We start from the raw sequence: 70191 nt of genomic DNA on the forward strand, positions 1-70191 counted from the left end.
ACAATAGCTCTTCCGGAGCCTTCAATCAAACTTATATTACCAAAAATTGTAGAAACATTTGCTTTTTCCTTATGCAAATAAGAAAAGTATTTCTGATCTTTGAATATGGCATGAGTTGTTCCACTATCAACTACACAAATATGTGCATGATTGGTCTTTGATCCAAACATAATTTGAGGATTATCCATATTCTTCAAAATGACATAAACAAAATAAATATGATAGTAAACATTATAACTTTTATTTATGTACAATAATTACATAACTATACTATCTACTACAAATAATAAAAATTAAAATATTTACATCTCTACAGATTCACTACCGATCACATGACTTGTTTCTCTTTCTGGGAGTGCAAAGTAATCAGCTACATCCAAATGCATGAAGTCTAAATTATCTTCAAAAATAAAATTTGCTTCAGCATTTTTCTCTGTCTTCTTCAGGGAAGCTTGATATAGCTCAACCAGGTGTTTTGGCATACGGCATGTACGTGACCAGTGCCCTTTTCCTCCACATCTATAGCATGCATTTTCTGGCTTTGCTTCTTGCACCGCTTCATGCTTTTGTTCCTTCCTTTTCCACTGCTGGTGGTGAGAAGGGTTCTTTGGTGCATTATTATTACCACGATTAGAGTTTCCTCCTCGACCACGGCCATGACCACGACTGGGGCCACGTCCTCTTCCACGTTTAGCTTGGTGGAAGTTCGTCTCATTCACTTTAGGGAATGGATAAGAACCAGTAGGTCGGCTTTCATGGTTTTTTATTAATAACCCATTATGTTGCTCGGCTACAAGAAGATGTGAGATAAGTTCAGAATACTTTTTGAATCCCATCTCTCGATATTGCTGCTGCAGGAGCATATTCGAGGCATGAAAAGTGGTGAAAGTTTTCTCCAACATATCATAATCAGTAATATTATCACCACATAGTTTCAATTGGGAAATAATTCTGAACATAGCAGAATTATACTCACTGATAGATTTAAAATCGTGTAACCTTAGATGAGTCCAATCATAACGTGCATGTGGAAGAACGACCATCTTCAGGTGGTCATATCTATCTTTCAAATTACTCCACAGTATGACTGGATCTTTAACAGTAAGATATTTCATTTTCAGGCCCTCATCAAGGTGATGGCGTAGGAATATCATTGCTTTGGCACGGGCTTGGTTTGATGCCTGATTTTTATCTTTGATGGTGTCTGCCAGACCCATCGCATCAAGATGAATTTCGGCATCAAGCACCCAAGACATGTAGCTTTTGCCCGATATATCCAGGGCTACAAACTCAAGTTTAGAAAGATTTGACATTATTTAGAAAAAGAAAGTTCGTACCTCTGATACTTTCAAAGTATTTTCTCGATAGGGCAGAGTCTCGTGCTGATAACGTGTTATAAAATAAAGACTGTAAAGTAAAGACAAGTATAGAGAGAAACTGATATATTATTCAAACTTCAAACTTATGTACATAATGAACTAAATTCTCCTCTATTTATAGAAGAAAGGAAGCTGCTGTGTAAGCTGTTACTGCAAGCTGCTACTGCAAGCTGCTGCTGCAAGCTGCTGTGTAAGCTGCTTGCTCTAAACTGTTGTGCCAGATATAGATAATCTTCTATCATGGGTAATATTTATCCATAACGGAGTACCGAAAGGATAAACTTCTTCAGGAGGCTTATTTCCAATAGAGTACTAAATAGATAAATGTATTTATGGCGGAGTCTCATATGGATAAACTTTTTCAGGAAGCTTATTTACAATGGAGTACTAAATGAACATCCATAATATAATATATTCATAACACTAACTAGTATGTATCCCACGTTTGCAGAGGAAAATATGGTTATCAGTCTTCCTATTTTGATTCATTCTTATCTCAAACTAACTTTATCGGCCAACTATAGTGCCTTTTGGTTAATTACGCCAGAAAATATACACTATTTGGTATTACTCAACCCTCTCCCCCAACATTCAGCATTCTCTTGGAGACTATATATATTTACTTAGAAAGTGCATACATGAAACGTACAATTTTATAATTTCATTTACAATAGTTCCTATGCCCCATATCAGAGGATTTAATTATCTTTTCTCTATATCTATGTTATTTCTTTACATGAAAAATATCATTGAAATTTCTTAAAAAATATCTATTTCTTTTGGAGCCTAGGATCTTGGTAGTAATTGTACACCTAAAAGGAAGATATTCTTTTCTTTCTTTTGGCAATGTTTTTCTGATTTTGGATTGCCTCCCTCAAGTTATATCAGTGTTATTGTACAGAGTATTAGGCAGTCAGATACTCAGATCTATAATCCCTTTTAGTTTGATGTATGTTAGAGATTAGAAGATCGTCAAATTTATAGATATTCCCTGGTAGCATAGAAGTTTCTCACACCACACGCGCAATATATATATATATATATATATATATAGGTTGAAGCCTTGAAGCAATCAGAACCAATTTCAAGAGTATTTAGAGTTGTGTTTGGATATGAATATAATTTTGGATTGTTTTTGAAGTTTTGTGAGTGATTTGAGTGAAAATTTTGAAAAATAATTTTTTGGAGTTTTTTAAATTTTCGAAAATTTTCAAAATACATTTTCAAGTGAAAATTAAAATTTTTATGAACAAACGCTGATTTCGAAAAAAAAGTAAATTTTTTTTGGAAAAAAGGAAAAAATTTCTTATGTCCAAAATGACTCTTAATTATACGAAAAATGGCCATATATACTTTTGTACGATTAAAAATAGTTTACAATAATTTAAAAATAACCTCCCTTTCACTATCTGATCATTTCAAACCCTATAGTTATACTATCATTCAAATATACCCTTCAATTGGACGGACTGCCACGTGGCTTCACAGAATTAAAATGACCTATCCCCATTTTTTTTTACCATGTTCATTTTAATTATACCCGGTATCCAACCCATATTCTCCCCCATATACCCTCCAATTTAACCACTGTTTTATAACTTGTTGCCATAGCTAACGTGCTTTATTTTACAGATTACACTCCAATTTTCTATGGACAATTAAATTTAGTTATCATCTAGCTGACCCATCAATATACAGAAATTAAACTCAAACTGGAGTAGTAACAATCAGAAAAACCATTTGGGTCTAACTTCTGATTCCTCCTCTGTCAACTCCCTGTAGTCATACCACTGTCCTCCAGCTTTGCCAACTGGTAGAGGAGGTCGAACAAAAATCTCTACTGGCTTCGGAACATGGACAGCAAAGGTTAGCTCTCCAGCTGTAACTTCTGAAATCGGATCAGATGTTCCGACTGATTTGTTAACTGGTATAACAGAGAACCATCCAAGACCAGATATAGCCACATCGCAGGTAGGTCTATACAGACGCATTAGCAAAAAAATAAGCATATTAGACATCCAGATAGTGCCACAGTTTGTTAGACATGAATGTGCTCACCTCTCAATATCCTCATATTTAATTTGTAACTGGCGCTTCGTTTCAAGTCCCATCCAGCCATCTGCCTTTTCTTTTCCTGTCGGCGGTGTCAATAAAATTCCTAGTTCTTTCTGCAACAATGAGAGATGTTCAAAACGCAAAGTACATATAGAATAAGGGTAGTGATATACCATGTTCTATATCAGTTGTATAAAATTTTCTAAAGGGATTTACAGATAATTGACTACTCTACCTATTGTTTAAGGTTTTGAGTTAAATGCTCATGATGAAATCATCATGAATGTAAGCAAGGGTCTGGCAAATGATACTGAAGTCTCATTTTGGAACAAAAAGAATATGAAATCCTGAATTCTATCTCACTTTTCCTTTATGCAACACTTTTTTCGTTGAAAAGAAAATATATTAAAGGAACTTCCATACTGCTTTCTATTCTGTACTTGCTGGTGCAGTGCTCTTTTCTTTTTGTTTTACATTGCGGTCAATATCCCGAAAAGGTCAAAGGTAGGTATAAAATATAAGAGTTTGGCATTACTTGGTAGAACTCATCTGCTTCTTCAGTAGGCACCATATGAAGTTGCAATGCCTTGGGTCCATAGAATGTCAAACAAGTCTCTGGGAGAACCTGAAGTAATATCAAAGTGACCGTCAATTGACAATTACTGAATGGAACTGTTTATATATGCAAAAGAGACAAGATCTTTATGAGAAACCTTCAAAACATCGATTCGCACGAGGCCTCCCCAAAATATTGATAATCCACTCAAGCCACTTGATCTCCCTCGGTCAGCTATCAGTGACTCCAAGTTTAGCCCAGAACTCTAGTTACATCAGAAAACCAGAAAAGAGAGGAAAATACTTAATTCGCATCACGTTTGGATACAAAAATCTCCTAAAGCAAATGTTGGAGAAAGAACATACTGGAAAAGCTTGACCACGGAGACGACTTTGAGGAGCAAGAGTGGGGAGATCTTCTGCGTGAATAACTGCAGCTTGCCTATGATGAAGATGGACTCCAGGAGTATCATACACTTTCTATATTGTAATAAGCGCATAGAAACTGTTAAAATTTCACTCACATTGGAAGAATCGTCAATCTATGAAGTACTCATCTTTTAACATTGAAAATAAAAATAAAAAGAGAAGAAAGTTAGGATTCATTTAGCAAAAAATTAAGGACAATAGCTTTGGTGACTTCGAGTAATGTCTTTATCTATTGTTACTCCTTATCATTATTTCAAAACTGATTGTGTCATCCCTGTCATCAGCCATGTGTAGGTATGGTTTCCTGGGCTTCGTTTGAGACTCAAAAAAGTTATGAGCAGCCTGAAGTTTTGGTCGAAGTTTTAATACTATTCTAATAGAGTTTCACTGTTGAACTAAGTACTTGAGCTTTGTGGGGGGGGGGGGGGGGGAGGATTTTTAATCACAAATTAATTTCCCACGAGTTTAATAAGAGTTCGATAGGATCTCTACCTCTTTAAGATTCAAGAACCACACTTTTACCTTTCCATTTCACCCAGTAATTCAAAAACCATATAAAAAACTCTCACTTAAAGGAGTTGGATGATCAGTTGCTAGAGTGAGACACACTTACCCCACCACCAAGGAAAGCATCAATTGGGATTGGACCCAGTGTAGTTCCAGGAACAGCTGATTGTATTGGTTTGTATTTTCGTGCAGTGGCTGCAACTGGATCATTATATGACATTGTATCTGATTACACAGTCGTAGTAAGATATATTAATAGCAGACAAAATAGAAAGATCAAAGCATTGGAAAGAGCAGGTTTAAAGAAGCAGCATGCATTTAAAAGAGAAGACTGAAAATTACTAGTTCCCAATTTGCCATATATAGGTAGGTAGCACATTAATACAGGTCAAAGCAAGATTTCATTGGAAAATTGAAGCAACCATTGCATGGTAAACGTTCATATTAATAATCTATTAAATAAGAAGAAATTGATAAGCTAAAAGAATGCTGTTGGAAGTAATGGAAAAAGCACATCCACATATGAAGTTATGTTGTGCAGGCAAAGTAGTTGATTGGATCTTTCTAGTGATTCTGCAGAACATCATTTCCAACTCGAGATACATTCTAGGACCACAAATACTAGGAGTTGCTCTTGTTTAAAGTGACATAGGAAAAAATAAGAAAAAGCTGAAAATTACAGCACTAGCAACCAAATCTAAGGGATTATGCATTGCAACTTGGATACTGCAGTTGACCCAAAGAAGAAAAAAACACTATAAAGAACTAAACCTATGTATTAAATTGCACACGACAGCCTGATGAATACAGGAGTTCATAAAAGACTTACTTAACAGCGCATTGATGAATGCAGATTTTCCCACGTTTGCTGAGCCCTGAAAATTCAGTAGCACTTGACATTTACGTAAGTTGATTCCAAACCACTAAGAATTAAATTGAAGAATTCATAAAGACCCAGCACAACACAAGAAAATGTGACTAATCATCACATTCCAAGTTTTGGATAAATCTCAGTCTAGTGGTTTGTAAACTCACTAACCAGAATGTATACATCCCTTCCCTGCAGGAAAATATCAACAGAACATTAGTAAACCCTAAAATGACGTGAAAAAGCTAAAAGTAAGCCTATCGTATGTTTGTTTAAGCAGGAAGAAAGTTCCTTGACAAAGTAATATAGATCCTTCAAACTAAAAAAGAAAAGGTTCGCATAAAAGCTGACAGAACAAACAATTAGGCTTGATGCACCGTCCAGAAATACTGTATTGTCTAAGAAAAGACTAATTCAAATTGGAATTTGACTCTCCAAGTAATGAATAATGATCACAAGATATCTAATTTTATTAGAAAGAATTAACAAGACATTAATGCAAGTTACTAGAAAGATGGATTGATCTTTTACTTAAGGAGATTGATTTGATTCCAATAGGTGTCTTTATTACTACATATTCAGACACAACCTCTTTCCTAGTTAACTTTATCCAGTCTCTGTCTAAAGAGACCCGTCAAACAGAATCACGAGAAATGTCTATTTATTTATCAGCTTATCTAGTAATGAATGCACTAGCATAAACCATGATATAGTAGTTCCAGAAAATATGTGGTTTTTCTTTTGGGGGATACGCACAAAACCAAGGCAGTTTTATCCAGAATAGAAAATTGAAATCTTACATCTTCATAGAGAAGAAACTGACCTTTTTTTCTTTTTGGATTTCTGACACCACCCCAGCGATTCCAACCAATGACTTTGAACTAGTTAAATGAACGCTCAGAACACTGCAAAAAGGAGCATGCTATTTTAGATTTTTATCTCATCCTTTTGTTCTCGGGAGTAGAAGTCTGACGTGACATTTACCTTAACTAGAACCACTAATTAAATGTTAATAATACATGAAGGTGATAATCAAAGTATTGCAAGTGAACATGATCTCCAAAAGGATGATGCAAAGCAATGCTGGTTATAGATGACTAACTGACAATTAGGAATCTCAAAAGCACGCCAACTAACCCAAGCTGAAGCTATAACTCCTATTGCACGTACCGGCATACAAATCTAATATAGAAAGGATACATAATACACCTCAAACTTACTTAAGCTTCTTCTTCATTGTGGCCTCCACAACCCAGTCACCAACACAATTAAGATCAGTTTCTTTTGGAAGAAGATCCACCTTAAGAAAGTGAAATAGAGAGACAAATGTTAGTTGGAATTTACACCTAGTCAATATTGCTTCTACATTGTTAGCATTTTAGCAGAAACAATGGTAGCATAAACTGCATATAACTTAGTTACTATTATTACCTTAGTTATAACCAAAATTATGGGATTTGCACCGGCAAGATCTCGGACACGAGCCAGAAAACTGCCATTGAAGTCTACAATATCAACCTACATGTGATGATCCATGAAAGCACATAGAACGCAAAAAAACACAAATAAACAAACGTTTAGTAGTCGATGACACGAACAGACAAAATGAGAGCCAACAACTACATTTCTTGGTTTCAACATGTAATCAACACCAGTGCGATCAATCTTAAGACTAAAATACAAGCTTTCACGAGGTTGGATGGTAACTCTTCAAGCCATTAGATAAGAGCTTAATTTCTCTAACACTGTTGATTGATGAAACCTTTACCATCAGCGACTTCATTGCAACAAACTCACTTGTATGACTTAGATAAAGATTAATATTTTTCATGGTGAACTACAATCTCCATTTTTGTTACACGAAATATGCTACTTCAAATTGTTATTATCCGTCTATTACTTCCTAGTTTCAAGGCTGTCAGCTTCATCTAAGATTCCAAATAGTCCACAAATTCAATGCAGGACAAAGCTGAGTAACAGTATAATCATTCAAGTAAGACAGTGAACATATAAATAAAGCAGTCAGGATAAGTTCTATCTGCCAACTGCTTGAAGTCTGAACAGAATATAGAAAAACATAGTTAGATATTCAATCAACACATTATTTGAAACTACATTTTAAAACAGATGATTCAGGTTGAAGAACTCAAATTGATAATAGTCTGGCAGCACCGCAGATTACAACATCATTAAGAAATTACAAACAAATTTATTACGACTTCATAGGGAAAATAAACGAGTAGTTTTTGGGTGGTTACCAATTTAACAATCAAAGCTTTCTCATTGCGTAAATGAGACAGCTTTTCTCGAAGCTCTTCTGCAGTAACAAATTGCTTGCCTCCAGAATAACCTCCATTTCCACCTACTGCAGTAATCATGTGCCCATGAGACAGTAGGCGACATCGTCCACAAAGAACTTTTCTAAGCTGGTGATGCTTCTTTTTCTATATTCCACCAGAAAAATGTAAGTTAGAAACCATCAACAGTAAACTCATACAATCCATATCTGGGAAACAACAGTAACAATCTAATAAATTAGTGAAATGATACTTAATAAACTTAAAATCTTCCGGATGATTTAGTTCTGTAACACTTCAAATTAAGGATTTTAGTTATATAAACCAATAGCATAAAGATTTTTTCTATCGCTAAATTTTAGTTACCTATTTATACCAGGTTACCAATTAATGCTTGTTATAGAAATTTACCAGTAATTAACTTATAAATGACCTCATTGTGTAAATATCTTTTACATTGTTAGCACATACAACTTAAACTCCAAATTAAACTCCCAAGTCCCAAGATTAAATAGGTGGAATGCATTAGCAAACAAACTAGGAAATTTCAACCAAGTTATAATACCAAATCATATGTCTCCTGGTCAACATAACCCGGGGCATCCACTTCCGAGGTGTGTAACGGAGCTCCACAACCGTAACAGCAAGGAGCCAAGTTGGAAACTTTGAAGATTTTATCTTTCTTCTTCTTTTTCTTCTTAGTGGTGGCTAGCACCGTTGAAGATGCAGCCACAGCCTGTTGGCGTTGAAGGTAAATGTCGCCTCGGGTCGGAGCGGCAGCTCCATATCCCTCGGGTTCGGATTCTGAGACAGCCTGTGATTCTGTGGATTTGCAGAGGATAAGGTTGGGTTTAGGAGTGTGGAATTTGAAGATGTTAAGCTTGCTAGGTGTACAATTAGGAGTTGAAATGTGGCAATTAGGGAGACGGAATGGAGAAATGGAAGATAAGGAGGATAGAGCAAGGAGTTTAGGCGCCATTGCCGACGTAGGCTGTCAATTGTGAAAGGAAGCTCGAAGAGGAGGATATTGAAACTTCTTTCGAGAAATTATTCTATGTACTTGGTATTTTTGGGGGAAATGTTATTTTTTCTATTTTTACTATTTGTCATACTACATACATACTAGCTTCTATAAAAGCATAAATTTCACTTATCAAGGACTAATAAGGCGTAGGATATATGTAGGTCGTAGGCTAATAATATTATTTGATATTAATAATATGTGGATTGCCAATAATTTCTTACTAATGAAAATTTTAAAAAGTCAACAATGCAAATAATGTAATTTAGATCGGTTTTATTAACACAAGTAAATGCTCAATTCTAGCTTATCTCTTTCGTTTCGAAAACCATGTTTAGGAATTGCAGAAGTCAGAGACTATTTGATCACTTTAATGGCCTGAAAAAGGATAGATGGCCATGTTTATCGAGCAGGGATAAATGATAATCGAGCTTTATCTGTCTATGAATAAGATGTTGCAATGTCAATTTTTATATAGCAAAATTGCTATGGCAGTTCAATTTGAAAAATTGAATCAATGAGAAGATAGAAAAAGAAAACGGTCTTATAGTAAAGTTAGTAACTAGACATCAATATCTATCCATTCTTGCTAGTACCAGTAAAATAAAATAAAGTTACTAACTAGACTATGATTAAGCACTTGTAGTTCTACAACAGAGAAGGCAACACATCATTCTGTTATGCAGACTACGTTGAAGTAAAATACAACAAAGAGCAACTAAAAACTGCAGCACTTAAACAGCAATCCCACCACCTATTCCCCTCAAAGACTCAGTCGCTTGTGGAGGAAAAACCACATTATCATATAGAATTCCTGCTATGGCTGCACCAATGAAAGGTCCAACCCAGTACACTGCTTGATTGCCGAAGCTCCCTTTGACAACAGCAGATCCAAATGAGTAAGCAGGGTTCATTGATCCCCCAGTAAATGGGCCTGAAGCCATGACGTTTGCTCCCACAATGAGCCCAATTGCCAATGGCCCAATTGCTCCGTGGACGCAACGTCTAGGATCAGCAGCTGCATAAACTGTGTACACTAAACCAAATGTCATTACACCTTCGAGCACTGCTCCTCCAAAACCAGTCATGTCGTGAGGAATTCCATGTGTCTGAACTTGCTGCAATGATTATAAAAGAGAAAATCAATGTGTAACTTAATCAGCAATTAGAGAAGAATAGACAAGGCCATTCTAGTATGTTGTTACTTGCTAGAACTTACTGTTGCTAGTAATTACTATTTGCAACACAAGGGAAAGTCTCTTGCAATCATATACTACTCGACTCCAAAAACTAATTCATGGGTGAGAATTGCACACGACTATTCTAGTAGTATGTTGGTAGAACTTAGAGTTGATGGCTGTGATGATCACTCAACTTTGGGAAGTTGGACATCGAAGTCATATAACTTTAGTTTGTCTTTCAAAGTTCACTCAACTTTACCTAGTTCACTAAAACGGTCATTCTTACCAGATTTAGTACTTTCTGTTGAGATCCGACAAATATGACCATTTAAGTGGACTAGGTAAAGTTGAGTGATTTTTGAAAGACAAAAGAAACTTATATGATTTTGATGACCAATTACCTAAAGTTGAGTGACCATTTGAGCCATCAACTCTATAAAACTTAGTGTTGCTAGTAACTAAGATTGGTAACACAACTAAAGGGAAAGCCATTTGCAATCATTTAATACTTGATTCCAAAAACTAAGTTACCGGTGAGAATTGCACGCGACCATAAACACTTTAATTTGTAATGGGGTAAAAGGATGAAAAGAACACAAGCAGGGAAATTTCTTGAAATTGAATTGATCTGAAAACTAACCTGGTTAGTGCATTTTAGAACAAGGCAAGCCATGACAGAACCAAGCATCTGAGAAATCCAGTAGAATATGGACATGGGAATACTTATATGGCCTCCTATAGCCATTCCAAACGTGACAGCCGGATTCACGTGGCCGCCCGAGATATTGGCTGATATATACACAGCCACGGACAATGCAAATGCATTTGCAACTGCAACTGCCACTAGGCTAGATGGATCTGATGTCGCATCAGGTGTCATTTTCCCTGTCATCATCCCATCATATATAAGTTACACAACTCAAACCACATTTCACCTTAACAAGTAGAAATGCCATATTATATACACTAATATGAATTATGATTGTGAAAAATTCTGGTAAGTCAGTAGACTAAGAGACAATTGCACAATATTTTACTAAGTGACATTGCTTGATGATCATTATATATGTTTTTGCATAAAATAAGAGAAAGAAGAACTCACTGGTAGACATGGCAGCGCCGGCAGCGGCAAAGACGAAAAGGAAAGTGGAGAGAAACTCTGCGACATAGGATCTAAGAGCATTGGGAGTCACAGAGTGCTGCAAGCGGGAAGCAAGGGACGCCATTTAATGATAATGATCTCACAAGAATTAAGAAGAAGTTGAATTCAATTTTCTCCAAGCGGGAACTTCTATTCGACTATTCTCAAAGAAACCGACCAAATGAAATGACGGTTGAGTGGTTTCCGAAAGTTTATATAGGAGTTGAGGGGAGTTACTAGGATTTACTGCTTGCAACGATTCCTGAAGGGTTTCGATTCAAATATTAACCGCCAATTATAAGTGGCTCTTTCTCCTAAACTACCTTTTTTTTTCTTTCTCTAAACTAAATTATAAAATTCACCATTTTGTATAGGTAAAATAACAGCTAATGTCCATTTATAAGTAGATTATTACAAAAATTGGTCAATTCATGAAATATTACTAATATTAGCTAATTAGTTATTTGTAACCTAAAAAAAAATTCAAATTATTGCTTTTTCTCAGTGGGTGTTATTAGAATAGATTGCGTACATCTTAAGGAGTTTTAATCTCAGTTTTGGAATAATGTGGTGGAGTTTTGATGTGGTTTGAATTAAAATTTTGAAGTAGAAGATGAACATGACAAAAATAATATGTGTATCATATTTGTACCAAATTAGTATCACATATATATCCATGTAGACCTGCGTGATACATGTGTCGCAGAAGAACTTTTTGAACTCAATTTTAACTACGAATTTTGATACCAATTCAGTCCAAATCACTCCAATCTTACTCAAGTTTTGTATATTGACTCATCTATATGTTTTCAATGAATCTCAACAATACCCATTGAAAAGTCTTTTTTTTTAATTAGATTTTTGAAATCTTTTTTTTTTATATATATATATATATATATATATATATACATTCATCACCTTATTTGCTACCTCATTCATGAAATTTTCTTCCCGTCTTGCATTTAATGTTGTTAATCACGCTTAAAAATATGGAAGGAGATCTTTGTGTGTGATTCTTGGAGAGAAATAACCTTATTTCTTTGGGTTTTTCAATTTTTATATGTACTTGGCTAGTTTGGGTAAGTCTAATTAATTAATGGTTAGAGGTCCGTAAGTTAGAATTTTTTTGGGACATTTCTGTAAAATTCCTTTTTGTGTATTTGTTGGGCTGTTCGAAAAATGGACCATCAAAATTTTTGTTTCACAAAGGCCATTAAGAGTAAAAAAAAAAGCGTGTGGTAGCCACTAAATAAGGTGGTGTTTATTTTTTATCCACCAATTCTAATGTTGAGCAAAAATAGCCACTACTCTATTAAAATTAATATGAAAAGACATTTTTACCATTTCTTCTATTTCTTTTATTCCCAAACCCTTCCTTTATACGCTTCTCTCATTTAAGTTCAGAGCCAAAATTTCATAGGCAAAATTTCGCTCCCTCAATATTGTTCCTGCATGCAACTCTCTTCTCTCGATCGAAGTTCAGAGCCAAAATTTCATAAGCAAAATTTCGCTCTCTCAATATCGTTCCTGCCTAGCCCACAACAATTCTATGCGTATACTTTGTCCAACTTAATCTCTTCTCCTTTGTCATCTTCTCTGCAGCGAACCAGCGTACTGGTATATTTTTGATTTTGCTTTTATGCATTTTTCTTTTTGTATATCTCTAATCGTGATCAATGCTGTGTTTGTCATCAAGTATGTGTGAAATGTCCAAAATAATGATTATAACTTGATTCGCTAAGGAATAAGGTGTAATTTTTTGTGAGAAAGTTATTGAGAACCTTTTGGTATTGAAATGTGTTTGTGGTTCAATCAATATATTGATTATGTAAAGACATTTCAGAAAAATAGTCCTAAAAATTTGTAAGCTAACTGTATTTAGGAATTTTAATTAACTGTGCTTCTATTAAAGATACATCTAATTAGGTCCTGGATTTTAGTTTTTTAGTTTAAATATTAAGGACATTTCAGAAAAATAGTCCAACGAATTTGTAAGTTAATTTTAGTTAATTGTGCTTCTATTAAAGATGCATCTAATTAGGTCCTGGATTTTGGTTTTTTAGTTTAAATATTAAGGACATTTTAAAAAAATAGTCCTAAGAATTTGTAAGCTAAATTTAGTTAATTGTGCTTCTATTAAAGATGTATCTAATTAGGTTCTGGATTTTAGTTTTTTAGTTTAAATATTAAGGACATTTGAGAAAAATAGTCCTAAGAATTTGTAAGCTAATTTTAGTTTATTGTTCTTCTATTAAAGATGCATCTACTTAGGTCCTGGATTTTAGTTTATTAAGGACATTTCAGAAAAATAGTCCTAAGAATTTATAAGCTAATTTTAGTTTACTGTTCTTCTATTAAAGATGCATCTACCTAGGTCCTGGATTTTAGTTTTGTAGTTTAAATATTAAGGACATTTCAGAAAAATAATCCTAATGTTTACGTTCTATTTCCTTCTTTGTAGTGTGCTAATGGAAGGAGATCGTGTTTTCGAGTTTGATGATTGGCGTAATTCGATGAGCTATTGGAAATGAGATTTTCAGTATAAGGAAACAATAAAAAGTTTCTTGTCGAACACGCAATGGAAGAAGTTGAGGGGTGGTGTTTTCGAAAACTTTTTCCGATTACAAGGTGTGAAGTTATGTGGTAGACTTATTCATTGTGTGTTGCTTTCAGAAATTGTTAGCAATGACTCGCATTCAATGATATTCAAGGTTTTTGATCATGAAGTGAAGTTTACACGTGAAGCGTTCCAGATAACTACTGGGTTGAAATGTTCTTCTTCAGTGGACTTCAAAGTTTTACGTGAAAGAGAGAATAGGCTTTCGAAAGTCTACTTCCCTGGAAAGGATATAATCGAATTAGGCGATTTGTGACATTTTATTACTAGTTACCCATATGGTACAACTGCATCATTTGTAGGCAGCCATGATGATGCGGTGAAGTTGGCAATAATTTATTTTGTTGAATTTGTGTTGATGGGGAAGCGCAAGAATCGGAATGTGTCTGAGCGGGTAATGAAAATCGTAGATGACGATAAACTCTGCTTTTCTTTCAATTGGGGTTCTCTTTATTATGAAAAGTTACTAAAATCATTGAAGATCTTCTTGAAGCCCAAACAAAATACTTCAGACAATGAGAATGAGAATGAGAAAGAGAAAGATAAAGATAAAGATAAAGAGAAGGACAATTATACTATACTTGGCTTCCCTTTCGCCTTCTGTGTTTGGATTATGGAAGTATTCCCAATTTTTTAGGAAAAACAATTTGTGAACTTCAGAGAATGTGGGTTCTCTCGGATGCTATGTTATTCAGATATGAAATCTCCACATTATGACACCCTATGTAAAAAGTACTTCCATAATGAAAAAGTAAGTTAACAGGATTACTAGCTATTTTTTTGTTTATGTGTTTTAGTTCTGAATACTTACGTTTTTTTCTTATATAATAGTTGTATCAGTTGCTCGAGATGGTATCATTTCTTTCTTCTGAAGTAGATGTGGAGCCTACTAGTGTGCATGTGCCATTGTCTCAAGATCAAAGTTCAATGCCTTCAACACAATTTGATGAAGTCTTGCTTAAGGAAATTGTTAACGTAGGTTTTCTGTCTTTGAATACCATTAGTTTTTTATTTGCTTATTTTTGCTTAAGAGACTTTTTTGTTTTTATGATTTTTGATTCAGAGATTATCGGAGAAGTTCAAAAAGGATATGGAGGTAGAATGTACTAGAATACATCAAAAAATAGCTTTATCAGAAAAAGGATTCAAAATGACATCAAGGTAATATCCTTAATTTCTGTGCTTGTAACTCTAAGCTAAGGACACCATGTCCTTAATTTTTGAGCTTGTAACTCTCAGTTTAGGACTTCCTATTCTTAACTTTTGAACTTGTAACTCTAAGTTCACGACTACATCTCCTTGACTTTTTAACTTGTAACTCTAAGTTCAGGACTACATGTCCTTATTTTTTGAACTTGAAACTCTAAGTTAAGGACTACATGTCCTTAATTTTTGTGCTTGTAACTCTAAGTTAAGGACCAAGTGTCCTTAATTTATGAGCTTGTAACTTGAAGTTTAGGACTACATGTCCTTAACTTTTTAACTTGTAACTCTAAGTTCAGGACTACATGTCCTTAATTTCTCTGCTTGTAACTCTAAGTTAAGGACCAAGTGTCCTTATTTTGTGAGCTTGAAACTTGAAGTTTAGGACTACCTGTCCTTAACTTTTTAACTTGTAACTCTAAGTTCAGGACTACATGTCCTTAACTTTTTAACTTGTAGCTCTAAGTTCAGGACTACATGTCCTTAACTTTTTAACTTGTAACTCTAAGTTCAGGACTACCTGTCCTTAACTTTTTAACTTGTAACTTTAAGTTCAGGACTACATGTCCTTAACTTTATAACTTGTAACTCTAAGTTCAGGACTACATGTCCTTATTTTTTTAACTTGTAACTCTAAGTTCAGGTCTACCTGTCCTTAATTTCTGTGCTTGTAACTTGAAGTTTAGAACTATTTATCCTTAACTTTTTAACTTATAACTCTAAGTTCATGACTACATGTCCTTAACGTTTTAACTTGTAACTCTAAGTTCAGGACTACATGTCCTTATTTTTTGAACTTGGAACTCTAAGTTCAGGACTAACTGTCCTTAATTTCTGTGCTTGTAACTCTAAGTTAAAGACCAAGTGTCCTTAATTTGTGAGCTTGTAACTTGAAGTTTAGGACTACCTGTCCTTAACTTTTTAACTTGTAACTCTAAGTTCAGGACTACATGTCCTTAATTTCTGTTCTTGTAACTCTAAGTTAAGGAACACTTGTCCTTAATTTGTGAGCTTGTACCTCTATGTTAAGGACCAATGTCCGTAACTTATAAGCAGCTAACATTCTGATTCTTATTTTAAATACTATCTCACAAGCTTTAAAGAAAACCCTAGGATCAAAGATTGATACTTTATTGAAGCTTCTTGACAAACCTCATGAAAGGACCATAGAGAGAGAACCTAGTGTTCTAATTAGCAAAGATGGAGTTGATGATCAATGTGATGATATAGATGTGCATGTAGAAGACCATTATGAAAGCGATTATAGAGATGCGCATCTAGAAGATGAAACTGATATTGGCATCGAAATTGGAAAAGATTAGATACAGTTTTTGAATTTGTTATCATTGAAATTTATATTCAATAGCGTAATACATATAAACTTTTTTGTGATTACAAATGTGTGTAGAATCTTTTGATGGAGTGCAAGTTCAAGATGGAATGGAATGTCAAGACTAGGAAAATCCAAAAGAGACAAGTGTAACAGAAATAATTTGTAGATCTGGAGTGCAATATCAGGATTTAGAAAATCCATTGGGACAAGTGAGATTGTATGCAAATGTGTTGAAGAAATATATGATCTATCTACACCTCTCTCACTTAAAGAGAAATTTGGAAATCAAAATGATGCCAATCAAGGTTAGATGAAATTTTCATGACATGTTGAATGTTAGTTTTAGTAAACTATTAGTAACAAGTATTAATTGTAAATGTTACAGAATCTTTTGAAGCTGCAAGGAAAGAAGATGGACTGGACTATCAAGATGATGAAATTTCAAAAGAGAGAAGTGGAGGACAATCTCAAGACATAGAAAATACCCAAGGAACAAGCATAAGTGAGATTGTTTGCAAATGTATAGAAGGAACATATGATATCTACACACCTCTCTCTCTCTCTCTCTCTCTCTCTCTCTCTCTCTCTCTCTCTCTCTCTCTCTCTCTCTCTCTCTCTCTTACATACAATATTGGAAGCCAAACAAATGCTAATCAAGATAATGATTTAACTGGCATGATCTTGACAGTTGCAAAAGGTTAGACGGAGTTTTTTTCCATCTTATACATGTTTGTTTTAATCAAATATTAGTAACAAGTACTAATTGTGTTAGCTCTTGTAAATATTTTGCAGAATCTTGTGAACTTGCAATCGAAGAACATGGAAAACAGTTGCAAGATAAAGAAAATGTAATCAATATGTCAGCTCCGTTATCTGTTAAATAAATACAAGAAGGCAACGTGGCCAACGCAGGTATTGATTGTGTCCTTAATATTGTATTCATAATTCAAATTGTCAGGACATTTCAAAAATTATGTCCTTAGTTTTTGTCTCTTCATTTGATAAATTGTCATAGAATTAATGACTTGCAGCAAACTAATGTATATGTAGTATTGCTTGCAGAGCAAAATAAAAATGAAGTCGTTAACCAATATACTAGGAAAAGGAAGAGAGATAGTATTGCTTTTGATGGTCCATCATTTGTTATTCTTACACCTACTCCTCCGACTACACAAGATGGAGTGGACTATCAAGATGATGAAATTTCAAAAGAGAGAAGTGAAGGACAATCTCAAGACATAGAAAATACCCAAGGAACAAGCATAAGTGAGATTGTTTGCAAATGTATAGAAGGAACGTATGATATCTCTACACCTCTCTCTCTTACAGACAATATTGGAAGCCAAAAAAATGCTAATCAAGATAATGATTTAACTGGCATGATCTTGACAGTTGCAAAAGGTTAGACGGAGTTTTTTTTTCATCTTATACATGTTTGTTTTAATCAAAGATTAGTAACAAGTACTAATTGTGTTATCTCCTATAAATATTTTACAGAATCTTGTGAACTTGCAATCGAATAACATGGAGAACAATTGCAAGATAAAGAAAATGCAAGCAATATGTCAGCACCATTGTCTGTTAAAGAAATACAAGAAGGCAGCGTGGCCAACACATGTATTGATTGTGTCCTTAATATTGTATTCATAATTCAAATTGTCAGGATATTTCAAAGATTATGTCCTTAGTTTTTGTCTCTTTATTTGACAATTCATAGAATTGATGACTTGCAGCAAACTAATGTATATGTAGTGTTGCTTGCAGAGCAAAACAAAAATGAAGTCGTTAACCAATATACTAGGTAAAGGAAGAGAGATAGTATTGGTTTTGATGGTCCATCATTTACTATTCTTACTCTTACTCCTCCGACTACACAAATGAGCATTGATGAGGGTTTGTCTATAGAGGTTGAAGGAAATGTTGAAGAAGAGCTTGGTCGAGGGAAAAGGAATAAGAAGCTTAGGTGGCAATTGAAATCTCCTTTTGAACAGAAAAGAAAAAGAGGAACATCGATGGCGCACAATGAAAATACTCCCAAGTATACAGGCTGGATAAAATTAAAATATACTCGTACATGTATTTTTTATTATGCCAACGATGATGAAAACTTATTGAAGAAATTCATTAGGTGGTTGGGCAAGGAGAAAAGGAAAGGTCGCAAAAAAGTGTAAGTCCCTAAATGTATTCATTATTTCTTAATTGCTTACATTTGTGTCTTGAACTTGTAATTTTAAATTTAGGACTAAGTGTATTGAGCTTCCAACTCTAACTTCATGACTAAATGTCCTAAGTTTTTGAGCTTGTAACTCTAAGTTAAGGACTAAGTGTCCTTAACTTTTGAGATTGTAAGTCTAAGTTCAGGACTAAGTGTCCTCAATTTTTTTACTTGTAACTGTAAGTTAAGGACTACATGTCCTTAATTTTTGAATTTGCAACTCTAACTTCATGACCAAGTGTCCTTAATTTTTGAACTTCCACTCTAAGTTCAGGACCAATTGTCCTTAACTTATGAGCTTGTTACTCTAAGTTCAGGACTTTAATTTATGAGCTTGTAAGTCTAAGTTCAGGACCAAGTATCCTTAACTTTTGAACTTGTAACTGTAAGTTAAGGACTACCTGTCCTTAATTTTTGAATTTGCAACTCTAACTTCAGGACCAAGTATCCTTAATTTTTGCACTTCCACTATAAGTTCAGGATCAATTTTCCTTAACTTATGAGCTTGTTACTCTAAGTTCAGGACTTTAATTTATGAGCTTGTAAGTCTAAGTTCAGGACCAAGTGTCCTTAACTTTTGAACTGGTAACTATAAGTTAAGGACATCCTGTCCTTAATTTTTGTATTTGCAACTCTAACTTCAAGACCAAGTGTCCTTAATTTTTGTACTTCCACTATAAGTTCAGGATCAATTATCCTTAACTTAGGAGCTTGTTACTCTAAGTTCAGGACTTTAATTTATGAGCTTGTAAGTCTAAGTTCAGGACCAAGTATCCTTAACTTTTGAACTTGTAACTGTAAGTTAAGGACTACCTGTCCTTAAATTTTGAATTTGCAACTCTAACTTCAGGACCAAGTGTCCTAAACTTATGACCTTGTTACTGTAAGTTCAGGACCAAGTGTCCTTAATTAGGAATTGAGGACTAACTTATAAACTTTCTAACTTTGATATTTTCAAAATTTTCTGGGGACAAACTGATATATATGCTTAGGATAATGGTGTGAGAAAGAAACCATATAAATTGTACCATCAAAAAATCATTAGCAAAATGTTCTTCCTTGAGCTTGCAGATAGTAGCTTTGTACTTGATAATAAAGTTTGATAATTCACAAGGCATTTATTTTCTTTCTTCTTAATTTATTATTTTTTTAATTATTTATGACTGATGGATTTTTTTTTCTTTTTTTACCTTTTTATGAAGCATATTGACATTGCCATGTATTATTTGAGAAAGAAGGAATGCTACCACCCTTGCGCCCATCATTTTCGTTGCACAACTACAAATATACTTTTTGATAACTATATGATAATTGTGTATAAGGATTTCAATGAAGATGCATCAGATTTGTTTTGGTGTGATGATAATCAGTTGGTTCTCACACCATATGTGTGGGGTGACAATCGTAGATGTGGAATTGCTTGGACAGAGATTAACAAAATCTTTTTTTCATATCGGCTTCCTTCAGAATATAATGATGTAAAGAATTGTGGCACATTTTCTTTTGGGGGTATTGGACTTGAATGAGAGAAATATTGATGTGTACGATTCCATATATAGTGAGCCATATGAGTAAGGAATGAAACACATTGAAATGTATGCACGCATGATCCCCCACTTGCTAAAGTTCTTACAATTTGAGAAAAATTACAAGTCTTTTGGAAATGTATTCAACAAATTTGATATGCAGTGGCAAAGATTACCACACCAAACTGGATCGTACGTGTTGTCATTTGCTATATAATTTATATGTACTTTAGATTTATTTTATTAAAGATATTGTTTAATTGACTCCATATTTTTCTTAGCACTGATTGTGGTGCATTCCTAATCAAGTATGTGGAGTTGTTGATGATGGGAAAGGATGTGGAGAAATTCCAACCTGAGGACATATCAAACTTCAAAAAAGAACTTGCAGCAAATCTTTGGGCACATGGAGAGTGGAAAAGAAATTTTGGTTATGATACACCACCAGAAAATCTCAGTGACGATTATGATAGTGAAAATGAAACTTCTTGCCCAAATGAGCTGTAGTGTAGTTGTAAAGAAAGTCAGTTGTAGTGGAATGGTATAAAATTACTGTAAAGAATCCATATGAATTCTGAAATATCCTGTAAATTGTCACAAGGCACTTTATTTTGTTTGCATAGCATAATTTTTTGGTCACAGCTATGCTAAATTATATTTTCAGCAGTAATATGAAGGCATCGTGTTATTAATTTCTTTCTTTCTGTTAAATATTGATTTGTCCATTTTTTTACAGTTTTAAAGGGCCAATCTTTGATTAAATTATCTTGAAGTTTTTAGAAATTCAAAGCAACACACATTGATTGTTGTAGAACTTCATAATCTGTTAACTACATCCTTATTTGTTGAAGGATAAAAATAATATTCAAGACATATTTTTTTAAATGTGCTAAACTTCTAGAATATAGACAATAAACTGAGATTTCCAGAAGTTAAGGATATTTTAGAAATTTATGTCCTATATATTAGATTCATACTTCAAATGTTCAGGACGTTTTAAAAAATTATGTCCTGAAGTCTACTTGTACCAATCTCATTTTAAATATAAGATGTAGCAAGCTGTGTTTAGCAAGCTGCAGATGTCAAGTTTTATAACTACTGATTTGTCCATTTTAAATTGCTAGTTTTTTATTAAATCTGTAGAGATATAGCAAAAGATACATTGATTGTTGTAGAACTTCAGGACATTATGTTCATAAACGTCCTGATTTGTTGAAGGATGAAAATAATATTCAGAACATATTTTTCTGAAATGTCCTGAACTTCTGAAAATCTAGATAATAATCTGAGATTTTCAGAAGTTAAGGACATTTTAGAAATTTATGTCCTTAATATTAGATTCATACTTGAAATTTTCAGGACTTGTAAAAGATTATGTTCTTAAGTTTTACTTGTACCAATCTCATTTTAAAAATAAAGATGTAGCAAGCTGCAAGCGTCAAATTATATAAAGAAAAGGACTTTTTTGTTTACTTACGGCAAGAATAAAATCCCATAAATAATAATTGGTCCGACAAAGGTAAATTGAACTCCCAGAAAAAGAAAAAGAAACAAAGAGCACGTAAGCGCAAAGAAACTTTGAAAATCCAGAACATCTTTTATATAACCATCTCCTAATGTTTACTTGCTCAAATAAAAACAATCTAAATAAATCCAATTTATAGTAAAAACTTAAAAGAGTAGATAAACATAAGTGAATATATCTATTATTCTCTATGCTTCCTTGAAAATGGATGGACTGCCGGATAATATATACAAGATGTTCTATTATGACCAAGTCTTCTGCAACGACCACATTTGAATGTTATTTTTGATGATTCGGTAGCTGGAATATGCCTTTTCTTCTGCCTTCTACCTGGCAGGACTTTGAAATCTGAAGGTTTAATAATTTGTGACTTAACACTCTCTGGTACAATCCAAGAATCTGTATGTCCTATAGGATGTATTTGTCTTTCATATGTTTTCAGCCAAGATTCCTTTAAGTACCAGTCCAAGCAGAAATTGGACTTCTTGAAGTTTCTCTTCTCGATAGCTGCAATTGCATGTATACATGGTAATTCATCAAATTGAAACTGAAAATAATCACATGTTCTTTTGTTTAAGTCCACCAAGAAAGTAATTCCTTCTTCCTCAACTCTAGAACGCCATGAATCAACAGGGAAGACCTTCAAAGTTGAAAAACTATAAGTTAGTATATTATGTTAAATTATCATTAAATTAATAAGCTAGAGTAAGAACATAATACTTACATTTAAAGTAAAAAGCTAAATCTATCTTTTTTTTCAATTCCTCTTCTACCCAACAAGAAACGTCATAAAAAGTTCCTTCTGCTTCATATCTTCTTTCATAAAACCAACGTTGTAGCTTCACTTGGATGAAATCCATCATTCTTAATATAGGCAACTCCCTTGCTTCTAATAGCACAGAATTCATTGACTCAACTATGTTTGTTGTGAGCATGTCATATCTTCGTCGTGGACTACAAGAACGTGCCCACCTTTCCGGTGGTTCTTCCATCAAGTAGTCAAAAGTCTTCTTATCAGCTTTTGCTATATCTGACATGTATATATCAAATTCTTTGCGCCTGTATACTCTTGCAGCACTTTGAAAAATTTTTATGACCTCACTTTTCACTTTCCTTCGCTTTAGGTTCTGCTCCAAATGATAGATACAAATTCCATGGTGGCTTTCAGGATATACCTTTGCAATGCCATGTGCAATAGATTGATGCATGTCCGATAAAAAAATAAATTGTCACGGCTTCCAATTAAATTGCGAAGCTCACTAAAGTACCACTCATAGGAATTGTTATTTTCAGATTCTACAATTCCAAAGGCTAGTGGAAATATTTGGTTATTTGCATCATTTGAAACTGAAATCATTAAAATACCACGATATTTTGACTTTAAAAAAGTTTCATCAACAACAATCACTGGTCTACAATGATTCCAACCAACTATTGATGATCCATATGCATAAAACATATAAAGAAACTTGAAAATACAGTTTAACAGAATGTTAAAAATACAGGACACCAAATCTTTAACATTTACATTGCACACATCAAAGTTAAGGACATCTTGTCCTTAATATTTTCACTGCACACATCAAAGTTAAGGACAATTTGTCCTTAACTTTTACAATGCACACATCAAAGTTAAGGACACCATGTCCTTAATATTTTCACTGCACATATCAAAGTTAAGGACACAATGTCCTTAACATTTTCAGTGCACACATCAAATTTAAGGACAACTTGTCCTTAACTTTTAGAATGCACACATCAAAGTTAAGGACACCATGTCCTTAACATTTTCACTGCACACATCAAAGTTAAGGACACTATGTCCTTAACATTTTCACTGCACACATCAAAGTTAAGGACACCATGTCCTTAACTTTTACAATGCACACATCAAATTTAAGGACACCATGTCCTTAAGTTTTTCACTACACACATCCAAGTTAAGGACACCATGTCCTTAACATTTTTACTGCACACATCAAAGTTAAGGACAACTTGTCCTTAACCTTTACAATGCACACATCAAAGTTAAGGACACCATGTCCTTAACTTTTACAATGCACACATCCAAGTTAAGGACAACTTGTCCTTAACTTTTACAATATATGCATCAAACTTAAGGACACCATGTCCTTAACTTTTTCACTGCACACATCAAAGTTAAGGACACCATGTCCTTAACTTTTACAATGCACACATCAAAGTTAAGGACACCATGTCCTTAATTTTATAATGCACACATCAAAGTTAAGGACACCATGTCCTTAACTTTTTCACTGCACACATCCAAGTTAAGGACACCATGTCCTTAAAATTTTCACTGCACACATCAAAGTTAAGGACACCATGTCCTTAACTTTTATAATGCACACATCAAAGTTAAGGATACCATGTCCTTAACTTTTTCACTGCACACATCTAAGTTAAGGATACCATGTCCTTAATATTTTCACTGCACACATCAAAGTTAAGGACACCATGTCCTTAACTTTTACAATGCACGCATCAAAGTTAAGGACACCATGTCCTTAACTTTTTCACTGCACACATCAAAGTTAAGGACACCATGTCCTTAACTTTTACAATGCACACATCAAAGTTAAGGACATCATGTTCTTAACTTTTATAATGCACACATCAAAGTTAAGGACACCATGTCCTTAACTTTTTCACTGCACACATCTAAGTTAAGGACACCATGTCCTTAATATTTTTACTGCACACATCAAAGTTAAGGACACCATGTCCTTAACTTTTACAATGCACACATCAAAGTTAAGGACACCATGTCCTTAACTTTTTCACTGCACACATCCAAGTTAAAGACACCATATCCTTAATATTTTTACTGCACACATCAAAGTTAAGGACACCATGTCGTTAACATTTTTATTGCACACATCCAATTTAAGGACACCATGTCCTTAGCTTTTTCACTGCACACATCGAAATTAAGGACACCATGTCCTTAACATTTTCACTGCACGCATCAAAGTTAAGGACACCATGTCCTTAACATTTTCACTGCACACATCAAAGTTAAGGACAGCTTGTCCTTCAAATTTTCACTGCACACATCAAAATTAAGGACAGCTTGTCCTTAACTTTTACAATGCACACATCAAAGTTAAGGACATCATGTCCTTAACATTTTTATTGCACATATCCAAGTTAAGGACACCATGTCCTAAAGTTTATAAAACAGACTAATAAACTATTTTTGATTGTTTACCTATTGTTGTCGTCTATCTTTATGTTAGTGTATGTTCCCGGATTTTTACTTTTCATCATATACAAGTATGAAGACAATAATTCATAATTCTCTTCAGGAGTTCCTCTTATTAAAGTTGAAGCACGCCGAATAGCACGCCACGCCTTGTGTTAACCAATGTCTAGTCCATGCAATTTTTGCATTTCTGCCATGACAAAGGCTGGTGTAACTTCAAACATTGGGTCTCGAAGATTGTCTATAATGTAACCACTAATCAACTTTGAAGTTGCATGCCTTTGATCAGCTTTCATGGTGTTAACTGAACAGTCATGATTTTTCTCAATCTTTACTATCTTGAATAGTGTTGAATCTTTAACTCTGAAAGCACGCACACACCACCCACACCTATCATCATTGCATTTCAACGAATATCTTGTTGAGCTTGATCTACCAACCTTGAATTCAAAATGTCCTTTAATTGCTATATTGGAAAAATAATTAATTATACTCTTCTTTTTGTCAAATATTGATCCCACTTTTATTTCATCCAACGAAACATTTTCTCTTAATATCGTAGTTGGGGATTCTTTTTATTTCGAATTTGAGCTTCGTTTAGTTAGTTGAGTAAAGGTTTTTTCAGCAACTTCTTTTATTACCGGTGCACTCTCTAAGACTTGAATACCCAAAGCTTGTTCGTTGTCAATCTCTATAATGCTTTGTCCTTCCACTTGAATAGAATCAAATGTTTGAAACACCTCTTCAGTTATTGGTTGAGCTTCAACCACATCTATTTCGATTATCTGTTGGCATTTATCTTGATTGTCTTGTTGAGTTTCTGTATTGACATGTTCAAAGGTGCTTGTAGAATCAAAAACTCTTTCCGAAATATCAACAATGAAACGACAGCCCTTGAAGAGTGAATGACTTTTTAGTAACTCTATATATGTGTGAAGATCTAAATCTTTGGATACAAGCATTCCCTTGCTTGTTCCTAGATTGATATCAAACCATATCATTGCTTCAAACTTGTCTCTATCCAATTCAATAACTTCAAAGACTTGGTTAATGAAATCTTCAAATCGAATTGCCTCAGGTACTAGAACAAGCTTTGCTTGATGATCAAGATACTTATAGTCTACAGTCCATCTACCATTAAAAGCAGCTATAATACATATTGTATCCATCCTGCAAGTCAAGAAAATGGGAAATTCAGGACATATTGATACAACAATCGTGAAGTTAAGGACAAGATGTCCTAAACTTTATCAATACAAGTTGCAAAACACAGGACACTATGTCCTTAATATTTAGAACAACAGTCATGAAATTAAGGATATCATGGCCTAAAATTTATCAATACAAGTTGCAAATATAAGACACTATGTCCTTAATATTTACACAGTAGTCATGAAGTTAAGGACATCATGTCTTAAACTTTATCAGTACAAGTTGCAAAAATAGGACACTATGTCATTAACTTTGATGTATGCAGTCAAAATATTAAGGACATGATGTCCTTAACTTGGATATGTGCATTGTAAAAGTTAAGGATATGGTGTCCTTAACTTTGATGCGTACATTGTAAAAGTTAAGGACAAGCTGTCCTTAACTTTGATGTGTGCATTGTAAAAGTTAAGGACAAGTTGTCCTTAATTTTGATGTGTGCAGTGAAAATTTGAAGGACAAGCTGTCCTTAACTTTGATGTGTGCAGTGTAAATGTTAAGGACAAGCTATCCTTAACTTTGATGTGTACAATGAAAATGTTAAGGACATAGTGTCCTTAATATTTAGAACAACAGTCATGAAGTTAAGGACATCGTGTCCTTAACTTTATTAATACAATTTACAAATACAAGACACTATGTCCTTAATATTTAGAACAACAATCATGAAGTTAAGGACATCATGTCCTTAACTTTATTAATACAAGTTGCAAAATACAGGACAATTTGTCCTTAATATTTTTTAGAACAACAGTCACGTTAAGGACACCAAATCCTTAATATTATGTCCTCAATATTTACAAAACAATCACAGAGTTAAGGACGCGATGTCCTTAACATTATCAATACAGAAAAGAAAAAAAAATCAAATTCCTAGCATCTTATTCTTCAGTAACGAAATAAAAATCCGCACAAACACACAAAAGCATATAGAGATATCCAAAACTTTAGAACTTACTGTAATTTTATGGTGAATTTTGGACGAGAAAGTTGAATTCTGAACTTAGATAAAAAGTTTGAAATCGGAAGAGAAGCTTCTGCAATTTTGGACGATCACAACAATTCTATGCACGTAAGTTTGAGCTGCTGCTGATCGTAAATAAGGAGCGTATGTATCAGCGAAATTCTATATAGCAGAAGGGCATTTTTTTCCGGGCGGGTAAAAGTTTATTAAAGCAGTGGCTAAAGACTAAATACATTTAAAACAGTGACTTAAAAGTAAATACATGTGTTATTACTGGCTATCTGTGCACATCGCCCCCATTAAGATCAGTAGCTTCAGGAGGAAAAAATTTAAAAAGAGAACCATCTATTTAAGCTGACGTGGTAAATAAATAAATGGAGTACTAACTAAAATAAGGATATGATTAAAAAAAAAAGTAAACATAAATAAAACGTGCAATTAAAGAAACGACGACAGTAATTCAATATCATAAAGGTTTCTTATAGTCCAAAGTTGTGCATTAAATTAAATACATGTGTGAGATGGAGAGACAAGAACGAAGAGCTCATTCCCTGGCGTATTGTGTGGAGGATTATTATTGTCCACATTTTATTTACTTAGTGAAAAGTGGCTTAGTTACAAATACTTATAAAGAGTAGCAGAGTTTTAAAATAGCAGGACTAAAAGTGGCTATTTCTGCACTTCAGCCAAATAAAAGGCTATGATTATTTCCTAGGATTTTATTGGGCCAAAGAGGCCCATTATATCAATGGGTCGGGATTCAACCGGAGCGGGTCACTAGTATGAATGTCAACAGGTTCTAAAGAAATTCAATTTTCGTGCTATCGGAGAATAATGGCAGCTGGAGAGGAAGTAAAACAACTGGAAGATTGCACAGTCGCCAAGTCAGTTTCCTTCTCTTTTCAATATCGAATTTCTCGGTCCCTTTTTTTGTGTTCTGTATAGAAATTTGACGTTCTTGTATCTGGAAATTTTCTCAAACCATAGGCATGTTTTTTCCCCATACTTTTCGCCTGTTAGGACAGTAGAAAAGAGATTTTTCTAGAAATCTTCTATGCTTCTCCCTTCAGAAAACCTAACTTAAGGATGTCAAATTGGCCAAGGGGAAAATTGGTAACAATTTCAGTACTCGATTTTCATTCTTTATCATCTCAAAAAATACTTGACAATCAAATTAATAAACTAAAATCCACAATGCTAAAGCATTTTCCTCTCCATTTTATTAAGTTGGACTCTAAAATGGATCTGGAATGAAGATCATGAAGAGTAGGATTGAAATCCCGTCAGAGGTCATTGTTTCCATCTCCCTAAACTTTAGTGGAATAGTCGAGGTGTGTGCAAGTTAAGTTATAAAAACATGTTTCACCAAAATTAAAAAACAAACATAACGAAGTAACATACCTAAGAAAATGTTGAGGGTGTCAAGAAGAAGGCTACCTACCTTAAGATTAAGGGAAGTCGAACCTTGTTTTAATTTGGGAGAGAGATATATTAAAGAGGCATTGAGGCTGTCCCTCCATTCCTTTTTCCTTTTTGGTCTGTCAAAAAGATTTGATCTATTTCCTTGTATGATTCTTTTTTCTCCAACAATTTCAACAAATATAAGCTAACCTATTTCATGTGACATTTTACCAATGAATCTTCACTTTTTGACATTTGAAACCACCATCTTAAACGCTTGTTTTGGCAAACATATTATTCTTAATAACCACATCGGTGTAAGTAGGTCATGCTTCAGAGGGCGGAGGTAGTACCAAATCTAAATGTTTTATTCAATAGGAAGATTTGGTTAATGTGAAAGAGAAAGAGCGAGAAAGAACAATGCTATCAGTATAATGTACTGTGTCGCACCCCCATTGGCGGAGCCAGGAATTCAAACAAGGGGATTAAAAAAAAAACAAGAATGTCACACCTAGGATTTGAACTTGTGACCTAAAGCAATTTTTGAACCCCTTTTGCCATTGCACTACAATTTTTCCTGCCGAGGGGATTCGACAGTTTATATATGATAAAAGAAATTGTGTTGTCAAAAGCTCATTTAAGGCACACTTAAGCCTTGAAGCTCAGAAAAGCTCAGGGAGGACGCTTCTCCTCATATAAGCTACACTTCAATGTAGGAAAGCCACTAAAGCGTGCACTTTGTTGCCCATGAGTTCTGTCTTGAATCAGTCCGTACTAAACAACAAATATAATCGGCAACTAAGTGTATTAGTTGTTAAGGAAAATATCACGAGTGAATTTGTTACTTTTTTTCTTGAACTACATATATATCTATTCCTTTCCATCATTGTGCCTTTTTTTACTGAAGCTCACACTTCTATTGTACTTTGCGCTTAAAGCCCCAATGGACTTGGATCGCTTTTTAGAGCTTTTCGCCTTTGACAACACTGATTTTTACCCTATTTACATAGTATAATATTAGGATGAAAGGGATTCAACTGAATCCCCTTGCCACCCCGTTGCTCCACCCCTGCACACCCCTCTTGTTCCCATCTGTAGTTCCTGTGTAGGGTCAGCATGCCTTGTACTGCAGATGATAGCAGTATCATACAGTGAAATGTGAAGAGGTAATTATGAGAAACCAGTATGACGGTTGAGATTTCTCCACATCTGGTCTGGTTGAATATCTGATGTCACTGATTGTGTGCTCTATCTTCCAAGGTGGCTATTTGCTCCATTTTAGCATATATCTTTCTTTTCTATCGGGCATATGTTCTTTGGTGATGAACTTTCAGAAGCTTCTGCTGATTATCATGTTGTATAATATTACAATCACGTTCATCTTGTTATTTGAAGTTTTCTTCTTTGATAGAGTTCAGTCTCGTTATTTCGTCATGTAGTTTTCAGACAACTTCAAGCTGTTGGTGGTCATGCTCTTCTACCTTTCTCGTTTTAAGTATTTTCTAGCCCTGAACATATCTAAGTCTTTTCAGCCGTTAGGAGCTTGTATGATGATTTTCTCCTAGGTAATTTTTTTTTTTAAGGAAAAGGGTAAGAAAGTGGAATATTATTGACCTCCATGAGGATTGCAGTTGTGGCGTAATTTGTCATATGTATCAAGCAGTTATTATATCCCTCTTCCATTGTATTCTTAAAATCAACAATGGAAAATTCAATAGTCATGAACATCTCTGCGTATCTATCGTGCCGAGAACTTGAAATTTGTGCTCTTAATAATTGTTTTTCTCCCTGGAAAACTGCAAGTCCCAAACATAATGTTTGTATCTATCATCGGAGAGGATGAATTCATGCTGTTGATACTTTATTTTATTGAAATTGGCATAATCATGAATGCTTGTATATGCGTCGTGTTGCTCGTCTTATTTATTCTAGTAGAAGTTTTTCTTGTCTGATATTTGAATTATTGCAGTGCTCTGGGTACATGGGTTTTCTCTGTAGCTGGTGCATTGCTTGCAATTCCAGTGGGCATAAAACGGAAATCTTTGGGACCCCTTGTATTCTTTGGAACAACTGGTACGATGCTAGATATAATAATGGGAATCAATGCCTGTGAAAGAGAACACGCAGAACACCAAATGAAACTTTTGGAAGAAGCACAAAGATCTGCAGCTGTTGATCCCTTGGCTGATGATGCAACCGAACATTGATGGCATTTAGGTCGTTTGGACTTTGGCTTCAACGAATAGCTGAGACTTCGTGTAGCATTTTGAGTACTGTTGGCCATCAGTTTACGGTTTACCTGGCTTGTAACTTCCATATTCTCATTTGCCGAAAAGAGGTCAAATAATGTATTGTGATGTGGCTACAGAACTTTTTTCTCTTACAAAGATTTCTATTAGTACCATGTAGAAGTCCAGAGAACACTTCATCACGGCCTGATGGTTTTCTAGTTACTGTTAAATTGTTTTCATGCCTTGCTTTTTGTTTTAGATCCTTGTACTTGGGTGAGGAAAGAAGTTCAGAGAACCTCTTACTCTATTTATTTCATTATTATTGCGGCAAAATGGGACTAACATGACCGTAATATTCTCTACTACAACCTCCAGCAAGACAGCAACGCATTCAAAGTACTCCAAGCTCTATGTAACCACAAACACAAAATTTGATTCTCCCAATGCAAGTAGGAACATATTGAAGAGGATAAATAGTTAATTGGGTTATCAACCATCTCAAATCTTAAAAATAACTCACCACATTCAAATATCCGCTTACATTTAAGACTTTGGCGTCAAAGATTAACATGGTGGCACAGCTATAGCGTAGTGTTGCAGTGAACTGTAGTTAGAATCTGAAGTCTTTCTTGAATGTGAAAAGACACCAGTTAGCTTTTAGATGAAAGAAATGAAGTCTTTCTTTGAAAGAATAGCTTTCTATACTGTTTAAAAATGATATGAGATCACCAAGGTTTCCATTTGCACGTACAATCTTCCACTTTAGGACGTTCTTTTGTCAAGGGATCCGCCCCTATATTATTCTTAATTACTTCTTTCAAGGAGTCTAGAAAAGGAACTCCGACTGATGAAGTTTATGAAGAACAAATGAACTCTGCTGAAAATATTGATATTTGATACATTTAAGCACTCCTATACTAAATTGAATTCAGAAGTGAAGGATGGTAGAGAAACAGAGATCATCTCATACCTCCCATATTCGCAATCTCTTGTTGCGTTAATAGTAACTTTAAATTTCAAAGGACTGTTATTCTCCTGTTGTAGTAGCAACTTCAATAAAATTAACCAAACCAAATAGAAATTTGGACTTAAATCGAATTTATTATTTTCTTTCAATTCCTTGCCCTCGTTGGTGCTTTTGTCAGTCACTGCAATACCTTCCCCAGCAGCATTATGTTCAAGCACAGTCCTTTCAACCGTGCCATTCCTTCTGAAGACTAAATTTGGAGCATGATCTATTCCATCCTTCAGCCTTTTATAGCACGAGAGCACTTCCTCAGCTCTGATGTTTCCAAACAACACTTCAGCTGCCTTGTTTTTAACAAGAAGTGGAGCATACATTGAATCATCCCACACATATAGCTGCAAAATTGAGATAGTAAATTTTAAAAAAAACTTTCAAATAAACAAAGATAAACTAAGAATAAGAGGTTAGGTGCGCTTATGACACTTGAGCTAATTTCTGCTCTAAAATACATTTCACCCCTGTCCATCATTATAATTGAGTGATTGAAATGCCAATTAATTTGAGAAATCATCTATGATACTGGTGTCAGCTAGAATTAAGTTTAAGTACCAAAATAAAACATAAATAATTCAGGTGTCAATCACAACGGTTTGCAAAGAAAAAACAATATAAGCAGTCATGGTAAGTTTTCCTGAGCTAATTTTTACAAGAAAAAAGAATGTTACCAATTGAAAAGAAAATCTTACCATGAAAGGCCGATATATCGTGCTTACAACATGAAGGTGATTGGAGCTCTCCTGACAATAGAGTGATGCGGCATTTTTAACACTGCCTGAACTGTTGCAAACCAGGACGATATAGCAGTTGCTAAATGTTATAGGCATATCATCCGCATAGATATGAAAAGAGGACTGGTTAAGCTTTTCCTCTTACCTAGTTTCGTAACTTAAAGGAGTACCACAGAGATGGCAGCCAGCCGTAATTAGATCGTCAGCCACGTCACAATCTGAGTGCATGTATAGTCTCTTGCTAATGAACATGCTTTCAGTAGCCGATTCAGGAAGATGTCTCCACGTAATTGGCAGAAATACTTCACCGACAGATGCATACAAGGTTACCTTGGAGGAATCAGGAAGATTAGATAAATCTTTAAGAGAGACACAACCCTGAGATTTTGTCTCTTCGTGCACTTTCCAATTTATTGATGGCTGTTTCCGCTGTGAATACATGAAGCCAACATTCATATATTTCATAAAGCAAGCCGATTTACAAAAATCGTTCAACTGCAGTCACTTGACAAGAGATGTGAAGTAATACATGAGCATGCACCTATCACCGTCATATGGATATCAAACGATCTTGAATAGTACAACAACAACAATAACAACAACAACAACCTAGTGAGTTCCCACAAGTGGGGTATGGGGAGGGTAGAGTGTACGCAGACCTTACCCCTGCCCCGGAGGGTAGAGAGGCTGTTTCCGAAAGACCCTCGGCTCAAGAAAACGAAAAGAGACAAGAGAGACAGAATGTTAGTACTATCAACAGAACCATATGAGCAATAACAACAGCATAAGAAACAGAAAATAGATGAGAAATAATAACAAAAAACAGTGAATAAAGCCCGATACTATGAAAAAAGAAAGAATAGTGTGGATACAACAATAATCGGTAGCAGCCTAGGACCCAACCTTATCAGACCAGCCTCCCCCATGGATGAACCTTATCAGCTACCTCCTATCCTAACACCCTAATGCTCGCCCTCCACACCTTCCTATCAAGGGCCATATCCACTGAAATCTGAAGCCACGCCATATCCCCCCTAATCACCTCTCCCCAATACTTCTTCGGCCTACATCTAGCTCTTTTGAGACTTACCATTGTTAATTTATCACACCTACTCATTGGGGCATCCGAGCATCTCCTCTTCACATGCCCAAACCATCCCAATCTCACTTTCTGCATCTCTCCACCACGGAGGACATACCTACCTTGTCCTGAATATCATAATTCTTGACCATATCTCTCCTGGTATGACCACATCCATCTCAACATCTTCATCTCCATTACTTTCGTCTTCTGGATATGTGAGTTCTTAACTGGCCAACACTCTGCCCATACAACATGGCCGGTCTGACCACCGCTCTATAAAACTTTCCTTTGAGTATCGGTGACACTTTCTTGTCACACAGGACTCCAGATGTTAACCTCCATTTCATCCACCCCACCCCTATACGGTGTGTGACATCCTCGTCGATCTCCCCATCCCCCTAAATAACCGACCTAAGGTACTTGAAACTGCCTCTCCTGGGGATGACCTGTGATCCAAGCCTCACGTCCAAGCCCGCTTCTCTCGACTCAACGCCGAATTTGCACTCCAGGTATTCTGTCTTAGTCCTGCTCAACTTGAAACCCTTAGACTCAAGGGCCTGTCTCCAAACCTCCGGCCTCTCATTAATGTCGCGTCGCGTCTCATCAATCAGAACTATATCATCAGCGAACCACATACACCATGGCACAACATTAAGAAAATACAAATCAGCAATAACAACCATTTAAAAGCCATAGGTTTCTTCCATCAGAAGAGGTATAATTCAAGATGGCAATAAAGAATATGAAAGAAGTACCAATAGCAAGTAATAGCAAGACAATATATTTAGAGAACTAGCAATAAAGAGTATGAATGGAGTACTGATAACAAACTAAGGAAGTAATGATGTCAAGTAATAACAAAACAAGATATGCGATAATAGCAAACTCAGGATAAAAGGGTACCATACTAACACTAATACTATCGAGCTAATGAAGACAAAGGGAAACGCACGACCACCTACTAACCTTCTACCCTAATCCTCAACCTCCACCCTACTATCCAGGGTCATGTCCTCGGTTAGCTCAAGTTACGTCATGTCCCGCCTGATCATCTCTCCCCAAGATTTCTTTGGCCTACCTCTACCCTTCCTCGTACCCCCAAGACCAACCTCTCACACCTCCTGACTGAGGCATCTGTGCTTCTCCTCTTAACATGACCGAACCATCTCAGCATCGCCTCACGCATCTTTTCCTTCACATGGGCCACCTCACCTTGTCCTGAATAACTTCATTCATAATCCTATCTAACCTAGTATGCCCACACATTCATCTTAACATCCTCATTTCAGCTACTTTCATCCGCTGGACATGGGAGCTCTTGACATGCCAGTACTCTGCTCCATACAACATAGTCGGTCTAACCAATACCTTGTAGAACTTATCCTTAAGTGTCAACGGCACATTCTTATCGCACAAGGCACCGGAAGCGAGCCTCCACTTCATCCACCCTGCTCCGATACGATGTGTCCTCATCAATCTCCCCATAATTCTGAATTATAGACCCCAGATACTTGAAACTCTCTCTCCCGGCGATGACTTGCGTATCAAGCCATACATCTCCGTCCGCTTCCTAGGTAACACTGATGAACTTGCACTCCAAGTATTCTGTCTTGGTCCTACTCAACTTGAAACCCTTAGACTCAAGGTTATGTCTACAGATTTCCAGCCTCTCATTAACACCACCTCGCGTCTCATCAATCAGGACTATGTCATCTGCAAATAACATGCACCAAGACACCTCCCCTTGAATGTGTCGCGTCAATGCGTCCATTGCCAAGGAAAACAAAAACGGGCTAAGTGTTGATCCCTGATGCAGCCCCATCTCAACCGGGAAGTACTCAGAGTCTCCTCCTGATGTCCTAACCCGTGTCTTAGCTCCATCATACATGTCCTGGATCACTCTAATATACGCTACAGGCACCCTCTTATAGCCTGTTTGGCCAAACTTCTAAAATCTACTTATTTTGATAAGTGCTTTTTTCAAAAGTGCTTTTCAAAAAAGTACTTTTGGTGAGAATCGGTTTGTGTTAGGCTAATTAATTTGAAAAGCACTTTTGAGCAGTAATTAGTGTTTGACCAAACTTTTGAAAACTGCTTCTAAGTGTATATTTCTCAAAAGTGCTTCTCAAAAAAGTGCTTTTGGAGAGAAGCTACATTTTTCTGCTTCTCCTCAAAAGCACTTTTTTCCTTCTAAAAGCTTGGCGAAACACCTCAATTTTTTGCCAAAAGTGTTTTTGGCCAAAAAAGCACTTTTGACCCAAAAACAAACTTGGCCAAACAGGCTATTAGCCTCCAAACATCTCCATAGGATCTCTCTTGGGACTTTGTCATAAGCATTTTTATAGTTAAGCTAAAATTAAAAAATATTCAAATTACTCTTTCCTTTATTTTCTGGGTAGATACAATAGCAATTGAAACAAAATAGGAGCAAACAATTCAAAACATTTTTATTAAATCATTAACTTTTAATGTCCTAGTAGAGACATGGAAATTTTCTATAAAGAAACACTAGACTAGAGGAAAGTTTTTAGATATAGGGGATGTCCATTTAGTTTCACTAAACTAGAGTGGAGGTCCGCGTAATTCACCCAAAGTTAAATTCATTAATTAAATAAAGATGAAAGGCACTTATTGGTTGGTGCAAGATAAAGCAGCCCTGAACTACATAACAGAGGAAAAGGGAGTCTAAAAATAACTCTTTTGTTGCATACATACATACATCCAAATTTTGGTTTTCATCAGTGTGGAGACTGATTAAGGAGAAAAAGAGAAACCCCCTACATCTCAGCCCTGCATAGGAAGGGCATAGGGAAGAAATAAATTTGAGAAGGAGAAGAGGCTGCTCGTTAAATAAACTCTTAGTCTCTACTCAAGTGTTCGCAACTGAAAATTAGCACGGAAGTTCCAAGAGAAAGAGGAAACCTGATGGTCGTTTAATTCAACAGCAGCCCCCTGCTGTAGCCATCTAACAATTTTCAGAAGCTTATCCTTTGCTGCCACACCAATTCGACAGCTGCGCAACAACTCGTCTCCACCTGTAAAGACAATAAATCAATATCTTAGCGAGGTCTGCCCCAGGAAAACTTTAATCGAGCCGCTTATCTGCAAAGAGTAGTTTACAGAAATTGAGTGTCCAGTAATGTATCAATGATACTCCAAAGCCAGATCATATCTACCAAAGACAATGCATAACAGCCTCATGAATTCATCAAACTCAACCGTGTACTTCTAATAGCTAAAGAGTGCGTGTGTGTGTGTGAGAGAGAGAGAGAACCTTTAGAAACAAGTGACTTGTATGAACGGACTACATCGAGAGAGAGAGAGAGAGAGAGAGAGAGAGAGAGAGAGAGAGAGAGAACCTTTAGAAACAAGTGACTTGTATGAACGGACTACACATTGCAAGGTTGAGCAATGTACAGTTCTAGCCTCGATTAATCCGCCAACTCTTGTAATCTTAACATCTGAAATTGAAAAACTGGAGCATCAATATTATTTGGAAACCAAAGTTTAGAACACCCAAACCACATATTCAACAGTATTCAGATAATACTTTTCAGCAGATAAACCAGTTCAACAAACACAAATATAGTAAATTCCATGTAAGTAAGAAGCAGAGAGGAAAGAAAGCTATATGAGTTAATCAATTCAGAAGATCCTTTAAGGCAATGACCGAGCAGTGAGCACCAATTACACCACAATCGAATTCATGACTGCAAAATGAAACTTGCAATTATCAAAGTGATGTTCGTAAATCAATAAGAAAGCCTGCCTATTGTCGTTTATGCTTCTTGTGAGCTTATTACTGAAATCCAAATCCCATCTTTATTCGTGTTAGCTGTTTATATGTTCAGTGGTAAAATATGCCACAGGCGACAAATTGCAACAAAAATTACAATCTTGGATAGAGCAAATTAGATGGTAGCGAGCACTGTCATTGTTTTTGAATTGAACTATATTATCTATACTAATTCTCCACTCATGGTAAAAAAACAAAAACAGAATAGTGGATGCAGTGGTAAACCTTTTTTTTTTCTTTCTGAAATATAACTTAAAAAAACTTACTTTGAAGCAAAATGACATCGCCAGCAACAAATTTGGAGGCCAAATGTTTCTGCCAAATTGAAACAGGGAAAAAAGGGCGGGAGTCATCGCCCACCTGTATGTCCGTCCTAATAACCTCTGCTCCACCTTTTCTCCATAACTTGTACTGCAAAATACCTAAGGCCATGAATAAACCAACTCATCCTTATATATATAATTCAGTAAATTAACCAACTCATCCTAAGTACCTAAGGCCATGAATAAACAATAGAGAGAAAGTAAAAGTACCTGAATTGGGATGATATTGTGAACCAAAACGAGGAGCTGGACGTACTCGCCGATGTGAACTGCTGCTTTAGAGAGGTCAATTAGAGGACCGTAGCATACAATTGCCGCCATTTTCTTCCTTTTTGGTTTTTGCTCATGTTTTCTTCCTTCCTTCTTCTCTCTCTTTTGGGGCTTTTCATGACCCGACCCGATGTTCGCTGTTATACAAGGGTCACGGGCTATAATATATTTTTCCGAGAGTTAACTTCCATAGAATCAATCGGAGGGAATTTTTCAAATAAGATTTTCGGGATCTTGCTAGTTACCACTAGCTTTTATTTAAAAGTTTATGGCAATTGTTTAAAAATAATTTTATATCTCATGCGCATATTTCTTGTAATTTTTATAATTTAAATATCATTGAAATGAAAAGTAAAGGTAAAATACATAAAGAGCACCTAAAGTTGGCCCCAGATGTCTATCTCACCCTCCAACTTACCAGGTGACTATATAGACACTTTATGTTTGGTTTTATTGTGTCAAGTAAACACACGTCTCTGGAAGGTATAATGCGTGACATACAGTCGCGCCTACATGGTTAAGTGAACCAATCAGAATTTAACACGTAGACTACACATGGTTAAACTTTCTAGCGACAAATTAAAACGAAAAAGAAAATAAAAATTAAAACGATACAAAAGAGGACAAACGGGAGCTTTCATTTCAGTAATTTCTTTTTACTGAAAACCCTAATTCCCAAATCTCCTCAAATCGATCTTCATCAATCTCTTCAATGGTTGGGGTAATCGTTCAATATCCTCGATAAAGCTTAAAAAATTAGAACTTTATCCATTCTTTGCCTTTAATTTTGCTTCGTTCATCTGTCGTTAGTCATTGGTGTGGAAGATATCGATATCGATAGGAGTGGGCTTGAAGACAAATAACATAAGAGATTTTATTAAGAGATATTAACATTTCTACTGTTTGTTATCTCTTTTTCATGCGCTTGTAAATGGGATTTCGTTATTTTTGAAAAAAGTTTTACTTTGTTTATGTACTCTGTTAAAGGGGGGAATATATTGGCTTTTACGTCTGTTAAAGAGTAGGGAATCTTGACCTTTATTTCTTGTCTTTTTCAGAGTTTGTTCACATTTGTGGCTTTATTATTGTTGTTTTTCACCACATGGGTAGGATTATTGAAAGACAATATATTGGGAGTTGGAAAGGGTTATCTTTACTATAGATAAAGATCATTTTTCTCTGACCGAGATGAAATGTTACACTAAGGATATTGGGTATGATAAAGTTGAAGGCTTTTATGTCAAAGACCTTACCAATATTCAATTTGTTGCATTGGAAACTGACAGCCAACTATATAATATTGTTAAAGACTTACGTACTGGGTCTATTATGACTTGTATGTGAAATATGTCATGGTGGAAGAAGGGGTCCCTGCTAGCAGTGTTGTAGGTCCACTGGTTGGTGACATGGACCAAGAAATAATTAATATAATATGTGGGGTTAATTCTAGGGCAACACAGATTGAGGGTGCTATAAATATGACTTTAAACGAGGCAGCTGGGGTTGGGGGGAGGGGGTAGAACAACCTCTTAATGATGAAGATAGTAGTGATAATGAAGACTTTGAATAAGATAACTTAGAGAATATTTCTGATGAAGATGACAGTAAAATTGATGAAGAATTGAGGGCTTTTAGAGAGACTGCTAGAAAAGAAAAAGATATGTGAAAGAAAGACCAAAAAACATAGAAAAGCCAATGTCATTCAAGAAGTGGAGCTTGGGGAAGCTGTGGTAGATAAGGGATTTGAGGATTTAGGGCTTAACAAGAAAGACGGATTTGTTGGAAAGTTGGGTGGTGATGAAGACTTCATTGACTCATCAGATGATGCTAGAGAAGACAATAGTAAAGATTTAGATGTTCTTGCACAATCAAGTGTTGATTTACTCTCCAGAAAAAGAAGCAAAAAGCTGAGGTATGATGATTATGCCAAGTATGCTTTATTTGAATTAGGTATGATATTTGAAAATATGCAAAGCTTTAGACAAGTTGTAGCTAACTATGCTATTCAGGAGAAGGTTCAATTAACTCTAAGACCCAATGAACCACATAGAGTAAGGGTAAAATGAAAAGGAAAGTTGTGTAATTGGGAACTGCATGCTAGTATTGATAAAGATTCAGGAGATTTCACTGTGAAAAAATACTATCCAGCCCATAAATATAATACAAAGAACAAGAACAAGTTATTCTCGGCCAAATATATTGCTAAAAAGTTCAAGGACAAAATAATCTCTCAACCTGATATCAGAGTGTATAAGCTGCAAGAAACAATTAGAAAAAAGTTGGGGTTGCAGGTGGGAAGATCAGGATGTTATAGGGAAAAGATGAGTGTGATTAGTAAATTCATGGGTGACTGGGCTCTTGAGTTTTCAAAGCTACTGGACTATGCTGATATGATTAAGAGTACAAATCCTGAGATTTCTTGTTGGGTCAGAATTGATAATGAGACACAACCTGAAAAATATTTGTTCAAGTATTTTTATGTCTGTTTTGATTCATTGAATAATGGATGGTTAGAAGGTTATAGGAGGATCATAGGGTTGGATAGTTGTTTCTTGAAGGGGGCTTACAAAGGTGAACTATTAGTTGCTATTGAAAAGAATGGGAATCAACAAATGTACCCAATAGCATTGGCAGTTATTGACCAAGAAACTAAACATTCTTGGAGTTGGTTCTTAAGTCATCTCATTCAAGATTTGGAGCTTGGTGTAGGAGATGGATTAATAATAATGTCTGACATGCAAAAGGTACTATACTAAACATGTTTTCTGTTGTTTATTTCATTTCTGTTGCTTATTTCATTTCTGTTATTTATTTTATTCTATTTCCTTTTTTTTTTTTTAATGTCTATAAGGGTCTTATTCTAGCTGTTCAAGAATTACTTCCTAATGCTGAAAGGAGGATGTGTGCAAGGCATATATGGGCAAACTGGCAAAAAAATCGAGAGATGAAGCAAGAAGAAAAGCTTTCTGGAGTTGTGCTAAGGCCAGTTTTGAGGTAAAATTGAAAGAAGAATTTGAACACTTGGATAAACTTGGGCATAATATTTGTGAATCCCTACTTAGTTATAATAAAGAGTACTGGTGTAGGGCTTATTTTAGTAAAACTGTTAGGTGTGATGTTGTTGAAAATAACATGTGTGAGACATTTAACTCTTGGATTGTGGGTCCTAGGCATAAATCAGTAATTAATATGCTTGAAGATATTAGACATAAGATAATGAATGGACATGGGGATATGATCAAATTTGCTGAAACTTGGATCAATGACATTTCACCCACGACAAGATTAGCTTTAGAAGAAAATAAAGAAGTTGGTAGGAGATTAAAAGTGATGTGGAATGCTCATACTGGCTTTGAAATTGAGGAAGGAAAATATATGTTCATTGTTGATATGGTTAGGAAAATATATAGTTGCAGATTGTGGCAGTTGAGGGGTATCCCTTGTGCCCATGTTTGCATTATCCATATTGGAGAAGATCCAGAAGATTTTGTTGAGCATTGGTATAGAAAAGATACATACTTGAATGCTTACAAGTACTTCATTTAACCAATCCCCAATATGAAGATGTGGCTTGAATCAAATAACCCACCAGTCGAGCCACCTGAAGTTAAATCAATGCGTGGTATACCCAAAAGATGTAGGAGAAAGGAAAAAGATGAACCAAGAAAAAAGAAATGGGGAAAAGCATCAAAGAAAGGAGCCAAGATGACATGTTCTAACTGCCACCAAATTGGCCACAACAAAAAAGGGTGCAAATCAGGGGTATGTCCTTTGTTATTTTTATTGATCTACTTACTTGTTAACCTTTGTCTTCTAACCTTTGTTTTGTTACGTATAGCCTCAAGAAAGACCAAGAACAACAATTGAAGCAACACCAAACAGTCAACATACTACTCAACAATCTAGTACAACTACTGAAGCAATGCCAATGAGACAACCTAGTACCCAACATTCTAGTATTCCTTATTCTTTGTATCAAGATACTACAAGAGTTAGAAATAATACTTCTACTGGGAGAGGTAGAGGGAGACGACTAGGAATAGGAGTTGGTAGAGGAAAAGGAAGGGGAACTGCTATAGGAAGGGGAACTACTTTAGGAAGGGGAAGGGGGTTGGTTCTGATTCAACAAGTACAACAACCAGTGTACCTGCTAGATTTGCTACTGCTGCTCCTCTTCATGTTGCTACTAAATCTGTTTCTACTGTTGTTGAAAAAAAAATGGGATTTGACATTTACACAGACACACAATCTGGAAGACAAGTTCTTAATGTAAGCTCTTTCACATTTCTATATGATAGCTATTTTCTAAGTTATTAATAGATTGCCTAATAGATATCACTCTAAATTTACAGCCGAAAACACTAAGTGAAAGAGTTATCTCTAGTGGGAGACAATTAAAGAATGCATCACTTACCAATATTGATCTTGGATTCAAGCTACCTGGATCGAAATGGAAGGAAAAAACTGCTATTACTGAAAACCAACTTCAACAACAAAAAGAGATGCAAATGAAGAAGAAAAAGGCTCATTAGAGAAGATTTCACTTTATGTAGTTAGTTCAAGTGTTTTGTCTAATTTGATTTTCATGAACCTAAAACTACAGTTTTAGTTATTTTCTATTAAAGCAATGTTTTAGATGTATGTTTGACATTTTATTTTGTGACTATTGCCTTGGCTTGAGCAATAAAATTTGTAGTTTATTCTACAGATTATATTTGCCTTGGTAGAATTTATTGTCTAGTTTGTATTTGTGTCTTGTAGCTGCAGTTAGGGAGAACATTAGTCATGTCAAAATTTTCCTGAAATATTAGTCCAAAAGTGGTTTAACTTGTATTTATCTAAGTTTCTTACATTACAACATTCAAAAGAGCTATTGGTTTACATAACTGCCAATACACAAAAAAGCTCCTTCAACCAACTAAATTTCAACACATATAGCAAATATTACATAAGACACTCTCTAACAATCCAAGCGGGTATCACAATGACCAGCAACATTCTGTACTTTCTCCTTTTCTTCGTCGTGTTTTTTGATCCGCTTCAAAAATCCCCAAATTACAATCCTAACTTGTTCAGGAAATTCATCTTTAAACCACTTAAAATACTTACACCTTTCCTGTAAAACAGTAAGAAATGTCCATAAAAATAGAGTCTTGGCCAAATAATATTTAAGAAACAAAATAGGCACAAAAAATAACTTTAAAAATTACTTAGTCGACCATATTGGCATCCAAGATACCTTCGACCTGGGTTATTTTATGACCACGAAATCATCAATTCTGCCCTTTTACCACAATGACAATACAAGGTGCCTTCCATTTTTGATAATGCTTCGTAATAGAGAAAGAGGGAAGATAGAAGTAGGAAAAGGTTGGGGAAGAACGAGAAAGAATTGGGATTTAGGTTTTGGAATTTGAGAATTGGGATAAATATAAAAGGAATTCATTAAGGGTATAATAGTAATTTTACAGTTTTTTAACCGTTACAACCAAGAAAAATTTAACCTAACGTGCTGCCCAGCGTTTGTATCTCACTCGAGTAACCATGTCAGACGCGTGTGTTTACTTGACACAATAAAACCAAACATAAAGTGTATGTATGGTCACCTAGTAAGTTGGAGTGTGAGATAGACATCTGGGGCCAACTTTAGGTGTCTCTTTATGTATTTTGCCAAAAGTAAATTTATTTGGGATCTTCTGAATCTAAAAATGAGTTAGATAAACTTTTTGAAAAGTGAAAGGAGGATTGATATTGGAGACAAGGAGATCTAAACTGCTAAAATGTTAGTACCTTTTGGAGTCGATCCATGACTAAAGCGATTATTTGCAACCTCTTTGCCTCCATGCTAGAAAGTTTTGGTTGTGTTAATGGAATTCAATAATCAATTTAATATGCAATAACATAACGAAATACACAACAAATGATTATTCGAGTAATCATCAGAGGCGCGCAAAGTCAGAATTTGAAGTTTATGAGTTCGAGATTATAGTCTTTTTAAGTTATTAGTTTTTAAAATTTATACATATTTAATGAATTTCTTAAGGCTATTATAGAATTTGGACCAAAGCTACTAGGTTCGGCCGAACCCGTAGCTTAAAGTCTAGCTCCGCCCAGGGGAATAACTAATAACACTTTTGATCTACATGTAGAAACTCGCAAATGGTGATAATATCTCACATGTAATTCTCTGGGATTTTTTGATTGTGTTGGATATTAAGTTTGGATCAGGCATCGCCCATGTGGACAAACCCGACTCGTTTAAAAGAGATAAACCGGAAAAAAAAATCAGAAATACCTATATTTACAACTGATAATTGAAAAATAACCACAGTTTCAAAAGTAATCAAAATTTATTCACTTTTTCATGTAAAGATAAAATTTGAACAAAAACACCCTTAAAAATCCAGAAAAATTCCGGCATAATATGATGGAGTACAAATTTTTTACATATGAGATTCCAGCATAATATGTTGGAATTTCGTACTCCATAATCCAGTATATATTATGCTGAAACTTTTCGTGTGCTGGAGTTCCAACATAATATGTTGGAAGTTTATACGCAGAAGCTCCATAATACATCATACTATGCTGGAGCTTTCCGTGTTTCAGCAAAATAATGGTCATTTTGTAATGACTTTACAAATGCTGGCTGTTTTTTAATTATCAGTCCGAAAACTGGCAAACACATGCTATTTTCACCGATAAGGCGATAAACCTGAAGTAGATTATTTAGGGAAGTGTATTAACTTCTAAGAAGAACTACCGTACAAAAAACAACGTATTAGTGGGAACGTGCAATCGGTTCCTTTCTTGGGTAGCTCTTCTCTAATTAATTGATTGTAGTCATTTTTTCTCCAACTCTTCTTTAGAAACGTAATTAAAAACCAGACACAATGTCGTCTTTTATCTAAGATGAACTAATCAAATAATTTGATAGAAAAAAGATAGATCTCAACACCTTGCCACAGACGACACTAAAATAGCTGTAGGCGTCTGTTAGGAGAAGGGGAAGTAGTAAATTGTTTCATCCTTCTAATCCTCTTAATGAATGAATTCGATATTGTAAAATTATACATACAATTCGCTCATAATCTCCACCTTCGGATTTCGAATAGGTTAGGTACGATGGAAAGAAATTAAGGATTGATTGAGCCCGTTTGGACATGAGAATTTTTTCAACTTTTTTCGAAATTTTTTCATTTTTTTCGAAATCAGTGTTTGGCCCTAAATTTTTTAATTTTCACTTGAAGATGAATTTTTGAATTTTTCGAAAATTTGAAAAACTACAAAAAGCTGTTTTTCAAAATTTTCACTCAGATCACTCACAAAACTTCAAAAATAACCCAAAATTATATTCATGTCCAAACACAACTCTAATTTTCAAATAACATTTTCACTTAAAATTTTTTTCACTTTTTTTTGAAAATTTACAATTCTTATGTCCAAACGCCCACTAAATACCGAATTAGAGAGCAAGAATTAGTTACTAACACGCCCGTGCTTAACACTTAGCATCACGAAGAATTGTTTGTCCAAAATAAAGATAAGAGGAAATAAAATTAGCCCAAATTCGTATGCAGTAATTAGTGGGTACAGTAGCTTGTTTACACTATTATGCTTACATGAAATAGAAAGATGACAAAACGAAAACAAGAAGAAAGATCTGTGACATAGCGAGCTAAGCAAGTAGCTAGAGAGATCGGTTGTATCATGCATGGTTTGCGAGCATTATCATTACCAAGATTCACAAATTTTCTTAACTGAGATTGAACAAAAAAACTACTCCAACAGTAGCCCGAGGTGATTGAAGTAGCGGAAGCAGAATTTTCACTAAAAAGATTCAAAAAATAAAAAAAAGTGAACACACGAAAAAGTTAAGGGAATTCAACATCTAATATTATATATACATGGAAAAAAATTGACTTTAAATACAGTATATAATTTTCGCCGCTCACCTAGCTCCGCCCCTGACTGACTTCGGGCTGCTACTTGACACGTAAAAAGAGCTTCAAAAACTCGAAACACTGCAGAAAACCAAGTCCTATGATGCTGCTTCTCTGCTTTGGCTTTTTCTCTCTAACGAACCCGGCCATATCTTCTTCTGCGAAAAGTACAAAATCTTCGATATTGCATTGTTCAGTCACAATATAGATGTTTATCATAGCAAGAATTACTACATCTTGTACATGGACTTGTTGGTGGACTCACCAAAACCATATATCTTGAATAATAAATCATATTTATTGCGCCTGCTCCAAAGGGTTGAATGCAATGCTGTTATGTAATGCTATTTAAAAGATTTATATATGAACTAGAATCCTAGATGGATAACAAGTCTTTTTGTATTTAGACATCATCGATCTGTAATTTACCGTGTCTCCCAATCCAAACATAATTAAGACTTGCAAACTTCTGAACTTTCTCTAACAACGTTTTATATACTTAGGAGGGAAAGAAGTTCTCATGATATGAAATTTTATTATTCTTACTATTATATTAATTATGATAAATTGATGTAGTTTTTTCTTGGAGGTTTTTTTGGGGAAAGAGAGAGAGAGGCAAGTTTAGTTAACTTAACTCTAAAATTCAATATTAATTATTAAACAATATAAGCTTGTTTGGATGGTTGTCATTGTATATTATCATAATGTATGTATTGTATTGTTACTATATTATTTCGATTAATGCAATGCTTGGATAAATTATATCATTTTTCATCGTTTTATAATGTCACGATAGAGGCCGACCCAGGATTTGACGGTCAATGGGGCACCGTTACATTCAATGTAAATTTATCATTGCTCATAAAGATTGGTACGGGGGCATTTAATATTTAAGTATTTCTTGAAGAAATTTGCAATTATATATTGAGTTTTTGCCGAAGTTTTCGGGTGTCGATGACCCCTCTATGGCTACCATGTAGGTCTGCCTCTGTGTCACGCACCAACAATTTGAAGAATAAGCTTACATTATTATTAAAAAAAAGTAAAGTATGTATAGAATTTTATAAAAAAAAAGATAAAATATAATTATTAAATAACTAGTTTTCGGAGACGTGCTTCGCACGTGTATACCCAACATCCATCCTTACTTAATTGTAGTAAATTTAAAAAAAAATTATCACCTATACTACATGTATATTCTAAAGTGCTTGAGTTTAAAACAAATTTTATAGCATACAAAATGTTAATTTTTGTATATCATTTAATATCCTTAACTTCTTAACTTTCTTTTCATGCACGTAATTGAACGTTATATTAATCGCTTTATTTTATTTGTAAACACTATGAAAAAAGGAAAGGAAAATTAAGTTCTCCCTGCTGTGGAAGTTTTTGAAACTTCCCGCTTGAAAATTTCATGAGCAACAAATTAAATTATTTTTTTTTCTTTCAAGACCAGTCATCTATTGACTGATAAAAAGAATATCAACGCTCTAATTAGTAACACAGTCATAATAAAACTCATAAAAACTAAATATCTAAACCTTAAGAGAAATGTCAAGGGACAGAATTTTAAAAATAGCTAGATCAAAATAATTGAAGCGGTTAACTAACATTTAAGACACCCTCTAAATACATAAACAATACCATTTCTTTGGTCGTAGATAGTTGTATATATATATTGTCTTCTCATCTCAAAATATTGTAATCCTACACAGTAAACAGAATGCATCAACTTATGCTAGTGTTATAGGTGGTCTTCAAGGTAGAAAGTAGTGGGAATTGAAACTATTCTATTCTAGTATCCATCGTATCTACATACTTCACCAACTCTCAATATCTTTTATTTCCTATAAATTTTTATGGATGAAAAAGAAAGAAAACGAAAATGTAAGATCAAAGAAAATCTACTCCTCCAAAAGCGTCCTTGAGAGAAACGGAAATCATTTCGTTGCTTTTATATACTTCTTTCCTGGTTGGTGTTCTTTGGCTTTTCATTGCATATATTTATTGATAGAAGTAGCCTCCGTTAATTTACTTACGCGTAACTCCTCATATTATACAATTTTTTGTAGTAACGAATAGGTTGGCTGAATTAGTTTGGTTAATGCACTGGTTAATGAGGGAATAAGTTACAAGAGTTATAGAAGATGAAATGTGAAAAGTTTGACATGTAAATTATAATTAAAAAAAACAGCTGGAATTATTCATTTAATAGAATGTTTTTATTGGGTGAAGGTCAAAATGACCACTCAGCTTTTAGGGGTTGTTTGGTTGCCAGTTAGAGAAAAGTTATCCATGTATTAAAATTAGGATAACTTTATACATTGTTTGGTTAAGGGGGGGGGGGATAATCTCCACATAGAAGCTAACATAAGGTATACAATGCTTGGTTGTTTTTTTTCTCTTTTTCACATAAAATGTAGCATTGCTTATTCAATGTTTGGTTCATGTTTTTCTTTTCCGCATAACTAATACATGTATAAGTTATGAGAGAATCTATGTATTATTTATGCAGGGTAGAAGGTGGAATAACTTATACATGTATTAGTAATACTTGTATTAAAACACAAACTGACGAGAATACCCTTTATTCAAACTTGCATTTTTTTGTTTAAAAATATATATTTAAACTATACTAACAATTTTAATAAAATAAAGTAAGCTAATAATAAATAACACTCACATTACATTTATATTACTAATCCTTATATAGCTACCGCATAATTAATCCCCGCATAACTAATCCCAACATAACTCAATCTTGCATAATTTATCCCTGCATAACTAATACATGCATAACTAATCACTGTATTACTTATTCATGCATAACTAATACATACATAACTAATACATGTATAACTAATACCTGCATAACTCTAACCGGCAACCAAACGACCCCTTAATGGATAATTTGGTAATTCAACCTTAACTTTTGAAGGTTCCCACTTATAATATAGTATGATAATTAAGGATAAAATAAGAAAAAAAAAATAAAGTAACAACACGACCACACCAAATCGGTCGTTACATAAAATGAAACTATTCATCATTATGTAACGAGTGATTTAACAATACGATACAATAAAATTTAAGTAATAATAAACAAAACAAACATTGTATTTAAAATAACAATACGATACAATACAATATGTACAACCATCCAAAGTACGTTTTCATGGGCAATGTTAAACAACAATTAACGTTTAATCACCATTAATTTTTACGGGTTATGTTTATCATTCATTTTTTTATTTTTTATTTTTTATTTTAAACTATTTTCCTTTTCTTGATAAGGGTCAATGTTGAATTTGTGTGTTTAGTATCATATATTCTATTGGATGTATCAAATGATCAAATCACACAAGCTTCGTGAGTAGCATTATCTGATAAGTCTCTTACTACTGTTTGACATCAATGTAGATTAAAGTCAAATCGTTTACATTCCTAATTTGCCATCTTTCATGATATATTTACGTCATTATTAGGTCTCCCAGTATTTTCCAAAAATCACAAATTGAAGGATACAGAATTGCGCAATCAACTGAATTGACAAACACAAGAAAAAAGTGATTGTACTAAACATTAATGCATCAACAACTTCCTATTCCTTTTACTGAAGGTGCACTGCTCCCCAATAAGTGAATAAGAAAGCATATATACGCGAGCTGTAAAAGTTCTGTGTAATAAAAATTCTTTACCAAAAAAAAAAGGTCAAAATTTTATTTTACGAGATGCTCTAAAACTTGTGTATTCATTTCGTACGTATGGAACTAAACACATGCGTAAAATCTCCAGAAAAGTTCCATTTTACTGGAGTATATGAATGTGTGATAAAAACTAAAAAGAACAAAAGAGTTTTGATTATGAGTATACCTTTTGACATAATGTAGTTCAACTACTTCTGAAAAATAGCGCAGGATGTCCTAAGCATTTTCAGCAGATAATAAAATACATTATAATGGTCTAATTTGTGCGTCTAAAAGCTCACCTTCCACTAACTTCTTTCCTGAACACCGAAAAACAACACATTTCACCACAAAATTTTATATGCATGATGATCCATACCCTTATAAAAAGACTTGATTTTTCCATTTTGAACTGTATAAACATAGCTCCAGATCCGACTGTGCCTGTAGCAAAAAACACGCCCTGTTTGAACCATACCTGATTTAGCAATTTTACAGCACGGCGAATGACTTTCATAGAGCTTGCATCTCAAGGTTAGTTTGTTCGCCCCCATTTGCAGAGGAAGGTCCAGATTCTCGGTTGTCGCCAGCAGCATTCATCTCCTGAACAGGTGGAGGGTTAACTATTGTCATTTGCATGGCAGCATTATCTGACAGACGACTCTTCATCTCCCGATGCTCCTGGCACAAGGCACACCAGTGCAGGCAGCAATGCACCACGCAGGGGTCGCAGGGCGAATTCTGCGTCGTTAAGAAATTAGTATACAACACAAGGTGCTAAGACAAAACAGCATGTTACTCTGACATTTGCAATACTCGCCGTAGACATGAAATCTGTCTCATGCCCCAGCAGTGAGCTCAGGACAAACTGATGAGAGGTCAGATTACCTTTTCTCACTCGAAAAACACTAAATCTAATGCAATGATATACTTAAAAATATGTCTTTTCTCGGACGCCACGAGAAATTACAGTTCGTTTGAGAGTTGAGACGGTATAAGTCCTAAGCCGATAAAGGAATTTTTTTCGTCCATAGCTGACAAAAATTACCAACTTGAAATTTGGCTAGAATGAAATCACAGGTTATTTTTTGGGTGTAAATAAATAACTGTAAATCAGATTAATCAAGGCCATGAGTACAGGAATTGAAGCCAATTATGCATAATATTGTGTATCAGACAGAAAATAAAGTGACTCTACCTTGAGATGATACTTCTTCTGCAGTGACTGCCGAACCAGACCAGTGTATATGCCACACATCCACCAACTAAATAATAAACCTTCACAAATGAGGAATGATGTCCTTGGATCAATACCGTGAAATGCTGCTGTTGCAGCTGCAACCGCAATGCCACCCTCAATGAAAATGGCATGACAAATGCAAGGAGTAGACCAAGGAGTATCATCATCTCTTAGGCTCTCAACATTACGCCCAAACAAGACACAAGGACAGAAAAGCCCTCTCCAGCCTATATAGGTAATTAACAATCAGTGTCAGAAGAAGTATGTATGGCGCATAGACTGACAAAAATGCATACCTCATAATTAAGAATGTGATGCAGATATCTATTCAGAGATGATGGGGAAAATCAAGCCCAGCAAAATAGTAAACAACCACAACACTAGCTTAACAGAAAACAGAATTTTTGCATATTAAAAAGGTATCCAAGCACTAGTTGAAGATTAATGTCACTTTATTACAAAGAGCATGCTCTTCCAGCTTGTATAGTTTTGAATGCATTTCAGATAATTTAATCAAAAGATAAACAAGCAGCCAGCTTTAGCGCCTAGATTTCACCTCTTAAGACCAGTTTAATATGTACATAGTAACCAAAAACCAGATTGGTCATTAAGATCAGGGTAACATACCATACTCGTGTGAAACCGCCAGCCACTTACAAGACAGACAAACCAACCACACTTGGTCAGCCACAATTGGATCTGGAGATTTAAGTTCAGAAAACCACCATTGTTTTTTCCCGATAATGGTGTTGTCTGAGCCATGTATGCACCTCGATAATTTCACCAGGTACCTGCTACCTCCCGCCAGCACAGGTACCAGGTAACTCTGCACCCAGGCTTAGGCGGGGGGAGAAGAAATCACCAAGAGTTTCTTGTCTCTGCTGGCCCACTTCATTAACCATTAGGACACACCCTTGGGTGGGTGATCAGAGAAACCACCTTTGTTTTTGTTTAACAATATAAAAACAGGACAGGAAAGTGTTCTGAATGAAATTACAGATAATGAATCAAGACAAAGAATACTAGTTGTTTTAGATATCATTAATCACGAGCCTTTACAGCTTTCTGTAGCAGACAAGAAATAAATCCAACTTAGAGAAATCCACTATATAATACTTATAAGCGAATAGATTCAAATATATATTGCACATAAACTGGGTTAAATTGGAATAATACAAAGATTAACACTTCCTACTGCATAAACTGAAGACTACTTTATTCAAAACTTTTTAAGTTTGTTTTCTCTCTATAGGTTTCTTTATAGTTTTTGTATAGGAAGCGGATAGTTAAATGGGACATGTTTTGAAAAGGGCTTAAACTGGTGTTTGCCCTTTGTTTTGTACAGCTACTTGGTAATTAATAAATTTTCTTTAATTGCCAAAAAAAAGGATTAACACTTCCAAAGTTAAAAGACAAAATGGCAGTTTTAGATACCATTCATCATCTTTTCCAATGTCATTTCAAGCCTTAGGAATAGTGCAACATACATAGTAAACAATACCAGCAAAGACGGCCAATTATTTATGACGCGACCCTAAATAAAAAAAAGAACTTACAACTATCTTTGTCCTCTGCACATCCAAAAATCCCAGTTGTCCATGGCTCGTCTGCAGGAGGCTCAAAACTCTCAGGCAACGGTTGTCCACACTCATGGCACTTCCGAACAGCTAACTGCCCAATGATGTGGATGACACATGACATTTGCAATAGAAAGCATGATAAAGGAGGACCAAACGATAAAGGAGGACCAAACAACAGTACAAGTAACATAAAAGTTCTGATGGAGAAGTTTGTAAAAGGAACAATACAGTCATTATTAAATAAACAACAAACAAACAAACAACAACAAACCCAGTATAATCCCACAAGTGGGGTCTGGGAGGGGTAGTGAGTACGCAGACCTTACCCTACCGTGAATGTAGAGAGGTTGTTTCCAATAGACCCTCGGCACAAGGAAAAATGAAAATAAAGCAATAGCAACAAGCAGCAACGAGAACAAGATAAACAGGAAAACGAGACGAAAGGAACAACATGTAGTGATGGAAATCTAACAATAATAGAATATAAGACTGACACTAATAACACTGGAATTGTCAGGAACCGTCATTATTAAATAAAAATCAGCTAAACCCAGCCAATTTTGTGAATTTCTTTTTATCAAAACTAAAAAGAAATACTTGTCCAACTGTTTCCTTAAGCAGAATAGCTGCCTACAGCTTAGTAGCAAATACCTTTCTGTGTGTGATGCATATTCCATAATATATTTTGATACAGCTTTCCAATATCTGCATCTTATGACCCCACATATGCATACTCCCAGAATGGCAGCTGCATTTTAGAAGGGGTTTTAGTGATCGGATATGGGATGAAATAACTCAACTATTGAATTGTTTGTGGCGTATTTTTCCTGATGTCAAGATGGATTCTCAGTTTTGGTTAGCAAGCAACAATGGATGCTATTCAGTAATAAGCTGCTATGCTCTGCTGCAAATCAATCAAGGAACTGGAGATTAACTGGCTTGGAAGACACTATGGAAACAACGGCAATGAGTTTTCTGAGTGATACCCCAAGATGTGTGAAGTCTACTTTCTTACTGGTAGGGACAAAGAATTGAGAAGGGAAAGAAGCAAACATGGAATACTATCCCATTATGAGTCAAGTGGACTATATGGTTGAAAAGGTGTTAGACCTGCTGTTACTAGGGTCTATAACCGCAGAAAGAAGGGTGAAGATAAGGCTTTTATTTATTTATTTATTATCATGTATATGTGTTGGTAGTAGTTACCTAGCAGTTCAGGCAGTTATTTTGTGTTATATTATATTAGGAAGAAGGGAAGACAGGCAGTTTATTCTGTAGTATTTTCTCTGGCAGATTTGGAGGTTAAGGTTCCTCAAAATACCTTGGTTGTTTGGTATATTAATGTTCTAATTGCTGTTTGTTTCTCTGTAGGACTTATTCTATTTGTTGGTGGCAATAAAGAATAGTTGAAGTGTTGTTCTGTATTGCAAATTCACTGATTACTGTTAGGGAAAATTCTGGTTTCCTAACAAAAGGAATAATGGATATTATGAGGGTAATGATGCAACATTCTTCTTTTGTAAAGAATAGATGTCTAAATTCTCTGTATTCATGGTGTAGGCACAATACGCTGGACAACCCAGCCTTTCTTTTGGATTTCTTGGAAGCTATGATGCTGTAACAATAAAGATAAACCTGATGCTCCATTTTATGCTTTTGTAGTACCTCCCCGGTACTATTTATTACAAAATACCTTACTTTATAAAATAAAAAATACTTAGGGATACAATAGAAACCAAGTCAAATTCTATAGCAATGTTGTCAAAAAGCAAAAGGCACAAAAAAGCGACAAGGTCTTTGGGACTTGAAGAGAAAAACGAGAAAAAAAGCACACAGTTCACAACATTAAGAAGTACCAACCATATATTAATTCGGTAATATAATGATCAAACTGAAATTAAAATAACTAACTTTAATATCCAATATACAATAACACTGATATTAATTCAACTTCTAGATTCAAGAACCGAACACTTCATCACTTTGCATGTTATTATTTGAAGCGCATGGCTTCCCTATGAAACTATATAACAACAAAGTAAGACACTAAGTAAGTTAACTTAATAATTATAGACATGAAAGTTTTCCTACAAATGGGTTGGCTTTAACATCCAGAGGATGGCTTGCCAAGCTACGCAAACAGTGAATTTGCTTATAGTCGCAAAACTTTTCCTACTAATGAGGTAAAACAAGTATTATACATGACAATGCTTGTAAAAGCATGGGAAAGAGGGATAATATACATGACAAAGTATGTGCAAGCATGTGAAAGTGGGGTGACATATATAACAAAGCATGTGAAAGTGGAGCCCGAAGAGTATAAAAATATGGGAATTTTTTCTTGGTATGCTGAGTGATTTTTAGGATTTTAAGCCATTTTGAAACTTTGACGGCATCCAAGGTAAAAGTGCGAAAACCAGTTCCGACTGCTTTTGATGCCACGGATTCTTGTCTACTTTCTGAAATTGGTTCATTTGTCATGCCATCTTGATCCTCATCTATTCAGATATTTCTGGTTCCTTTGGCCGATTCACAAATATCGGGGGATAGTCTTCTTCGGAAGAGTTGGGTGTGGAGTCATATATATCACCCTACTTTCACATGCTTCCACATGCTTTGTCATATATATGACCCTATTTTCACACGGTTTCACATGCTTTCACAAGCATTGTCATGTATCATAGTTGTTTTACCTAAGGTCCTTCACATGTCTAAGGGGACCCACTTGTAGAAAAGATTTCCATGTAAGATATATTTGACTTGTAATAACCTCTTAACCATATATAAAGGAGGCTATGTAGTACTTGGAAGATCATCTAGTAGCCATTGTAAATCATTGTGTTATATATGAGTTCTTTCAAGATTTTTCTCTTGCTCTTTCTTTCGAAAGGGATAGAAAGGCCGATTCTTATATGAAAATGGAGTAATAATACTCTAAGAAAGTTAGCTTATTATAGTACGAACGTTTTCTGAGTTATAACAACTAAAGTTGGTTATAGTACAAAAGTTTTCCGAGTTGAGTAGCTTGACAAGCCATCCTCTGAATGTTGAAGCCAACCCATGGGTAGGAAAACTTTTGCAACTATAAGCAAATTTACTATTTTCGCAGCTTGGCAAGTCATCCTCTGGATGTTGAAGCCAGCCCATTTGTAGGAAAACTTTCGTGTCTATAATTATTAAGTTAACTTACTTAGTGTCTTACTTTGTTATTATCTTGAATACTTAGTGGGCGTTTGGACATAAGAATTGTAAAATTCCGGAAAAAAGTGAAAAAAAATTTCAAGTTAAAATGATATTTGAAAACTAGAGTTGTGTTTGGATATGAATATAATTTTGGGTTGTTTTTGAAGTTTTGTAAATGATCTGAGTGAATTTTAAAAAACAGTTTTTTGGAGTTTTTTAAATTTTCGAAAAATTCAAAAATTCATCTTCAAGTGAAAATTTGAAAATTTATGGCCAAACACTGATCTCGGAAAAAAGTGAAATTTTTTTGAAAAAAAGTGAAATTTTTCTTATGTCCAAACGGGCTCTTAGTGTCTTACTTTGTTATTATCTTGGTATCAGAGCCAGACCATCATTTCGGAGAAAGGAACGGTTTACTAAATATGCCTGAGTCATTTCCATCATCTTCTTCCCTTGCAAAGATAAATATGTCCTTTACTCTTTCTAAAACTTTGTCAAATAAATATGATTACCAGTATGAAGTAGATATCTACCCGATGGAACAAGGAGTGTCATCTAATGAATTACCCATCACAAACCCATACTCAGCTTGTGCCAAAAAGTTGTTTTCCCTTGCTTAAAGAATGTACTGTATGCTTCAACTTAGCTGGAACCTAGATGTCTAATTGGCTACGATATATCACAATCTCACTGCCGCAAACATAAAACATAGAAGTCCCTTTACTTATCCCTTGTATAGTTGCATATGTATTAAACTGACGAGATGAAGATTAGATAGACTCGAGCATAATTACCAATGGAAGGATTATACTGATGCCTTTTGATGGACGGAATATCAATGTACTAAAGAAAGATGAAGTGCGAGAAGCCGCATGCCCGTCATTTCTTAAGATCATTTGCTCGTGGAAAGAATAAACACTTTGGCACCTTTAACCAACAAATAAGCCTCCCCCCACTACTTTTCATTGGTATTAAGTTGAAATGAGAAAAGCATCCATAATGGAGCATTTAGGAGCAACATATGTACAAAATACTAGTCCATTTGAAGCACACAATTTGATCTTTTGGAAACATGACACACTAGCAACATTGGACACCAGAACTACCAATTTAAATACTTTCTCTTAGGTATCACAATTGAATTTGTCCAAACACCACAATTAAACAAGAAAGGTAACTCTAGTCAAGTCGTGATGGGTAACTCCAATAGTTTTGGTGCCTATAAATAGTTCGCAACCTCTGCAAAGAAAATCCTTCACTATCTATAACGAGCCTAACGTTGGACATCATTCCCTATCCACTTCTCTAAACTGCAGATCCACACATATCAGATAAAGTTGGATAAAACTACAAACAAAATTCGCAGTTACGACACTCAGTGCGAGCCTATATAATCCAACCGTGGTGCGCAGATTTATCCGATATAAGCATAACTATAAGTGACTTAAAAAAATGTATTGACTGAAAAACATGACTGAAAAATGCAAAGAGGATTTTCGAAAAATTCAAAGAGATGATAAAAGATAATAAAAACCTGAGGGACATCAATAGGTTGATTAAGCTCGCCAGGCTTAATGTCCTCAAGAGGCGCTTGATCTTTTGTCAACTTCACATACCTCGACGGATTTCCTCCTTCCGCCATCTGAATCTGATCTGCAAAACTATTACTATCAAATTTCAGTAACCAAATTGGAAAGATAGTGAAGTCCAAAGAGAAATTGTTTTGAAAATTAAGATTTCGTGGTACCTTGTAACAGTCGGTTGAGTGTTGGGGTCAGTCAAACGAGGTAAAGTGTAACTGCTAAGTATTAGTGAAGGCTGGGATTTAGTACGGTCACGATTATCTTATCTTATTGTAGAACCTCCGGCGTTTATTACAACGGGAAAATCGCAGGTTCCTTCTTTTGGGCGACTTTTCCTTTTTGTTTTGTTAAGGCTCAAGTACGGCACACCGCCTCCCTTGCGTGTTTTACATACTTTAGCCGATTATTTACTGCCACGAGGTGGCAGTACTTCTTTGAAGCTGTCACCCGCTGAGATCTCTCACTTTCTTTTCTTTTTAAGAATATTTATATATAATCATATCAGTTAGCTGATATAAAAATAATATTATAACACTTAAAAAATAAAATTATATGTAACTCCTAATATAATAAGTACTGATTGAAGTGCCGAACAAAGAAAAGTAAGTTAGCGGTGACCATAAATTTTCAAATTTATTTTAAAAAATTTAATTTATGTGAAGTTTGGTTTGAAGATGAAAATATATTTGGACATCATTTTTTAAAATATATTTCACTTTATTTTTTTGAAAAAATATTAAAGATGACTTATATCCATAAGTTCTAAAAATTATCAAAAATACCCAACAAACCCAACAAATAAACTTACTAATCACATATATGTAGAACATTCATCGATGTCATTCATTATCATTATCACAAACCATAGTCCTCGTCATATATAAGTTTGGCACAAAATTATCATTTTTATAATAAACTAAAAATAAACCCGAAAAAACGACGTTCTTGGCGATTGAATACATCACAAGGAGGTATGCATCATCCTACATTCGAGAAAGATGCTTCTCAAGCCCTCGAATCACGGAGAATCTGAGAGAGGAGAATCAAGGGATAGATAGAATTGGACTCACAAATATTCATCAATAAAATCTCTTTTTATTCATATTATTTTTGTTGCAGTTTATTTTTCATACAATGAAAATTTATTGCTAACAAATTTTGGCACGCCCAGTGGGACCAATTCTGCCCTTTATCTATCCTTCTTGCAAGTTGAAAACTACAAACTTCGGATCTACAGCTACAATGAAATTCCGCAAATGTGATGTTTCATGCAAAGATTATATTGTTGCCGCATCCTCGGAGCTCAGTCATGTTGGCCCAATCACTCGAAGCAAGTTCAAGGCTAGTGGCTTGGATGAATCCGAATACTTCGCCTCCTTGGAGATGGCAAAGAAGAGCAGATCCCACATGACGTATGCAACCGCAATCTTTGGGGGCAATACCCCATTCTCGCTATTTGACGAACGTTCTCAAACAGCCTCCAACCTTGGTGAATTTGAGGATTTGGTGGATTCTCCCGTTTTAACTAAAGTCAACGCCTTAATGACTGGCGCAACTAACATGGATGAAAAGTTTGCCATGATGGAACAAACTATAGAAGTATTGAAGAAATCTGTTGAAGACAAAGACCTTCAAATCGCTCAACTCATGAACAAACTGGAGGCCTATGTACCTGGAGAGTCAAGCTATGTCCCTCCTCGTTCTCCTGGACCCACCTCGCAAAAATGGCTATTGAGGAATCACTTGCAAATTTCAACATTCAAAAGGAAAAGCAATCCACTTCAGTTGCGACATTATCTGTCCAATAATTGCAAGGCATGATAGCAAACACCATCAGAGCTCAATATGGCGGACCATCGCAAAGTTCGTTGTACTTCTCTAAGCCTTATACGAAGAGGATTGATTGTCTAACCATGCCAACCAATTATCAACCACCAAAGTTACATCAATTTGATGGCAAAGGGAACCCAAGGTAACATATTGCCCACTTTGTCTGACTTGTAGCAATGCTGGAACGCATAGGGGCCTTTTAGTAAAGTAATTTGTTCGTTCTCTGAAAGGGAATGTATTTGACCGGTATATTGACTTGGAGCCCGATCCCATTGATAGCTGGGAGCAACTTAAGAAGGAATTTCTCAATCGTTTTTATAGTACCCGAAGAACTGTAAGCATGATAGAGTTGGCATGCACCAAGCAAAGAAAGGACGAGCCCGTGGTGGATTACATCAATCGTTGGAGAGCGTTAAGTTTGGACTGCAAGGATCGCCTTTCAGAAATATCTGTTGTGGATATGTGCATTCAAGGAATGCACTGGGTCCTTTTATACATCCTACAAGGGATCAAACTGCGAAATTTTGAAGAACTTGCAACGCGGGAACATGACATGGAGTTAAGCATCGTAAGTCATGGAAAGGCATCTCCATTTGTTGATCAGAAGGAATTCAAAAAAAATGTTGCATCAAAGCATCAAACCAAAGAATCTATGGCGGTGAAAACAACTTCCGTGAAAGTCACGACCAAGCAAAAGATGAAGGAGGATAAGACTCCAAGTCAATATCCTAAAGAGGAGAAATACCGTCCCACCTTAAAGGAATTAGAGGCAAAAGTTTATCCATTTCCAAATTCAGACGTACCCATAATCCTTGATGAATTGCTGGCCAAGAAAGTCATCGATCTCTCTGAATCAAAAAGGCATGAGGAAATTGGTAAAGTTGGCGATCCAAAATACTGCAAGTTTCATTGTGTCATTAGCCACCCTACAGAGAAATGCTTCATCTTGAAGGAGAAAATCATGGCTCTTGTAAGTAAAGGAAAAATCATCATAGATATGGATAAAACAGTAGAAGCAAATCATGCAAGTATAGTGCTCAAGGAAAAGAAGTGTTCAAGGTTGCAGAACATGTCAAGCACTGCCTTCTTCCAATTTGGAAGTTTTGTGCCCGTTGAAGTTGATCTTCAAAGGAAAACTCTTGAAGGTTCACTAGAGCTGGACACTCAGTCCAAAGACAAAGACGATGAGGGTTGGACTCTAGTCACTCACAAGAAACGAAAACATCAAGCAGTTTTGAGGCTACAACTTCCTAAGCCAAGAGAAAACAATAAGCGATGTGGATAAGCTACAACCACCAAGAATTGTCAAATCTTTTATTAGCAAGAAGATTAATGGTGCCTTATCGTCGAAGTTCCGAAATCCCATCACATTGCATGAATTCTTTCCTGGAAAATTCCTTCATGGAGGTCACGTTGGTGCAACTCATGTGGTTTCTAGTACTGATGGAACAAAGGAAAGCAACGATGAGCTTGCTCCCATGAAATAACAAGAACATTATGATAACGGAAAAATTGTCACATGGTGTGCAACAATTTTCTTCACAGATCATGACTTGCTACTGGGGTCTAAGCCACATAACAGACCTTTGTTCGTTGTAGGGGCCATTCGGGAACAACATCTCAATCGCATACTTGTTGACGATGGTTCGACTGTCAACATCATGCCGAAGATGGTACTAAAAAGCTTGGGATCTCTATCGATGAGCTATCCAAAAGTAACCTAACAATCTAAGGTTTCAACCAAGGAGGATCCAACGAGCCATAAGTATGATCCGCGTAGGATTATCCATTGGTGAGATGAAGTAAAACACCTTGATTCACATCATAGATGCTAAAACATCATACAACTTGCTGCTTGGACGTCCTTGGATTCATGAGAATGGAGTGGTATCCTCTACTTTGCATCAATGTCTGAAGTACAGAAGGGATGGAGAGATAGTCAAAATTGATGCAAACATCAATCCCTTCACTGAGACGGAGTCATACTTTGCAGATGCAAAATTTTACCTAGATTCTTGTGAACCTAGTATGGAGAAATCATCATCAGTCGACGAAGTTGATGTCAAGTCAGAAGAAGAAAATGAGGCTCAATGGACTATCACCAAGTTGCCTAAGAAGAGAACTAAAAAAGTCTCCATTAAGCTATCATCATTTGAAGGTGACATATAGACAAAGACTGATAAGGAGCATCTAGTTATTCTCTATGTTCCGCATGAGCGTCGAAAGAAAGGGCAACCTTTGTTATAGGAATGTACTCCAAAGAAGCAAATGAGTCACAAAGACATCCAACATTTGAAGGAGCATATGACTGTCCCAGTTGTACAAATTCCATATGTGACTTGTGAGTCTACTAAAGGCAATCTCCAAGCTGATAAAGGCTTCATACTGCTTGAAAAGCCTTGTTACGAATTCTCAAATCCATCAAGACTAGGAGAACTGAAAGATGAAGTCATTGGTGAAAGCATACATGGGCTTACTGAGTCCCAAATGAGGTTGAGAAAGCAATGGCACTACGTCGCCACTCCTAAGTTTGGGTTAGGATTCAGTTTGGCAGAGCCTCTTCGAATTTCATCTAAGAGAAGCAAAGAGATAGCTTCATCGCAACACACATCGGCAGAGGTGACGAAGGAAGTTAAAGACAAGAAAATAAAACAACGGGCTTCAGTGTTTGATTGCATTGGAGGCTCAACACATCGTGCCTCAGTGTTTGAAAGGCTAGGTCACAAAAGTGAACGTGTATCTCCCAAACATCTAAAGGGAGTGGCCGCTATCTCAAAGACTTCAATCTTTTGTCGCTTGGAAACTACAAAGAAGTCACCATCTAGAAATATGTTGTCAAAACATGAGGAGCAAGGTCATTATGATGTTGTTGCTGACAAGGAAATATGTAGTGCTTTCCCATCACGTATGAAGAGGAAGTCCATTTTGTCAATATCTACAGATGGTCCCCTGAAGGTTAAAAGAAGTAGCATTGTTTACACTTGTCAGCCTCATAGAGAAACAAAGAAAAAGGAAGGAGCCGTGCCGACCATCCAAGGAAGTCAAAGAGAAAAGTTAGACTTCGTGGAAACATCCCATCACATAACAATGGAAGATAGCCCATGCCTTGACGTTAATGATGAAGTCCACGAGGCTCCCCCTCAACTAGAAGATGGCGGGCAATAAACTGTAGATGAGCTTAAGGAACTCAATTTAGGCACTCTGGAAGGTCCACGCCCAACCTTCATGTCACGCCCCAAATTAGGGGAGGCACGACTGGCACTCGATACTGTATTCGATCGAGTTAGCCACTAAACATACTAGCTAACTAGACTGGGGGCCCAACAGATCGGGCAGCACAACATTTGAAATACTAAGCCTGGACCGTAAGGTTATGACATGAATAACAATAAGCCATATAAACATAGGTAGACAAGCCAAAATAATAAAATACTAGCTGGCCGACGAGGCCGCGACTGAAGACATACATGCCTACACACCTATATATACATGCCAAGCCTATGGGCTGGAGACTGAAAGCAGCAAAAAAAGAAACCCAGAATATTGTATCCACAATAGCCTCTAAGAGTGTCATAAGCACTGTCGGGATAAGGCCCCAACTATACCCAAACTGTACAACAAAAGTAACCATCCTATGAAAGCTCCAGGAAGAGGTGGAGCTTACCAACTCACAGCTGAACCCCGAAATCCTAGCGGAGGGGTCGATCAGAGTCCCTACCCGGACCTGCACGCATGAAACAAAAATGCAGTGTTCCCAGGCAACGGGACATCAGTACGAATAAAAATGTACTGGTATGTAAGGCAGAAAGTAGAATCATACATAGCTGATGTAAAAAGGTAATAAAGATACCACCTGACACTGAAACTCTGATAGCCTCCATGGCCGACATCCGACCTCATAGTAATAAAATATGCATGGTATGCTCGTGTAATCGTATGTCGTGAATACATATATATTGATGTAAATGCATGACATACCCAACCAAATGCTAGCAATGGCGGTCTCTCCGGGTAGCTAACCGGTATCATATTGCCAACCTGTGGCCATCTGTACAATATATATAGTCTTTCGGGCAAATAGGCCCCTTACCTCCGATTATAGCTCGAAGTCCATGCATAATATGTCATGTATGATATGAACTTTGAATGCACATAATAGGCCATAACAAGAACTTAGCCAACCTTGGCTCATTGGTACTCTTATTCTCATAATCTCATAATCACCTTCGTATCGCATACAAATGTCTCGTGGAACCTCATATCTTTTTTAATAAGTTTGAAAACTTAACTCGACTTTTAGAAAGATAACTTAACTCTGAATATGTTCATAAAAAGCTTAATATGCTTCACTTAGTCCTTATACCTGATTTCTTGATAATTAGTAAAAGAAAGTATTTCAAAAAAAATCAAATGTTTTAGTAGTTTAAACATAAAAATTATATTTGAAAATTTTGAAATCGACGTGTCACTTTAGAGATTTTAAAATACACTTTAACAAGGAAGAAGGACTGATCGCAAATACTAAATGCCTTTATTTTTAAGTCACACAACCCAAAGACGAATAAGAATTCATATATATGGACATATATTTAAGAAAGCCGACAAAATGACATATATAGATGTCGAATACCCTTTTTAACCGAACGAGTGGAATATCAACCTAATAGCATCATGAAAATACTTCAGCTACGATACCAATGCCTTTCACAGAAGGTCTTTCTAGAAACAGAATAGTAAAATATCACATTTGGCGTCTTAGGAATTTCCCAAAATTCGTGTTAAAAGGAAGGACGAAGCTTAGCCTTAACATACCTCTCCAACGAACGTCTGAATGCCTGTAGTTCCTTTACGAAAGTTGTTCCTTATGTCCTAAGCTTTGAAACCACTATATATATGCAGCTTATACGCACTTATAAATAGTTCATAAATGAGTTTAAATTGGCAGATTTGCCATATGACCCTAACTTGACGAAACGCCCGTAGAACTTTGTAAAAACGATCATAAAAGAGTCCCAAGATGATTACCTTGGCAAACCAAGTATAAATACTGAAGAACCAGCAAGAACAACAATTTCCTATCTTCCAAAAATAGCTCCAAACACAGCTAATAGAAGGGGAAAACGATTGCAAAGCGTAGAGATTGCGCTTCTAGGCACGGGGGCAAACTTTAACGATAGAAATCGTTAAAAACGCACCTTAATCACTCAAGAATACCATGAAACCCTCTCTTAAGCTTTCTCACTGTTTTGGGACGAAGATAAAATGTTTTGGGTTCTTAAAAGTTGGATTTTACGACTTATACCACTTGCTTGACCCGACCCGGTTCGCGACCCGATTTCAGCCCGGACAGTCCGTGGTAAAACAGTCATAACTTTTTACTCCAATGTCGGTTTGATGTGAGATTTCTTTGGTTGCAAACTAGACTCGTAGACCTTCGATTTGGTAGATTGTGAGTCCCATAACTATTTATATATTGGGAGAAATAATCTGATACATTTGACCCAAAGTTTAGAAAATTTATTAGAGAAATTTACGATAACTTTTGCCGACCTTTATTTCGCAACTTGCTTGACTCCAAAACTTAACATGTGACCAGTGTGATATTATAATACCTCATAACACATTATTCTTAGTATATTATACACTCTTAGTCTTATCCCACAGGTGTAAGTTAATTTAAACCTTCCGAACGCGCGGGGTGCTACCCGAGCCATTTCTTTAACCATGAACCTTTGTTTAAGGGATTCCTTTGACTTAAAGCTTTAGTTTAGTTCCTTGATATTACCACACATTTTCAGTCTTATTCTCCCAATGTGCTATACCCAATCATATATACATAATATAACCACGCCACGTTACGTATATTACGTAAGAGAAGAGAGAAACACCTGGGGTCTCACAGTCTCCCCCCTTAAGAACATTCGTCCGCGAATGGGTCAAGTCAATTCCTTGGTTTCATTTCTTGTCCGCTAATACGTTATTTGCGAGGCTATATTTGTTACATTTGCAAAGCATAAATCAAATTTTGAAGATTCCAACTACTAGGCTTCGTATAGCTATCTCGCAATAAAAAAAAAATTAAATTGCTCTTTCAAGTCATTTAAAATCCAATTAAGTTGCTGTAAAGAAATAATTGGCAATTATTTAAATGCGACTCACCTTAAGTCGTAAATAGGTGGGGGTACTTCTTCCTCATTTCCTCCTCAGCTTCCCAGGTCATTTCCTCGATGATGTTATTTCGCCATAACACTTTCACGGGAGCCACTTCTTTAGTTCGAAGCTTCCTTACCTGCCAATCTAAAATAACTACTGGTACCTCTGCATAAGATAAGTCTTCAGCAATGTGATTATCCTCAATGGGCGTAATACGTGAAGGATCTCCAATGCACTTCCGCAACATAGATACATGAAACACAGGATGGACTGCTTCCAATTCTAAAGGCAAATCAAGCTCGTACGCCACCCTACCAATCCTCCGAATAATCTTATACGGTCCAACATACCTGGGGCTGAGCTTCCCCTTCTTTCCAAATCGCATGACGCCCTTCATAGGCGATACTTTCAGGAAAACCCAATCTTCTACATCAAACTCTAAGTCTCGTCGTCGAACATCTGCATAAGACGTTTGCCGACTTTGTGCTATACGCAGCCGGTCTCTAATAAGTTTTACCTTTTCCATTGCTTGCTGGACTAAGTTAGGACCTAGCAACTCTGCTTCCCCGACCTCGAACCAACCGATCGGCGACCTACACTTCCGCCCGTATAGTGCTTCGTAAGGAGCCATCTGAATACTAGCTTGGAAGCTGTTATTATAAGCGAACTCAATAAGAGGTAGATGATCATCCCAACTTCCTTTAAAATCTAGCACGCAGGCACGTAACATATCCTCAACTGTCTGAATAGTACGCTCTGCCTGTCCATCAGTTTGCGGATGAAAAGCGGTGCTAAGATTTACCTGCGTGCCTAGAACCTTCTGAAAAGATTTCCAAAAATATGCTGTAAATTGAGCCCCTCGATCAGAGATAATAGATAATGGCACTCCGTGAAGGCGAACAATCTCTCGAATGTAAAGCTTGGCATAATCCTCGGCTGAATATGTCATCCTGACTGGCAGGAAATGAGCAGATTTTGTAAGCCTATCAATAATTACCCAAATAGAATCATACCTCCGTGGAGTGCGAGGCAAACCAGTGATGAAGTCCATATTTATCATGTCCCATTTCCATAATGGAAGCTCAATACACTGAGTTAGGCCTCCAGGCCTCTGATGTTCGGCTTTAACTTGTTGGCAGTTGGGACATTGGGCTACCATCTTCGCGATATCTTTTTTCATATTATTCCACCAATAGATCTGTCGAAGGTCCCGATACATCTTTGTTGCTCCGGGATGAACTGCACATCTAGAATAATGGGCCTCCGAAAGAATCTTGGCATGGAGCTCTCCTACTGACGGTACACATAAGCGGCCCTGGTATCTAAGGACTCCATCTCCAGTTAGCTCAAATAAAGGTTGTCGCTGCTGTGGAATACTTTCCCTCAGTTTTATAAGCTCAGGATCCTCGTGTTATCACTCTTTCACTTCAGTAACAAAAGAAGATTTTGCCGTATTCTGAACGAGAATGCGTCCACCCTCTGCATCTACCAAACGCACCTGCAAACTAGCTAGCTGGCATAGATATTTGGTCATCTTGACCTTATCAGCTTCAACATGGCTTAGACTGCCCATGGACTTCCGGCTAAGGGCATCAGCAACAATATTAGCTTTGCCGGGATGATATAAAATATCAACATCATAGTCCTTTAGTAATTCTAGCCATCTTCTTTGTCGTAGGTTCAGCTCCCTCTGTTTAAATAAATACTGAAGGCTCTGGTGGTCGGTGAAAACATCAATATGAACCCCATATAGATAATGCCGCCAAATCTTTAGGGCAAATACAACTGCGGCTAACTCAAGATCGTGCGTAGGATAGTTCTGTTCATGTTTTCGCAACTGTCTGGAGGCGTACGCGATAACCTTACCATGCTGCATAAGAACACAACCTAGGCCAATTCTCGAGGCATCACAATATACAACATAACCCTCGGTGCCATCCGGAAGAGTCAAGACAGGTGCCGTAGTAAGCCTTTTCTTTAGTTCCTGAAAACTTTGTTCACATGCCTCAGTCCACTGAAACTTAGCTCCCTTATGTGTCAGTTTTGTCAATGGTGCAGAGATAGAGGAAAATCCCTCCACAAACCTTCGGTAATACCCTGCCAAGCCTAAAAAGCTACGAACCTCTGTCGGATTCAAGGGCCTCGGCCAAGTCATCACAGCTTCAATCTTTTGGCCATCAACCTTGATACCATCGCCGGTAATAACATGACCAAGAAAAGCTACAGAAGTTAGCCAAAATTTACATTTAGAGAATTTAGCATATAACCTGTAGTCCTGGAGAGTCTGCAATACAGCTCGCAAGTGGTCCGCATGCTCAACCTTCGGTCGCGAATATATCAGGATGTCGTCAATAAACACAATCACAAATTCATCCAAGAATGGTTTGAATACCCGGTTCATAAGATCCATAAAGGCTGCTGGGGCATTTGTAAGCCCGAAAGACATGACAAGGAATTCAAAATGGCCATACCTCGTCCTAAATGCTGTTTTTGGGATATCAATATCCCTGACTCGTAGCTGATGATAACCGGATCGCAAGTCGATCTTCGAAAAGCATTTGGCACCTTGTAACTGGTCGAACAAGTCATCAATCCGTGGAAGAGGATACTTATTCTTGATAGTGACTTTATTTAGTTGCCTGTAGTCAATGCACATCCGCAAGGACCCATCTTTCTTTCGAACAAAGAGCACCGGAGCACCCCATGGGGATGTACTTGGCCTAATAAAGCCTTTATCGAGCAAGTCCTTCAGTTGTTCCTTCAATTCCCTTAGCTCTGCAGGAGCCATTCTGTAGGGAGGAATGGATATAGGCTGCGCATCAGGAAGCAAATCTATAGCGAAATCGATTTCCCTTTCGGGGGAATTCCTGGAAGCTCGTCAGGGAATACCGTCGGGAATTCATTCACAATAGGAACCGACTGAAGAGTCGCTGGCTCCTTATCTATATCCCTAACATGAACCAGATGGTATATACAACCTTTAGCAATAAACTTCCGAGACCTAAGGTATGAAATAAACTTACCCTTGGGCGTGGCTGCATTACCTTTCCATTCAAGGACAGGCTCACTAGGAAAATGAAATCGGACCAACTTTGCACGACAATCAATATTAGCATAACAAGCTGCCAACCAATCCGTACCCATAATGACATCGAAGTCTAGCATAACCAATTCAACTAAATCAACAGAGGTTGGACGGTCATTAATTAACACTGTACAATCTCGATAGACATGATTAGCTACAATAGAGTCGCCAACTGGCGTAGACACCTCAACTGGCTGTGGCAACAACTCAGATCTCATGTCAAGCTTACCAGCAATAAATGGAGTAATATATGAAAATGTAGAGCCGGGATCCATCAATGCATAAATGGCATGAGAATGTATTGTCAATATACCTGTGACAACATCTGGGGATGCCTCTGAATCCTGTCGGCCTGTGAGTGCATAAAAGCGGTTCTGGCCACCACTAGAACCTGAGGTGTCTCCTCCACCTCTCCCCCTACCACGACCCTAAGTAGACTGTGGACTTGGTCGGGGAGCACGGACTGAGGGCGAAGAGGCTACTGTGAATCCTGAAGGCTGAGCTGGTGTACCTCTGCCTAACCCCGGGCACCGGCTAATATAATGTCCTGTCTGCCCACAATGAAAACATGCACTCGAACCCTGTCTACATTGCCCGATGTGCAGTTTACCGCACTGAGTACATGGAGGAGTAAGCTGTCTCATCTGTGCAGAATGCTCCTGTCGACGGCCCTCAGGCTGGCCTGAGCTCTATCCCGGTCCTGACTGAATATAACGATCAAACCGCTGGCCCTACATCTGTGGTGGGAAACTACCTGCTGACCGAGGTGGATATCGATAGAGTGGGGGCCTAAAATCAACTCGTGGCTCCCTATAAGACCCCATAGTACGAGCCCTCTTACTCTGCTCCCTATCCCTGCGAGTATCACGAATCCGACGGAAAAGGTCCTCTGTAGTCTGAGCGAAAGCCTATATGCGGGAAATATCTACATCATCCGATAAGGATGCAACCCTATAGTCTCTAATTAGATGATCCCCCAAACCATCCACATAATGATGAACTCTAGCCCTCATGGTACGTACTATATCTGGTGCATACCTTGCCAAAGAAGTAAACTTATGGCTATAATCCCTCACACTCATATCCCCCTGCTTTAGGCTAAGAAACTGGTCAAGACGGGCCTCCCGAACCTCCCGTGGTAAATAATGGGCTAAAAAAGCCTCAGAGAAGTCTTCCCACTCTGCTGGCGGAGCATCAGGTCCTCTAGATCTCTCCCATGACTCATACCATAGGACGGCTACATCACGTAGTCGAAAAGAATCCAACTCCACATCCTTGGTGATGGAGGCATGCATCACCCTCAATACTCTATACATATGGTCTATAAAGTCCTGGGGATCCTCAGTGGAACTAGATCCTATAAATAATGGAGGGGCCAAGTGAAGAAACTCTCGTACCGTCGAGCTTCCTATCCGATCTCTCCGGGAATCTGCTCCTAACTCTAGCTGTCGCTCATGAATAGAAACCATCCTAGTCAGCAACTGAACAACCTCCCTCATCCCCTGCTCCCCAGTCTCTGATGGGGGAACAATAGGTGCTGGAGGTCCTGTGTCTCTAGCTGCCTCAGGTACCAATGGAACTGGTGAGGCTGGGGGTACTGCATCTCCCTGGGCTCCAACAAGTGCCGGGGAAGCTAAAACTAGGGGTACTGGAGACTCACTGTGAGCCTCTAAGGAAAATCTATCCCTCTGACCCGGTGGGGAACGACTGGTACCTTCTCCTGGATCCTTACCTATCTCTCGTTGTGCCATCTCCTGAGCGTAGGTAGCCTGTTAGATAGGAAACACAAAGCACGAT

General features: G+C 36.2%; 7 protein-coding genes and 1 long non-coding RNA gene across 13 annotated transcripts; 3 read left to right on the forward strand and 5 right to left on the reverse strand.

The window, feature by feature from the left end:
• Window positions 1–2948: 2948 nt before the first annotated feature.
• Window positions 2949–9362, reverse strand: LOC104094540 (putative nitric oxide synthase). Its single transcript, XM_009600493.4, has 13 exons — window positions 8656–9362; window positions 8052–8237; window positions 7225–7311; window positions 7014–7093; window positions 6617–6698; window positions 5965–5985; window positions 5755–5800; window positions 5032–5150; window positions 4356–4469; window positions 4148–4255; window positions 3970–4059; window positions 3438–3547; window positions 2949–3356 (listed from the first exon to the last, which is right to left on the reverse strand). The coding sequence occupies exons 1-13, from the start codon at window positions 9067–9069 to the stop codon at window positions 3107–3109; spliced, it is 1707 nt and encodes a 568-aa protein (XP_009598788.1). The 5' UTR covers window positions 9070–9362; the 3' UTR covers window positions 2949–3106.
• Window positions 9363–9637: 275 nt separating this feature from the next.
• LOC104094539 (probable aquaporin TIP5-1) lies at window positions 9638–11605 on the reverse strand. The gene is made up of 3 exons (XM_009600492.4): window positions 11395–11605; window positions 10933–11177; window positions 9638–10229 (listed from the first exon to the last, which is right to left on the reverse strand). Exons 1-3 carry the CDS (start codon window positions 11516–11518, stop codon window positions 9846–9848), a joined length of 753 nt encoding a protein of 250 aa, XP_009598787.1. The 5' UTR covers window positions 11519–11605; the 3' UTR covers window positions 9638–9845.
• A 10428-nt stretch (window positions 11606–22033) lies between these two features.
• Window positions 22034–23060, reverse strand: LOC104097307 (uncharacterized). Its single transcript, XM_070198632.1, has 2 exons — window positions 22626–23060; window positions 22034–22492 (listed from the first exon to the last, which is right to left on the reverse strand). The coding sequence occupies exons 1-2, from the start codon at window positions 23058–23060 to the stop codon at window positions 22034–22036; spliced, it is 894 nt and encodes a 297-aa protein (XP_070054733.1).
• Window positions 23061–27979: 4919 nt separating this feature from the next.
• On the forward strand, window positions 27980–31122 carry LOC104117063 (uncharacterized). Its single transcript, XM_009628041.4, has 2 exons — window positions 27980–28135; window positions 30622–31122. The coding sequence occupies exons 1-2, from the start codon at window positions 28038–28040 to the stop codon at window positions 30857–30859; spliced, it is 336 nt and encodes a 111-aa protein (XP_009626336.1). The 5' UTR covers window positions 27980–28037; the 3' UTR covers window positions 30860–31122.
• A 614-nt stretch (window positions 31123–31736) lies between these two features.
• LOC104117064 (uncharacterized) lies at window positions 31737–38408 on the reverse strand. Its single transcript, XM_009628042.4, has 7 exons — window positions 38052–38408; window positions 37785–37929; window positions 37082–37183; window positions 36645–36757; window positions 32784–33067; window positions 32597–32687; window positions 31737–32245 (listed from the first exon to the last, which is right to left on the reverse strand). The coding sequence occupies exons 1-7, from the start codon at window positions 38160–38162 to the stop codon at window positions 31796–31798; spliced, it is 1296 nt and encodes a 431-aa protein (XP_009626337.1). The 5' UTR covers window positions 38163–38408; the 3' UTR covers window positions 31737–31795.
• A 317-nt stretch (window positions 38409–38725) lies between these two features.
• Window positions 38726–42816, forward strand: LOC104097453 (uncharacterized). Of its 3 annotated transcripts, XR_011414772.1 has the most exons (4): window positions 38728–40855; window positions 40963–41105; window positions 41950–42380; window positions 42464–42816. XR_011414772.1 is itself a non-coding variant. In XM_070197122.1 (3 exons), the coding sequence occupies exons 1-3, from the start codon at window positions 40433–40435 to the stop codon at window positions 42041–42043; spliced, it is 660 nt and encodes a 219-aa protein (XP_070053223.1). In that variant the 5' UTR covers window positions 38728–40432; the 3' UTR covers window positions 42044–42816. The 3 variants fall into 3 exon arrangements, 1 of the variants encoding a protein (XP_070053223.1); XR_011414773.1 differs by having other exon boundaries at window positions 38726–40855; window positions 40963–41873; window positions 41950–42816; XM_070197122.1 differs by having other exon boundaries at window positions 41950–42816.
• Window positions 42817–47198: 4382 nt separating this feature from the next.
• On the forward strand, window positions 47199–49763 carry LOC104097452 (uncharacterized). Its single transcript, XR_686544.4, has 2 exons — window positions 47199–48283; window positions 49540–49763. It is a non-coding gene; the product is annotated as an uncharacterized lncRNA (long non-coding RNA).
• Window positions 49764–49892: 129 nt separating this feature from the next.
• On the reverse strand, window positions 49893–57736 carry LOC104097451 (cell number regulator 6). Of its 4 annotated transcripts, none has more exons than XM_009604011.4 (5): window positions 57491–57736; window positions 57278–57391; window positions 52537–52651; window positions 50939–51207; window positions 49893–50481 (listed from the first exon to the last, which is right to left on the reverse strand). In XM_009604011.4, exons 2-5 carry the CDS (start codon window positions 57383–57385, stop codon window positions 50254–50256), a joined length of 720 nt encoding a protein of 239 aa, XP_009602306.1. In that variant the 5' UTR covers window positions 57386–57391; window positions 57491–57736; the 3' UTR covers window positions 49893–50253. The 4 variants fall into 4 exon arrangements, with proteins under 4 accessions (XP_009602306.1, XP_009602305.1, XP_009602304.1 ...); XM_009604010.4 differs by having other exon boundaries at window positions 57278–57396; XM_009604009.4 differs by having other exon boundaries at window positions 57278–57410.
• Between the last annotated feature and the right edge of the window lie 12455 nt (window positions 57737–70191).

The sequence above is a fragment of the Nicotiana tomentosiformis genome, chromosome 3, assembly GCF_000390325.3.
Source record: "Nicotiana tomentosiformis chromosome 3, ASM39032v3, whole genome shotgun sequence".
Lineage (NCBI taxonomy): Eukaryota > Viridiplantae > Streptophyta > Magnoliopsida > Solanales > Solanaceae > Nicotiana > Nicotiana tomentosiformis.

Coding starts and splice junctions, on each gene's coding strand:
- LOC104097451 (XM_009604011.4), bottom strand. CDS start 57,385: ATGGCGGAAGGAGGAAATCCGTCGAGGTATGTGAAGTTGACAAAAGAT. Junction 52,652..57,277: donor AACCTATTGATGTCCCTCAG/GTTTTTATTATC, acceptor ATCATTGGGCAG/TTAGCTGTTCGGAAGTGCCA. Junction 51,208..52,536: donor TGCAGAGGACAAAGATAGTT/GTAAGTTCTTTT, acceptor TTACCTATATAG/GCTGGAGAGGGCTTTTCTGT.
- LOC104094539 (XM_009600492.4), bottom strand. CDS start 11,518: ATGGCGTCCCTTGCTTCCCGCTTGCAGCACTCTGTGACTCCCAATGCT. Junction 11,178..11,394: donor CGGCGCTGCCATGTCTACCA/GTGAGTTCTTCT, acceptor GGATGATGACAG/GGAAAATGACACCTGATGCG. Junction 10,230..10,932: donor TTCTAAAATGCACTAACCAG/GTTAGTTTTCAG, acceptor TAATCATTGCAG/CAAGTTCAGACACATGGAAT.
- LOC104117064 (XM_009628042.4), bottom strand. CDS start 38,162: ATGGCGGCAATTGTATGCTACGGTCCTCTAATTGACCTCTCTAAAGCA. Junction 33,068..36,644: donor TTGAATTAAACGACCATCAG/GTTTCCTCTTTC, acceptor ATGTATTCACAG/CGGAAACAGCCATCAATAAA. Junction 32,688..32,783: donor CCTTTAAGTTACGAAACTAG/GTAAGAGGAAAA, acceptor GGTTTGCAACAG/TTCAGGCAGTGTTAAAAATG.
- LOC104117063 (XM_009628041.4), top strand. CDS start 28,038: ATGTCAACAGGTTCTAAAGAAATTCAATTTTCGTGCTATCGGAGAATA. Junction 28,136..30,621: donor GAAGATTGCACAGTCGCCAA/GTCAGTTTCCTT, acceptor GAATTATTGCAG/TGCTCTGGGTACATGGGTTT.
- LOC104094540 (XM_009600493.4), bottom strand. CDS start 9,069: ATGGCGCCTAAACTCCTTGCTCTATCCTCCTTATCTTCCATTTCTCCA. Junction 7,312..8,051: donor AAGCTTTGATTGTTAAATTG/GTAACCACCCAA, acceptor CATCACATGTAG/GTTGATATTGTAGACTTCAA. Junction 3,548..3,969: donor AAGCAGATGAGTTCTACCAA/GTAATGCCAAAC, acceptor TCATTGTTGCAG/AAAGAACTAGGAATTTTATT.
- LOC104097453 (XM_070197122.1), top strand. CDS start 40,433: ATGAGTGTGATTAGTAAATTCATGGGTGACTGGGCTCTTGAGTTTTCA. Junction 40,856..40,962: donor TAATGTCTGACATGCAAAAG/GTACTATACTAA, acceptor AATGTCTATAAG/GGTCTTATTCTAGCTGTTCA. Junction 41,106..41,949: donor GTGCTAAGGCCAGTTTTGAG/GTAAAATTGAAA, acceptor TGTTACGTATAG/CCTCAAGAAAGACCAAGAAC.
- LOC104097307 (XM_070198632.1), bottom strand. CDS start 23,060: ATGCATCAATCTATTGCACATGGCATTGCAAAGGTATATCCTGAAAGC. Junction 22,493..22,625: donor TTTATGACGTTTCTTGTTGG/GTAGAAGAGGAA, acceptor TCAACTTTGAAG/GTCTTCCCTGTTGATTCATG.